General features: G+C 34.4%; 4 protein-coding genes, 1 long non-coding RNA gene and 1 pseudogene across 7 annotated transcripts; 2 read left to right on the top strand and 4 right to left on the bottom strand.

The window, feature by feature from the left end:
- Window positions 1–2,719: 2,719 nt before the first annotated feature.
- Window positions 2,720–4,647, bottom strand: LOC111996248 (desmethyl-deoxy-podophyllotoxin synthase). Its single transcript, XM_024028198.2, is given in 5 exon segments — window positions 2,720–3,455; window positions 3,457–3,581; window positions 3,672–3,808; window positions 3,811–3,882; window positions 3,885–4,647. Coding segments are annotated over 5 exon segments (1,533 nt in total). The 5' UTR covers window positions 4,579–4,647; the 3' UTR covers window positions 2,720–2,950.
- Window positions 4,648–8,240: 3,593 nt separating this feature from the next.
- LOC136062257 (uncharacterized) lies at window positions 8,241–9,304 on the top strand. Its single transcript, XM_065761101.1, has 3 exons — window positions 8,241–8,630; window positions 8,728–8,791; window positions 8,892–9,304. The coding sequence occupies exons 1-3, from the start codon at window positions 8,241–8,243 to the stop codon at window positions 9,302–9,304; spliced, it is 867 nt and encodes a 288-aa protein (XP_065617173.1).
- A 6,366-nt stretch (window positions 9,305–15,670) lies between these two features.
- On the bottom strand, window positions 15,671–25,619 carry LOC111996249 (staphylococcal-like nuclease CAN1). 3 transcript variants are annotated; one of them, XM_065761097.1, is made up of 8 exons: window positions 25,569–25,619; window positions 19,390–19,464; window positions 19,224–19,298; window positions 19,073–19,121; window positions 17,461–17,571; window positions 17,006–17,193; window positions 16,186–16,345; window positions 15,671–16,108 (listed from the first exon to the last, which is right to left on the bottom strand). In XM_065761097.1, exons 1-8 carry the CDS (start codon window positions 25,610–25,612, stop codon window positions 16,079–16,081), a joined length of 732 nt encoding a protein of 243 aa, XP_065617169.1. In that variant the 5' UTR covers window positions 25,613–25,619; the 3' UTR covers window positions 15,671–16,078. The 3 variants fall into 3 exon arrangements, with proteins under 3 accessions (XP_065617169.1, XP_065617171.1, XP_065617170.1); XM_065761098.1 differs by lacking the exon at window positions 15,671–16,108 and adding an exon at window positions 16,867–16,926 and having other exon boundaries at window positions 16,242–16,345; XM_065761099.1 differs by lacking the exon at window positions 17,006–17,193 and having other exon boundaries at window positions 16,186–16,356.
- Window positions 25,620–28,004: 2,385 nt separating this feature from the next.
- LOC112034655 (uncharacterized) lies at window positions 28,005–32,533 on the bottom strand (annotated as a pseudogene).
- Window positions 32,534–58,258: 25,725 nt separating this feature from the next.
- LOC136062246 (uncharacterized) lies at window positions 58,259–59,736 on the top strand. Its single transcript, XM_065761086.1, has 2 exons — window positions 58,259–58,584; window positions 58,830–59,736. Exons 1-2 carry the CDS (start codon window positions 58,259–58,261, stop codon window positions 59,734–59,736), a joined length of 1,233 nt encoding a protein of 410 aa, XP_065617158.1.
- A 925-nt stretch (window positions 59,737–60,661) lies between these two features.
- On the bottom strand, window positions 60,662–64,161 carry LOC136062255 (uncharacterized). The gene is made up of 2 exons (XR_010624057.1): window positions 63,922–64,161; window positions 60,662–61,082 (listed from the first exon to the last, which is right to left on the bottom strand). It is a non-coding gene; the product is annotated as an uncharacterized LOC136062255 (long non-coding RNA).
- Window positions 64,162–72,089: the final 7,928 nt, after the last annotated feature.

A 72,089-nucleotide genomic window follows, 5' to 3' on the forward strand; every position in this document is an offset into this window, starting at 1 on the left:
TGTTTGTGCAGAAATGGAAGTGTTTTTCTTTCAAAGTTCTATTTGATTTGTAATTAAAATAGAATTAATAGTCATCTAAAGTGAAGGAAATGTCTATACTTGGTGAAAAGAAGAAATTTTACGTCTATTCTCTAATAGTCTGATGTAAAAGTTAAGATAGAAAATATCCAACTGCTTGATGTGTTTAAATTTTTTAAAGATGAGATTCTAGATGCAATTCCTCTAGCATGTATGTGTTTCAACTTTGGACATCGTTTAGTATAATTTTCTAAAGTACCACTTGAATTTCAACTTATCAAAAAATAAAACCATTTGGATTACAAGAACTATGTGCTTTTAATTATTAAAAAAAAAAAAAAATTGCTTGACACTATAATGCTTATGATCATTACACAATTGAAACTTCCATAGTGGAAATTTGTGTGGCTAGGATTGTAAGATGCATTCTTAGAATTCAGACTATAAAAGATTGAGCAAATTGTAACTGGTAGAGAAAAAAATATGAAATTATTTTTCTTTTCCCAATTTTGTTTTAGGTTCTTTGTTCTTTTATGGTTTTCAACTTTTCATAGATTTAATTTAGATGATGTTTATGTATTAAAAATTGCAATTGTTAACCATGTTTGATGCTTTATATATTTATTTATATCTATTTAAGACTAGAACATCAATCTTTGGCATCTACATTCCAATTTGGATTTCCCTAGCAGGTGTAAGTCATTTGTTGCTAAGTGCTAAGGCTATAAATGATCTTATAATACTTATAAGTACATCAAAGTTCTTTTTATATCAGTTATGCTTTCTCTTATCAATCACTTACTTTCTACCAATAGAAATTAAAATTTTTTCTTTGTATTTATACATTGAAATTTAACCTTATATTATTATTGAATATGTTCTCCTTACATGGAGCTCAAAAGGTTGTATTAGTTTCTATTATTTCAAAGGTAATACAAATGTGCTATAATTTTTGCAGGTGGCCGAAGATGACTCAATTCATCCAAGTGAAACAAAGCTGGCATTATAGTACATCAGGCCTAGCTAGAATATGGCTTTGCTGACTAGATGTTTTTTTTTTTTTGGTTAATAAGTGCTATATACTATTTTTTGCTATGGGGAATTTTGGACTTTTGACATTGTTATTGAACCTGACTCTACATCGCACAATTGTTTTCTTTTTTTTTTTTTTTTTTTTTTTTTTTCTTTTTTTTTTTTTTTTTTTTTTTGGAATTGATTGGCATTATTAAAACAAAGCCTTTAATAAACATATTAATTGTTGTATTTTATTGTGTATTTTTATTAAAAGAAGAAGGAGGTATGGGATTGGAGGAAATATCAATGTAATACAATAATTCGTTATATTAATTAATAGAAGAAGAAATAGGATCAGGTGATATTTTTCGATTTTTTATCTTTTATTTTTATGATGCACCAAACCGTTAAATATAGTACTTGGACTTATAATCATGAATACCTTATTTCTGTAATGTTTGCGCAATATTTTTATACTCATAAATTTTATATTAAAAAAAACTAAAATTATTATCAATTTTACTATAGATTGATATATAATGAATATGCTAATCAATTTTACTAAAATTATTCTTTATTCTAGTCTTTTTCTGGAGGATTTTTGGCAGGCGAATTGAGTGCCTTTCTGTGTTGATTCTTCCTCTATTTATAGAAGGAGGAGCTCAAAGACTTGGAGTTCAAACAAGACTCTTCCCTTTCAAAGTTATTTAATTAATATTTGTCCATTAAAGTTCAAAATGATAAGATAGAAGTGCAAATTGGAATACTAAACAAAACAGTTAATTTTGGGCATTCAAAGGCTAAAGTGCTGATCTGTAGAGGAACCTTGCACATAGAAACTAAGGATTGATTAGTTGTGGTTTTGTCCTACAAGTAATGGTTTCTGCTTCAAATGCACTGACTTTGAAGCTATGAATTCAATTCTGGAAAGGCCTTCTTGGCACTTTCCGAACAAGCACTTTAGTGTTGAAGAAATGGCATCCAGCTATGACCTTATCCAAGGAAGAGCTGTGCAAAATCCTATTTCGCTTTAGCTTTAATAAAACCTTGAAAGTACTGAAATGAAACATGGTCTAGTTACATAGCTCTTGCTGTTGGTAAGCCATTACATGCTGATACAATTTATGAGTCCAAGTCACCAAGAACAGAAACAGCTTTGCCAGAATTTGTATAGATGATCTTACTCAGAATACTACTGCCCTCAATTCACAGAATAGTGAAGAGGTTAAAAGGTTTGCACCAGTCAGTCAAGTTTAAAAGCAATTTGGACTTCCCAAAGCAGACAGTAGCTTCTCCTGAGGCAGAAACTAATTCTTGTGTATACTGGTATTGATGAGGTACTCTGGCTAATCCATGACTAAATTTTTATTATTATTTTATCTGGTTTACTTTTTCTAGGTGTGTTTGTGTCTCTTACTTTTTCATTTGACCTTTTATTGTCTCATCATCTGCTTCAATTACGGTCTAAAATTTCTCCACCTGTAACTTTCTTTACTTTTTAGTGCATGTCTTTAGTAATCTTAGATGGGGAAATGTGAGCATGAGTCTTTTTGTTTAGTTGTAAACGTTCAGGAAAAAAAATGTATAGAACAACACTAAAATGCCTCAGAAATCATGAATAGAAAAATATTGATGGTTCAAAAGTTGTTGCCATCAAGATGAATGGGATAAAAGATAGGTACAAAAATGAACTTCTAATTTAGTGTTATCTATTAGAAAGTGACGATCATACAAGCTGAGGAGCCGGCTCAAAAACTGTGTGGAAGATTGTATCTATAAGTTTATTCCACACAAGCTGACATTCAAATGAAGATAGAAGTTTAACTTCTTTATTCTCTTAAAAATTGTTTATTTGCCATACCACCCAAACTAAACATATTCCATTAATAAAACAGACACTTAAAACTAGTATTACATCCTATTGACTAGATGTCTCCATAAGAAAGGGAAAACGAGGAGTAACATTTAAATACAAATCATTCTTTCTCCTACAGGTTGCTCCAAAATTCTCAGTCATGTCAAGTTCTTCTGGTTTGACTTCATTTGGTAGTTTCCAGTCAAAGTGGTATAGCAATTGAGCAAGTGCAAGTTCAATAATTGCAATAGCAAATGTTATGCCTGGACACATCCTTCTTCCAGCCCCAAATGGAAGGAATTCAAAGTCATTCCCTTTAAAATCAACAGAAGAACCATGAAACCTCTCTGGCTGAAAGCAATCAGCATTAACCCAATAATCTGGATCTCTCCCTATAGCCCACACATTGACAATAACTTTGGTTTTAGTAGGTATGTCATATCCATTGATTTCACATCTCTCCCTACATTCCCTTGGGATTAAGGTTCCAGGAGGATGTAATCGTAAAGTTTCTTTAACAACTAATTTCACATAATCTAACTTCTGAGTGTCTGTATATTCAATTTTTCTTTCCTTCAAAGACCTTGCGCACTTCAGCTTGTGCCTTCTCCATTACCTTTGGGTTTCTAAGCAACTCTGACATTGCCCATTCTAAGGTTGTTGCTGCAGTCTCACCCCCTGCAAGGTAGATTTCCTGAAAAATATTTGAACTAACTTTTATGTCATATAAATCTTATTAGTAGTTGAAAAACACTTACTATTACAAGAGTCCATTAAGTCATACCGAAGTGACAGCTTTGATGTGCTCGGTTGTGATCTCAAATTTGAGGACACTCGACTTCTGAAGTTTCAGGAGCACATCAACAAGATCTTCCTTGCATGAAGAGTCATTGGTGGTGCTAGTGGTTATCATTTTCTCTTATGATCATCAATTATATCCTCAAGAATTTTGTCCCTCTTTTGGTGAAGTCTTTTCAAGGCAGTCACCATCCCATTATTGAGGCAATAAATTTAAGTGAGGGATACAAATCCGGCACATTGAAACCTGAAGTAAGCACCATTATCTCCTTAACCAGAGATATGAACTCGTCTTGAGCTTTGCACTTTTCTCCAAATGCTGCTCTAGAAGTTACAGTATTTGTCAAGTCGAATAAATGCTTGCTGAGATTGATGGAAAGCCCGTTGGACAAAGAAAGAGTTTCAATAAGATTCCATTCCTCTTCTTCTCTTACTGCCCTAAATGAGTGAACTCGCTGAGCAGTTAGAAGTTCCAAAACACAAATTTTTCTCATTTGTCTCCAGCAATCGCCATAGGGAGTGCCAAAAATGCCTGAATAAGCATATGAGAGAATTTCGTCCACAAAAAAGTCAGGCCTTTGTGCAAAACAATGTTCATGTGTTTTCAAAACCTCTCTTGCTGCTTTTGGTGACGAAATGATCACTGCTGATACCTCACCCAACTGTAGCCGCATAACAGGTCCATGTTTCTTTGCTAAATCTCTCAAAGAATAATGAGGTAATGATCCTGAGGTAATCAACTGATACAAGTTCCCTATAAGAGGAAGCTTCCATGGCCCTGGTGGCGACTTCAGGATGGTCCCTCGGGCTTTATTTCTCTTCCAATGTGCCACCACTACCAAAAGGAAGAAGGAACAGGTAAGGATTGAAGTAAAAGACAGTAACTGGAACATTATGACATTGAAGAGGCTCTTACAAATTTGTGAACTCTAGATAGGTTTCTGGTGTAATTTAAGTACTCTTTTATAGAAATATCATGCACTTAAAACAATTTTGTAAGCATCTAATGACGTCATCCCAAAATCATTAGCATTTTAAAAGCTACTGCGCGGGCGTGGATTGGTGGTAGGATCCTCTTATTGCTTCACATGATACTTGACAAGAATTGAGTAGTTTAAGTAATGACACTTCAATGAATGTGTGAGCCCACAACGATAGTTTCATTAAGAATCTGGTACTAGTGGTGTGCAGAAAACCCGCCAACGCGCCAAACCCGACCTAACTCGGGTTGGGTCGGTTTTTAGGGCTTGATGGGTTAGGTTGGTTATAAATTTTTTTTTATAGCGGGTCGGGTTGGGTTTGGGTAATAAAATTACAAACCCGACTCACCCACCCATATTTTAATATATGTTTAAAATATATTATATATTTAATAAATTTAAAAAAAAAACCAGTTGTAGTGCACTTTCTCAGTTCCTACTATCATATATAATATAAAATCTTATTAGTTTTTTTAATATATATTTAAATATACTATATAATTAATAATAAAAAATTTAAAAATTTTAGATATATTTTGTTTATAACTAAGTTAGGAACTCATGTATATTTTGTTTATAAGTGAATTAGGATACTAGTTTATTTATATTTTGTTTATCAACTCAGTTGGATACTTAAACATATCTTTTTTACAACTAAGTTGGAATATTAGTTTATATATTAATTTATATTTTGTTTATTAACTCAGGTGGTAAGTGTGATATATTTTTTTCTGTTCAATTTAATAATAATAGTAATAAAAAAAATTGTCCAACCCATGGGTTCAACCCGACCCAACCCAACCCATGGGTGGGTTGGGTTGAATTTTTTTTGAGCCACATGGTGAGTTGGTCAAAAAATCCCCTCAACCCGACCCATGCACACCCCTATCCGGTAGTACACATTATATTACCTTACTTCACGTGATGTAAGGTTGATGAGTCTACACTGGGAATTTCTTTTTGTTGTTTAGCCAAAAATAAGGAGAAAGTGATTTCATATTATAACTTGCAAGTAAGAACAAAGAAAAAAGAAAAAAGAAAGAAATTGATTTGATATATAACCTAATGTAGAAGAGATCTGGACAACCTTCAATTATTCATCTGTTGTGGCCAATTTATCTTGAGGGTTAACCTTTTTTTTTTTTTTTGTGGCTAAATCTTGAGGGTTAACTTAATAGTTATCTTTTTCTACAAGTTAGAGTAAAAAAAAAAAAAAAAAAACAAACATTTGGTAATGACTTCATATATCATGACAAGTGATTCCATATTATAACTTGCAAGTAAGAACAAAGAAAAGAAAAAAGAAAAGAAATTGATTTGATATATAACCTAATGTAGAAGAGATTTGGACAACCTTCAATTATTCATTTGCTTGTGGCCAATTTATCTTGAGGGTTGACCTTTTTTTTTGCTAAATCTTGAGGGTTAACTTAATAGTTATCTTTTTCTACAAGTTAGAGTAATAATATATATATATATATATAATAAAAACAAACAAACAAACAAACATTTTGTAAGGTTGAAATTTATCAACCATCTTGTTGGCTTATTCCGTGCCAATTTTCTTATAATTTAAGCACTTAGTAACTCTGTATTTAGGTGAGATTATTATAAGAGTAGTGTGTGAGAAGATGTGAAGAAAAGCTCAAGTATGTGCAAAGAAGCAGAGCTTCGCGGCTAGGACTCGTGGGTGGCTCGCGAGTGCAAATTGCTAACTTCAGGCACGTGAGATGCACGTAGGGAAGCTGAAGGGTCGTGGCAGCTGTCGCACTACAGGACAAAAGTCCCAGGCTGGCCAGACCGTTACGTCGCGACTTGATTTCGTGACTTGGACAAGCCGCGAGACCAAGCCGCCAATTTACCCTGTTTGGCAAAAATCTGTCTCTTCGTATTCTCATCTCACCTCACTATATATAGACTCTTATACCCACTAAATGTAGAGAGCTTCTAGAGAGAGAATTTTGTGAGAGAAAACCCTAGAGAAAAACAAGATTGCCTCATCCCCAATTTTCATCTAAGAAACTCTACAAATTCCTCTACTCTCTTCTTCTCCATTGTCATACCCTTGAGAGGTCTTTTACCAAATCCTTATCTCACCACACCCACGTCTATGAGAAGGTTTATTTGGTGCTAAGGGAAGCAGTTTGGAAGGAACCAATATACATTGATTGGTGCTATGGTCAAGTAGCGGAATCTAGTAAGTTAGAAAAGAAAAAGGTTCGGCGTAACCTCGTTAGAGCAAAAAGCTTAGAAAGCTTAGGTATCTGGGTAGATTAGGCTTGAAGGGTCTATTATTGTTCATGTATCCCAACTACATTTTCTAGTGGATTATTGACCACTTGGAGAGTGGCAGAGAGGTTTTACGCCGAGGGCTTCGATTTCCTCTTCGATAATACATCATGTGTTGTTCTTGTGTTTGCATCTCTCTTCCCTTTATCTTTGCCTTATATTTACTGATGTGGATGTGATTATATTTGGCTTAGATTAGTTACCTATTCAGTGATTGGCTTATGTTCATGTTTCGCACTTTAATTGTTTGATTATAAGCTTGAATTGGTATTATTATAATTTGGGGTCTAAACGTTCAAGGGTGTTTCATACCCATATTGAACTTTCAATTGGTATCAGAGCGGGTGCACTCTTTGTGATTTGATTACCTGAGTGCGATCCTAGACCCCTTGGCTATGGATGTTGCTGTAAAAATGGTCATGCTGAACTTTGGTTTAAGTGTTTGTGATAATGACTCTATGAGTATGTTTGAAAGATATTCTAAAAATGAACTTTTAGAGCTAACTAAATCCAGAAAACATGCTAGGATGTTCATTCACTTGCTGAAATACTTTGAAAATAAGAACCACATTCTACACAATAGTCTATGTGAGTCTAATTCTTTGATTGAGAAATACAAAAGAAGAAATAAAACATTATATGAAAAGGTTGATAATCTAAAAAAGAAAATTCAATCTAGAAAAAGCATGGAAAATAACAATGAATTTTTGTTTGATGGTCAAGAATGCTTGTCTCATGCTTATATGTTTGTGCACACCTCATTAAAGGTATTTAACTCGTGCTTATGGTATCTTGATAGTGGATGTTCTCGTCATATGACAGGAGATAAATCACTGTTTAAGACCCTCAAAGAGAAAGCATGTGACTATGTGACTTTTGGTGATGGGAGTCATGCTTAAGTTCTCGAGAAAGGAACGGTTGAAATACTGGGATTACCTCTACTGAAAGAAGTGTTATACATCAAAGGATTGAAGGCAAATCTCTTAAGTATTACTCAAATATGTGATGAAGAGTTCCTTGTCCAATTCTCAAAGAAGGGATGCATAATCATTGATGAAAAAGGGATTCAAGTCTTGGAGGGAAATAGGACTACTGATAATTGCTATGGAGTAGTTCCTACGGCACCTATCTCATGTAGAAGTGCTCGTGTTGATATGCTGAAACTTTGGCATCACAGGTTTGGACATACAAACTTCAAACAAGTATGTAAAGTCTCTAAACTTGAGGCAGTAGAATGACTTCCAAAGTTTGGAAAAGTGGAAAAGACTATATGTGGAGCATGTCAAATGGGGAAACAAACAAAAGCAAACCATCACAAGGTAAATGTGATTACTACCTCACGGTGTTTGGAACTTCTTCACGTTGATCTAATGGGGCCTACAAGAACTGAAAGCCTAGGAGAAAAGAGATACATTATGGTGGTAGTTGATGATTTCTCAAGGTACTCTTGGGTGGAATTCCTTAGAGAGAAATCCGAAGCATGTGATAAAATGCAAAGATTATGCAAGAGATTGCAGAATGAAAAAGAAGTTCCCATAGTCAAAATCAGAAGTGATCATGGGAAGGAATTCGAGAATGCTAAATTTGAGTCGTTTTGTGAAAAGCATAGTATCAAGAAGGAATTTTCAGCTCCAAAGACTCCACAACAAAATTGGGTGGTTGAAAGAAAGAACCGGGTGATCCAAGAGATGACTAGAGTCATGCTACTCAACAAAAACATACCTCAAAGGTTTTGAACTGAGTTGTGAACACCTCTTGTCACACTTGTAACAGAATTTATTTCTGAGCAGGGACAAAGAAGACGTCATACGAAATACGGAGAGAAAAGAAACCCAAGGTGAAGTATTTCAGAGTATTTGGGAGCACATGCTACATTCTAAATAACAGGAAAAATCCGGAAAAATTTGATGCTAAGAGTGATAAATGAATATTCCTAGGATACTCCACAAATAGCCGAGCTTATAGAGTGTACAACAAGCGCACTAAGACAATGATGGAGTCAATCAATATGGTCATAGACGACACCATATCTAAAAATGAAATTGAGGATGATGAAAAGGAGTTCAAACTCAAGGAAAATGAGGATGTTGATGATATGGCTCTAAGTGATGATGCTGAGAAAGTAACACCTGGAAAGGAGTCCACACCTTCTATATCAAGAAGAGAGACTAGATCAACACAAGAAGTCTTAAGTCCACTCACTCCTCCAGAAGTTCAAATCCTAATTTCTCGTGATGAGGAACTCTCAACTACTAAGAAACCTTCATCAAGAGTGACTCTTAATCACCCATCAAGTACCAAGAATCAAGGATGTGCATCCCATTTTGCTGTCTCATCTTCCGGATTCTAAAGCGTAAAGGACTCCATCCGTCTGAGAATGAATTTCCCTGCGCAAAACCATGTCCAATCAACATGCGCACATTCAACGCTAGCATTGGTCATAGCAAGAAGGGAATCAAAACAAAAGCTTCCGAGTTCCACAGTGGCTCACGCTCCAGTTCACTTCCCGCTGACGAGAAGCTAGGCTCTATTGTAGCTTCTGTTCATGAACTGAGTTCCAATATGTCCGACCTTACTTCCATCTTGAATCATCTCAGCATTCGATAGGATACGAAGTTTACTTCGATTCAAACTCAATTGGATGAAATTCAAAGAAAGTTAGAAGATAATGAAGACTAGCTATTTCATGACAAAAAGGGGGAGATGTTGTTGGCAGGGGAAGAGCTCAACGAAAGGGGGAGATTTCAGCTAACAGACTTTTGTTTGCTACTTTTGTCTATCTTTAGTTGTTACCATATTTCTGTATTCATCTTATATCATTTAGCACTTTATGTTGTTGGTTTGTACCCATGTTGCTTCTGTAAGTTTTAAGGGTTTGTTCTTATGCACAATTTGTAAACCTTTGTGGTTTGTGTCATGCTTTATGCAGCCTTTGTGCTTTGTTATATCAGTACTTCCAACTAAATGTCTTACATTTTCTTCTAAGTACTGTCACTCTTGTGCCCTTGTAGGATTTTTCCTAGATGCACATACTTCATGTACTATGCATTGGTTGAGTGTTGGTCATTCAAGCGATTTACCTTGTGTTTATTTTCTTGAATGTCCGGATGTTCATTCCAAGTGTGAATGAGCATTGTGATCACTTGGCTATAGTGATTACTTGTTTTGGTCTTGCCATGGTTTACTGCTTTATTCCATTGTATATGATCACATTGTGCTTGCTCCATATGCATTACAAGTTTCTGTATACAATGAACTTATTGTGTTGTTATGTTTCAGGAGTTACTTGTTCTTATGGTTTTAAAGCTTCGCAGATTCTAGAGTTAAGTGTGAGTGAGTTTTCCAACTGTTTCCAACTCACGCGTTAAGTCTAGAGTTTGTTTAAGGGTTTTGTCACGGAATAGCCAAAGGGGGAGATTGTAAGGTTGAAATTTATCAACCATCTTATTGGCTTTATTCCATGCTAATTTACTTGTAATTTAAATTTGCTAGTTTTGTTAAAACCCCTATGAGCACAAATGTTAAACTCATTATTGACTTATTAGGTAAAAGTGTAGATTCATCTCTTTATAGAAGCATGATAAGTAGTTTTTTTTACCTTACTGCTAATAAACCTGACATTAATTACAGTGTGGGAGTATGCTAGATATTAGGCTAATCCCAAAGAGTCTCATATAATTGCTTTGAAAAGAATCATAAAGTATGACAAAACCACTATAAACTTTGGTATGTGGTATAGCAAGGACACAAATGATGTTTTAGCTGGGTATTCTGACGCTGATTGGGTTGGGAATGCTGATGATAGAAATAGTACATCGGGAGGTTGTTTCTATGTGGGTAATAATATTCTCTCCTAGATGAGCAAAAAACAGAATTCCATCTTTTTATCCACTGTAGAAGCTGAGTACATCGCTACTACTAGCTATTGCACCCAACTTCTATAGATGCAAAAACTCATCCATGATTATGGTATCTGTCAAGAGCATCTTACCATCTACTGTGATAATACCAGCGCCATCAACATCTCTAAGAATCTGGTTCAACACTCTCGAACCAAACACATAGAGATTCAACATTACTTCATTTGGGAGCTTGTCAAATTACTCTTGAGTTCATTCACACTGATGAACAGAATGCTGATTTGTTTACCAAACCTCTTGATAGCAAACGATTTGAATTCCTTCACCAAAACATTGGTGTCATCTCCATGGATTGATCTCTCCTTCTTCCTTATGCATTTGCATCTAGTTTTATGCATTGTTTTGTTTAACATGTTTTTGTTTGTTTACTTTTTAGTTTTGCTTTATTTTTTTTTCATATAAAATATAAAAAAATTAAAAAAAAAATACAAAAATAGTGTATGTTTGTGTACAATGCTACTTGTGTACTTTGGATGGCCATTGAAACAAAATTTTATAAATTTTGTATCATTTGTAACTTAGATGAACATCTCTATGCACAACTAAGCAAGTGAGCTTTGTGGCTCGTACTTATTATGAATAAGGTTAAGTAATCTCTTGTATTTAACACTTGTATCACTCTTTTTAACGGAAAGAACTAGAAAAACCTAAGAGAAATGCATAAATAACGATCTCACAATTGTTGTCCACCAATTATAAAATGACATTCGTATGCTTCGACATAACAAAAGTATAATGTCAAAAACTTAACATCATTGGGTAATTCTTTTCTATCTCTTATATGCCCATGCATGATTTGTTTAAAAGGAAAATATACAAAGAAAATAAAAAGCAAAAAGAATCAAATGTTTAATATATAATTGCAAGCGTGTATTCTAGGAGATGTGAGAGTTATAAGATGTAACTCGAAGGTGATAGTCATCATCAAATAATTATGATTGTGTGTGAGTTAAAGTGATTTTCTTATATCTCAAATTGTCATAACATAAAGACACTTATGCAATCTTGCAATATTCTTCACACATAACACGCAAAATTCTTTGCTACTTTTGATACATGTACAGGTATAATATAATTTGGTCATCACAAGGAATACATATATTAATATATGCTCACTAAATTGTCTTAACTTGTTTTTGAAATATAAAATTGATTAAACTTGTTTAATGTGTGTGTGTGTGTGTGTGTTTCTGCTTGACATGTTTTTATTTTTGAGAGAAGATTTTGATAGCTTAAAATGTTGATTGGATTGTTGGTTGTGTAACATGCTTGATTGCATTTATATTTATGTTTTTCTCTTCTTGAAAAACTGTTTTTAAACAATCTCAGTAGCTATCTCGATACCTCTCGACAACTATCTCAATACCTCTCAACAGCTAAGCTACCTATCGAGACCCTTCAGCTGCTTTTCATCGCATTCTCGATAGCTCTCGATAGCCACTTTGATCTAGCGCGAAACCTTCTAGATGCTCGATAGTTTCTTGATAGCTACCTCAATCCATCAAGAATCTTTGCTGTTGAAACCTCTCGTTAGATCCTTGATAAATCTTCGACGGCTAAAAAGCGCGTTTTTAAATCTCGATAGCTCTCGATCCATCGAGAATTATAAAGCTTCTATTTTCTTTTATTTAAAGGGTCAGCACGATTTCAGCTTCACTTTTCTCGATCTCTCTCGATTGTTTTCAGTCATTTCACCTCCCAAACACACGTTTCTCTCTCAAAAAATTTAACCCACGTGGTCTTCGGCCTTTTCTTGTCTCAAATCACTTAGTATGATCTCTTTATCTCTTATTCTTCATGCATTTCCTGCATTTAGATCTAGGTTTTGGGTTTTTGAAAATTTTTTGGGGTTTTTCAAAATTGATGAAGTTTTTGTAAAATTTTTGGGATGGGTTTTGAGTAAATGATCCTATATGTTCATACATTGCATCACATTTACATTATAAAAATGTTTCATGCATTTTAGATGTGTGCTTACCTTGTTGCAATGTTGTGTGCTGGTAGGTTTGGATTGAGCTAAGCCCATGATGTATTTAAATTTGCATGTCATATGTTCATGCATTTTTATGCATACGTACCTTCAAATTTTTACATTTTTTTATAGTGTCTTATTGGTGCTTTTCTGATTGTCCCTCTCTCTCTTCCTCTATCTCTCTTTCTTGTGCTAGTTGCTTCATGGCACCTAAATGCAAATCTACTCCGTCCTAAAACCCTCTTCGTTTTAGGGCATCTTCTTCCTCTGATCCTACTCTTTCCCATGTTCAATTCCGTGATGATAAAGCCCGAAAGGAATTTTCAAAGAACTTTTCTAGACGAGGCATTCATTCAGAACACCAAGTCATCCTATCGAATTTTTCTATTACTGACCTACCCACTGTCATCTACAGTCGAAGTTGGGAGTCACTGTGTGGCACCCCGGTCACATACCCTTCTGTGATCATACAAGAGTTTTACTCCAACATGCCCAGATTTGATACTTTTGTACCTCATTTCTTCTCTCGTGTTTGAGGTATGCGCATTGTAGTTACTCCGAAGATTGTCTCCGAGGTACTACACGTTCCTAGGGTAACGCATCCTGACTATCCTGGCTGCGAGCGTCTAAAGACTATGTCCAAAGACGAACTCTCGTCTCTATTTTGTGACACCTTCTTCTTGGGGTGACCGTCAAAACACCCCTTACTCAACCTTTGCTAAAGTCCGAGATTTCTAAACATGATAATAACATTCATTATTCATCCATTGTCTCACTATAACACTATCACCAAGCCTGGTGCTCGATTTTTGTTATCCCTCTTAGAGGATATCTCTATCGACTTCCCCTCTCACTTCATCATATCCCTTATAGATGTCTATAGGATACGGCGACCCGTGATAAGCTCATTTTTCCTTTGGCTATCACGAGGATCTTTCGCCATTTTTTGGTCTCCTATCCCAGTTCTGATCACTTTCCTATTATGGGTGTCATTGACATCACTACCGTTAAGCTGAGTGATGCACAGCTTCACTCGAGGCAGACTCAAACCGAAACGGCCACTCCTCCAACTTTTACCGCCCCTTCATCTTCTGCGGGTGGAGTGACTCTTGAAGCCATCATGGCACAGCTTGTGCACACGGATGCTTGCCTTGACACTCTCAGTGATGAGTTGTGTCAAGTAAATACCCATGTTGGTCGTATCACACGACGACGGGCTATAATGGATGGTTTCATTGTTGCTTCTTCTCCCTTTCCATCGACCTCTAAGGATGAGAGTGGCGATGGCTTCGGTAATGATGATGCTGATGAGGATGATGGTGCTAGCTTGCCCAGTGATGATGATATGTCTACTTAATGTACTTACCCTTTGTCACTCGTGACAAAAAGGGAAAATAATTTGGATATAAGAGTAGTTATACACATAGGAGGAGGGTTAGTATAGGAGATCATTTTTGTTAGGGGGAGTGTATATGAGGGATGCAATGAGGACTTTATGTGTCTTTTCTTTTCTTTCTATTTTAGATACATTATCTCTTGTACATTGGTCTTGTGACCACTTAGTGATAGCAAACATTATACTTATGTTGATATATATATTTAATGATGTTATCACGTTTCACATATCTTTCCATGTATTGTTTCTTTTCTCTCTTCATGCACATGATTCTTCTATATCTTGTATGCAATCTTTTATTTCTGTTTCACACTATGATGCCGTGATGAGTTTTATTTAAATTGTTTTAAAAATACAGGTTGTTAAAGTCTTCTTACCATAAACTCTCTTCTTCCAAAAATTTTCAAGAGTTTGTATTAAGATAGATTTTATTGTATTCAATAAGTGAATATGAGTTAATTGATTTATGACTTCTCTCATATGTTCATTTGTTTCTTGTAATTTTATCACGGATTGCCAAAGGAAAAGATTGTTAGGACATATGTGAATAATATTAGAAACATATGTCAATATTTTATGTAATTGACTAATCTTTTGACAAAATGCACTTTACTTGTAATTGGGTAGATCTAAGATGTATTTAATACTTCAAGGAACAAGATTTCAAGTTCAAGTGTTAAAGTCATGCAACTTTGTCTAAGAAACAAATGAAAAAGTATTGTTCATTAAAACTCAACAGCTAGTATCTATCGAGACTTAAAGAACTGTTTCAACTCGAAGCTCGATAGTTGCTCGATAAATAAGGTATCTGTCGAGATTTGAGAAAAACAAATTTCAGTTATATTTTGCATTCAATCCGTAAGTATATGTTTAACCTTTCTTTTCTCACAACCCTAAACATATATAAAGATTATTTTAAGGACCATCAAACGAGACACAAGTTGCACGTGTAAAGCAAAGTTTTGTTCATGCAAATTATGACCAGAGACAAAATTTTTCCTGGTTCATCTTTCTCTTGAAAAAGCTGCTATGTTTATACACCATAGGATTTATAACCAATGAACTTTTTGATATTCATCGTGTGATAAATTGAAAAATTTTGCAACCAACATCTTTCTCAAGTTGATAATTAAGTCATATACTGAGATCCGCGCGTCTATTAATTAGTCATATACTAGGAGTCATGCATTGAAAAGAGAGAATATCACTACAGAACAAGTCCAATTAAGTATTGAGATAAGGGTTCAACTGTAGGTTGGTATAAGGTACTAGAATTCCTTTACTGGTAATCGCTTGTTTTGATAATAGTGAATTCTCAGGAGTAATGACCTTAAAATCACTTGGTGGGATTTTTGCCATGTAAATTTTCCCCATTCATAAACAAATCACCGTATCAATTTAATTTTCGCTGCACTTTAGTTAATTGACGATTTGTTTGTGCTACAACGCGTTTTTGTATGTTAATTGAATTAATTAATTAACTTGACTAAATAAATTGGTTAATTTATCACAAGAGGTCAATACATTCTTGACCTATCATCTTTTGTCCTTTCTTCTTATTCTTCTTTCTCCATTCCCATGGCTTCCCAAGCTTCAATGAAGCTCACAGGCCAACTCTTTTGGCTTGAGCTTCTTTTTCCCACTAGTATCATAATTCATAAACATAGAGATTTACAATTCTTGTCTGTAAGTCTTATCTTTACCTTTTATTTTTATTGAAAACTCACAAACGTAGTGTTAGATTAAAGAGGCTTAACATGAAGAAAGTACAAGAATGAAGTAAAGATAATTTCTTACTCTTGCAAGTTATGGGCGTTGGTCGTAAGTTGCATAGTGTCATGCTAAACCTTTCTTAAGCATTAATTCCTGGCAGTGAGAAAAGAGGGATAAGTTAGCTCAGCGTTAACAAGCACAAAAGAAACCAATGTACAGAGAAACAGTACTTGAACAAATTTGCCATCGCAATATATGTCAACTACACAGCGGCCATATCGATCTTCCCCATAAACAAGGACTCGCAAGCACTTTCCTTGCACAATCTTTGTCAACTCCTCCTTTGCTTCTTTCCCATATGGCATTTCATTCTCTGGTGCATCTATTCCCCTGTTCAAAAGCTATTAACAACTAATGCTATATAAAATAAATAAATAAAATAAAATAAAAACTAATAAATAAATAAAGAGATTAATTGCACTTTGTCCTCTTAAACTATGGGGTGAAGTTCAATTCCAACCACCCTCCCGCACCCCCCCCCCCCCCCCAAGCGCAATAAGCTATACATTGAACAATCAACCCCCTAATTGATTGATAGTAGGCTAAATGCCTCCCACCGTAAACAATTTCCATTAATTTCAAAATTTTAACTAAAATCTCACAAATTCATTATTAAAGAAATTCTCTATGTGGACATTGTTTATTTTCATTTTTTTTTTTCTTAAAATTTTGAAATTGATGGAAATTATTAACCGCAAGGGATATCTTGTCAATCACCAATTAATCATTGGAGAGTTGCTCGATTTCACAGATAATGGGGGATTGAATTTGACCCCATAATTTAGGGGGGCAAATTGCAATTAACCAAAAAACTAAAAGATTTAGCTACTTGAATCCTACTGTAATTTTACCTTAGTCAAATTCGATACTTTCGAGCAAGGGTTTCTTTATTGTTCTGAAAATCGAGTATCCTAGTGGAAGAAAAGAATAACAAAACTATAATATTGAATCAAAATTGGAATCAAGGCCTATGCCTAGTAGATGACTAACCAATATCCGGACTCAATAATTTTTTTGTGAATTGCATTTGCTTCTATATAATTTTTCTCAGCACGCGCTTGTGATCTTTGGATAACTGCTACTTGTACTTCTATAGGAACACAAGATGACTCCCTTGGGTCTGTTGTTTTGACATACACTGTCATCCCATCTCCATCTACTATAGCTCTTGAATCAACCTAGTTTCATTCCAATAATTCATTATCAATAAGTTTATAGACATAATTAACGTCGTTTTTCACAACTATTAAGGTGGCAAGTTGTTAATACTAAACAATATAATGATGTCAGTGATGAACACATGTGAAAGTCAATTACAATTTACAACTTACCACCTCGGTAAGTAGTGAAAAATATTGTATCTACAATGATTCATTATATCAAACCCAGCTCTATGACTTGATTATGGTAACATACATTGAGTTTGAAAAGTGTGTGGTTCTTACCGGAAATGTCTGAACTTCATACTTTACTCCTGCAGGCATTGATGTTGGGACCCCAACAGTAAGTTGGACTAGGGTATGAGGAAGAGGAAGACCATAGAAGGCCAATAAACCCTACAAAATAGGCAATTTAAGAATATTTGTTACTTTCTTCCATTAAAGTTCTATGCATTATATGCAACAAGTTATACATATATGTTGTGACAAGATCTTTTATTGTAAGCGCCCATCGGGTTTAAATCATTGGTCAACGGTGTTGCCGTGCCTTTTAAGATGAGTAACGAACACTTTTAATTGTTATGAAATTATTAAGGCCAAGTCCTCAACCACTTTTTATCCAAAAGTATTACACTCATAACAATTTCACAATATTTTTATAATAAATTATTGGTTCTAATTTAAATTTATCACTGAAATTACTTTTTGCCCATCAATAACAACGTATAACATGTCACTTATAATTTGTTATGAAAATATTATAAATATGACATTTCTCTTTTTTACCTAGTAGGTTTGAAAAAACTAATGAGCTATTGGAGTTGGATCTTAATGGGAGTCATTTTTTTTTTTTTTAAGAGAGAATTTCAACTTATGGTAGCTTTTGATAATAACTCTTTATCATACTAAGACACCAATCGATTTTTAGCGTAGGCGAGAAATGAACTCTAGATCTCTTATTTAACCATTAAAAACTTTACCAGTTGAACAAATTGAAATCCACTAGTGAGAGTCATTTCTATGTGTGAGACAGTGAGAGAGAATAGATACCATCCAATCAATATGATAATTTATACTTTTGTTTAGTGTATATTTTAGCTAGATTATGTCGTAAGCTAATTAAGTTATTTATGTCCTTGCTAAATATATTGTTGTATATAGGTATTTTGGCTCTCATAATAACTAATAAACACTCTCTTAGTCTCTTTCCCTTGTTTTTTTTTTTTTTGAGTAGTTCATGAGGAGAATGTTGTTGTTTTTATTTGTTAATGAAATTGAGTTTTCTCAAAAATCAATGTGTAAATCTATGATTATATATATATATATATATATATATTATTCAATAGAAACATAATAAGGATTTTAATGTATACTAGTTTTGGAAAAAATAAAAAATTATACCTAGCTTGATTTCTAGCTCTTGACTATTTGCTGTTGTATTAGGATTCTTTCTCATTTTCATTTTTTTTTTAAAGGATATTTACAATATAATTTTGTTTTCTCATGGATATCGGAAGAGGTTGTAAAGGGTGTTTAAGTTATTTAAAATTGGATATAATTCTTTATTGGGTGGAGGTGTGGTGGGATTTTAAACGTATGACACAATTTTTTAGATCTATGAAAGATTATATCTTCATTATCTCAAAAAAAAAAAAATCCTATTTCAAAAAAAAAAAATATATCTAATATGAGAGAGAGACATGAAATCCCATCTCCCTCGCAAAAGAGTCAAAATTAGGTTTGCATCAATTTGTGATAAGAAATTCCTTCAAGTTCAATAAAGTTTAGGCAATCAGGTAATAGAAGTATCAATGAAAACGCTAAAAATTGTTTTCTAAATCACCAAAGCTTGCCGAAAGTAAAGGGGGAAATAGGAAAGTCTTATAGTTCCTCATACCCAATCTGCAGCAGCCTGCAATGTCACATGATCACCCCATTCGCCACTCCTAGTTCATGAACCCAAAAAAAAGGCATATAAGCATGAGAAATATTGTAATATTAATATTTTTGTGAATAAAAAACCATTAAAACAGACAATAGCACAATACTTGCTCATTTTCTTCAAATAGTCATTGTTAGCCATGGGGACATAACCCCCTGTACATTTCCGGGTGATATTTAAGCTGATGACAACAACAAACAAAAATTATGACGCTTCAAATAAATAATTAAGTTTTGACATCTTAAAATAAGAATGAATCAAATGCAACAAACCTGTTGAGTAATCTGTTCTCTTTGAAAAGCGTGGTGGTCAGGAGAACGATACAGTTGATCAAATAAAGCATGAAACTGGGAAAATATAGAACTAATAAGATGTCTTTCAAATATATAACATCAAGAAGTAATGCCAATAATTATTATCAAGCATCACAAATATTAATACATAACAGTCCACTTTCATTGATCATTGATTCATTGTGTAAGTTTTGTATAACTTCAAGCAATTCACTTGCACTACAGATAGCATACATCAACAATCTGGACCTTTCTCACTCAGAAATCATGAATGATGAATTTTGCACAAGGACTTAAAAAGAAACAAAGCTTCTTAAGTCAATGGTTAATTATCAAATAATTTGAAGTCATTTAAAATTTTATTTTTTTTTATAAGTAAGAAGAAAATATTATTAATCAAGGAAAAGCAAGAAAAATACAAAGTGTTCATAGTAGTGAAAAAAAAAAACAATATGGAAAACAAATAGATACAAGCACCCACTAAGCTATTCTAATAGAGGAAAGAAAATCCATAAGGGTAAAACAATTCGAGAAACCCCAACACCAAGACCAATCAAAGAGGGTCCATTGGCATAAATCTAATAACTGAACCACAGTTTTCCCCTTATCCTCAAAAGACTGCCGATTCCGTTCAGTCCAAATAGTCCACATTAAATAGCCTGGGACTAAATTCCAAATATGAAAACCCTGTTTTCCAAGCCAATGATACCAACAAAATAATAAGTCCACAACTGAACCTGGCATGACCCAGTCGATCCCAACCAACAGAAGTATATACATCCACAAAGAATGAGCTATCGGACAATTTCATTTGCAACTCAAACGAGGAATTTATACAAATTAGAGAAGAAAAAGACACATGTTACCTGCAGTTAATGACCATTAAAATTAAACAAGTACATATGTCAAGTATATCTGCACATGACTTGGACACCAATGTATCTGGCAAAGGAAACCACCCCAACCTATCATCTATTCAAATAAGGCATTTAAAAAGTAGTTATAGAAGAAGATCCAGATAAATGTTTGTTGCCTTCATTGGATGCCTATTACTTAACATATAAGCTCTGCATATCAGCCATCCCAGAATATTAGCAAATGACAATTCAAGGAATCTGCTATACATGATTCATGAGGTCAATTAAATTCCAACTTATTTGGATCCACTTTGAAATTGAATTGAATTTACATAAATCATTTTCATGAAAAATAAGGTCGAATTTTTTATGATGCAATGAATTGCTTCTAAGGGCAGACTCAAAAGAGAATAAATACTATGACCACCAACTAACATCCAAGAATGCACTGCAGGTGATACTCATAACAAGCCCATAAAAAAGGATAACTGAGATACAATGTGCAGGCATATAAATTTTTTTTTTTTTTTGGATAAGTAACGTAAGAATATTATTAATAATAGAAAAAGTGTCAAACCGAGTACATTGTGGATGTACTATGGGGGCATAAATCAGAAAACAAAAGTACAACAATCAAGAAAAGAATAAAGAGAAGAGCAAGAAAAATGAGAAAAGACCACACTCCATTCAAAGAGAGTATGCAAGAAAAAAGACTTAATCTCTAGCAAAGAACGTTCACAACCCTCAAAACTTCTAGCATTCCTTTAACGCCAAATGCACCATATCAAGCAATGAGGCACTAATCTCTACACCTCAATGTGATGATGCTGTACAAACTTTCCTTGCCAAGCCTCAAATAGCTCAAGAACAGTATGGGGCATAACCCATTGAATACCAAACAAGTAGAAAACCAAAGACCACAACTCTCAAGCTATGGGGCAATGAAGTAGAAGATGATCCACCAACTCCCCACATCTCTTACACATATAGCACCAGTCAAGCACTAGCACACGTCTTTTACAAAGATTGTCTGTTGTTAAGATCGTACCTAAGGAAGCAAACCAAGAAAAGAAAACTACCCTTGGAGGAACCTTCGATTGCCATATCACTCTCCATGGAAAGGAAACAAGAGTAGGAGGGTAAAAGGATTTAAAATATCCTCTAGCCTCAAAACCTTTATTCCTTGCAGGCTTCCAACAAGCCTTATCTGGACCAAACCCCCACACTGTCGAAAAATAAACCAGCCCCATAAACCAATCAAAAGCTTCTTCTTTCTAATCTTGTAGTGGACAACGAAATTGGACATTCCAATAAATCCTCCCAGCAGACCAACCCATAACTTCAGCCACCGAGAAATCCTTTGACCTACTCAGACAATAAAGCTCTGGAAAGGCCTCTTGGAAAGTACAATCCCCACAGCACACATGCTTCCAGAATTTCACTCTCGTACCATCCCCCACATCATATACAAGGAGTTTAGAAAAGTTCAACCAACCACTTCGAATGTATCTCCACAGGCTGACCCCATAAGGACTTGTCACATTTTTCGTACACCAAACACTCCAACTATTCTCATATTTTGCCTCTATAACCCCCCTCCATAGAGCATCAGTCTCCAAGCCATACCTCCACAACCATTTTCCTAGCAAGGCAGAATTAAAGCTTCCCAAACATCTTATACCCAATCCCCCGACCTACAAAGGCTTACAGACCTTAGCCTATTTAACTAAATGTATTTTAGGTTCACCACCAATCTCATTCCACAAAAAATCTCTCTGTAATTTCTTCATACACTTTGCCACCTTGCCCCTTTTAGATAGATACAGTCTCTTCCAACCTGCGAATCTCCTCTCCATTCTCTCTAAGATAGGATTCCAAATAGATAAATCCTTAAACTTAGCACCTAATGGAAGGCCCAAATATTTCAAGGGCAAAGAAGACTGCCCACACCCCAACAGACCCACCAAAGCCTCCAAATTGTGCACCACACCAACAGGTACCAACTCAGATTTTCCCAAATTAATACAAAGCCCTGACACCTCCTCAAATCTAGCAAAAATCGCCCTCAAATTAACAATCTAAGTAGGCTCCGCATCACAAAAAATCAGAGTGTCATCTGCAAATAAAATGGGAGACACCATCACTGATGGACCAGCCGTACTACCCACAAAGAAGCCTAAGAAATACCCAGCGGAGGCAGCCACATCCAACATACGACTTAAAGCCTCCATCACAATATCAAACAACAATGGAGATAATGGGTCTCCTTGTTGAAGCCCTCTAGAACTTCCAAAGAAATCAGATGAACTACCATTAATCAGAATGGAAAGTTTCACAGTTGAAATGCAATACCTTATCCATTTTCTCCATTTCTCTGAGAAACCACATCACTAAAGCATGTACATTAAAAAATCCCAACTCATATGATCATACGCCTTCTCCACATCCAATTTACACAACACACTTGGAATTCCTGACTTCAATCTGCTATCAATACATTGAGAAGCAATCAAGACAGAGTCCAAAATTTGTCTGCCCTTCACAAAGGCATTTTGAGAATCCGAAATAAGCCCATGCACCACCCTACTAAGTCGATTAGCCAGCACCTTAGAAATAATCCTATAAATACCACCAACTAAGTTTATAGGCCGAAAGCCCTTTACCTCCATAGCATCCACTTTTTTGGGAATAAGGGCAAGGAACGAAGCATTAAGACTCTTCTCAAACCCCGCCTGAATATGAAAATTGTGAAATACAGCCATAATTTCTATTTTCAAAACACACTAGCAAGACTAAAAGAATGCCATGGAAAAGCCATCGAGGCCAAGCATCTTATCACCATTAAAATCATTGATCACACCCAACACCTCTTCCTCCTCAAAAGGCCTATCTAGCCAACTTGCATCCTCCACCGAGATACTAGAAAAGGCCACATCATCTAAGACAGGCCTATGAGCCACATCCTCAAAATAAAGTTGCCTATAGAACTGAGAGATACAACCTGCTATAGCTGCCAGGTCTGAAGACAACTCCCCATCCACCATAAGCCTATCAATAGAATTAACCCTCCAGTGAGAGTTAGCTATACGATGGAAAATTTTAGTATTCCTATCTCCTTCCCTAACACATAGAACTCTAGATTTCTACCTCCAACATATTTCTTACAACAGAGTAGCTTTTTCTAACTCATCACGAATTCTTCCCACTTCTACCATTTCCCCCACTGATAAACCCAGACTATCCTCAATATTCTCTAAAACACTCAAGTCCTTACACAATTTTTTTAATCCAAACTTCACTACGACCAAACACCTCCACATTCCATCTTTTCAAGTCATTCTTCAAAAGCTTTAATTTATTGGCCAGAACAAAACTCGGTGCACCTTGAATCCGATAGGATTCCCACCAAGACTGAACCCTATCCACAAAACCTTCATCCTTAAGCCACATATTATCAAATCTAAATAGCCTACTCCCTCTCTGAAACAATCCACCCTCAAGGACAATTGGAAAATGATCCAAGCACAACCTAGACATCCGTCTTTGAGAAACTGTTGGAAACTTATCCTCCCAATTTGCAAAAAACAAGAATCTGTCCATCCTAGCCTTCGAAGCAACTTCTCGAGAATTAAACCAAGTAAAAGCTCCCCCTTGCAATGGCATATCAATGAGACCCTATTTCGAAATAAAATTGGAAAACTCCCTCATAGCAACAGTGAAAGAATTAGACCCCAATCATTCGGAAGGGAACCACATTAAAGTCATCACCCACACACCATGGAACACTCCACCAGCTATTCAAACCACAGAGTTCCTCCCATAAAAGCCTCCTATCTCAGTGTAAATTAGGACCACACACACCAGTAAACGCCCAAGCAAACTGATTTGACACACTTGTGAACTTACAAGAAACCGAAAATCTTCCCACTACTTCATTTTATTCACTACCTGAGTGTCCCACATCACTAACACTCCTCTAGAAGCTCCACACGAACCTAAATAAGACCAATCAACATGTTGGCCACCCCACAATCCCACCAAGACTGAACCCTATCCACAAAACCTTCATCCTTAAGCCACATATTATCAAATCTAAATAGCCTACTCCCTCTCTGAAACAATCCACCCTCAAGGACAATTGGAAAATGATCCGAGCACAACCTAGACATCCGTCTTTGAGAAACTGTTGGAAACTTATCCTCCCAATTTGCAAAAAACAAGAATCTGTCCATCCTAGCCTTCGAAGCAACTTCTCGAGAATTAAACCAAGTAAAAGCTCCCCCTTGCAATGGCATATCAATGAGACCCTATTTCGAAATAAAATTGGAAAACTCCCTCATAGCAACAGTGAAAGAATTAGACCCCAATCATTCGGAAGGGAACCACATTAAAGTCATCACCCACACACCATGGAACACTCCACCAGCTATTCAAACCACAAAGTTCCTCCCATAAAAGCCTCCTATCTCAGTGTAAATTAGGACCACACACACCAGTAAACGCCCAAGCAAACTGATTTGACACACTTGTGAACTTACAAGAAACTGAAAATCTTCCCACTACTTCATTTTATTCACTACCCGAGTGTCCCACATCACTAACACTCCTCTAGAAGCTCCACACGAACCTAAATAAGACCAATCAACATGTTGGCCACCCCACAAGCTACGAATCACTGCTCTTTTAATCAGCCCCATTTTGGTTTCTTGAAGACAAACCACATCTAGCCCCCATTTTCTAAATCAAATTTCTAACCCTAAGCCTTTTATCTCGCTCATTCAACCCTCTAACGTTCCAAGAGATAATCTTCAAGCTCATTGATAAGGCACAACAGCCTCCTCAATACATGCACTTCTTGCTTGATTTGGACCATACTCAACATTCAAGGATGACAACAGATTTTTCAACTTCCACTGACCTTTCTAGCCAGAAGTGCATGTATTGAGCAGGCTATTTATATTTTACAGGATAATCTTCGTCTAATCACCTACCACAAGTTTCTATTTATATTTTTTTCTAGCCTCAATAGCTAATAATAATCCTGTAAGTTGCTCCTCAAAACCCTCCAACAAAATGCCCACAGATTTCTTAAAAGCCTTTATCCTATTGGTGACCCGTTGTGATGACTGACAATTATCGACACTCTCCTTACACCCAAAATAAAGAAATAAGCAATAAACCAACACTATTTTTCACCACTAAACAATATCATAGAACCTATCGTTTCCATTTCCAAGCATAAGCATTTATGCCGAAATATTTTTGTGCGTGTGCATGTGTTGTGGGGGGGAGGGAACCAACCTGGCAGTTACCATCTCCTTGAACCTTATGCTCAACCAGCTCATATAACTGCAGCCTGAAAAGACCAAATATCTTAATATTAGATACACAGTAATTTGAATGAATTTTCAATTAATATAAATACCCAAAAAGAAAGGTCACACACTAAAGTAATAACTTATAAAAATGTAAGAACTTGACAAGAAAAATGCATTAAAAAAACTATGTCACCAAGGCCATCACAAAAACCTCATTCATAGCCATGTCAATAGTGTATGAGAAACACATTCAAAATGAAGATCTTGGATTTATTAAAATAAAGATGACTCTAAGCTTATATTCATTACATTTATGCTATAATCAGAAATACTGTACCCTTCCAAACCCTTCTCTTTTTCCCTGCCCCTCTTATAAATTCCAAAGCCACCCTAATGTAGGTGCCCCTCTTATGAATTCCAAAGCCACCCTAATGTAGGTGTTGGTTCGAGAAATCAAATATGCCACCGGCATTTAGATTCTTGGGAATGTGATGTTGGGGAACCTCAATGCCCAAGAAAGTAAGTTGCTCATGTTTGGTTTGATTAGGAATATTAAGATTGTTGAGAATGTGAGATCAAAAAAAAAAAAAAAAAACCAAAAAAAAACCAAAAAAACCAAAAAAAAAAAAAAAGAAATCCCAAACAAACAAACAAACAAACAAACATTTGATAAATGACTCCACATATCATGACAAGTGGGAAACCAGCACATATCTTAACCAAAAACAAATAGCCAAAGCTAAACTGCTTAACAAAGTTTACAAATATGAAATATCCTTAATTCTAATAAAAGGACATGTATTAGAGGGTGTATCAAGGTTTGCTACCAAAAAGTAAAGAATGTGGAGCAACAAATTTCCATCCTTCATATTACTTGAGTCTCTGATGAAATTTAAAACCTACATACCAGCCTAATGACAACACTGAAAGGCAACATAGGATTCTAATGCTATGCTTATTATTGGGTGCACGTGAGTGAAGCCCCCACATTAAGTAATAAAACAAAAATGAGTAGTTAATATAACATAATTAAACTTAAACTCATAAGCTTAAATCTTTTGCGTTAAGTAGTGTCTCTATATGTTATACTAAATTATTAACTACTCAATTGGAGTCTTACTAAGATATTCTCTCCCCAATTCAATTTAATGGCCTACATCCATAATAGTAAACCAAAAAGCACAAGAATAGTGAAATACCCTTTAAGATTGAGCTCTGCTATGCAAGGTAACAGCTCAGAAAAGTGAAAACGATTTCTAGGTCTGCAACACACAACAATGCTACTCCATTGGCAGGAAATTTTTCTTTAGAAGTATAAGAACATCCACAGTAGCGGTGCTATTTTTTTTAGCTATTTGGCACTATAAAAAGCTACTTTATTTGTTTTACCTATTCACTTTATAAAATATCCAGCATTAGTGGATCTATTTTAGCTTTTAACACAATAAAATAATATTAATATTACAATAAAATATTACATCTACTACATTATTTTATTAATTTCTTTCTTTCTCTCTATCTCTATGCGTGCCATGCCTCTCCACTCTCCACTCTCACTTCTCACTTCTCATTTCTCTCCTCTCCACTCTCGCTTCTCTCTATCTCATCGCCGCTCTCTCCTTCCCACCCATTACCATCTCGAAACCTTCCTCGTCAGCGTTGGAGACGAAATCGTCGAAGCTCTTGAGGATCCTATTGGTTATGGGTTGTGGGTTGTGCCGACACGGGTTTGTGAGTTGTGCCATGGGTTTGTGATCTTTCTCTCTACTCTAACCGATCTGCTATGGGTTTGTGATTTGTGATGTGTGTTTGTGTTTTGTGGTGGTTGTGAATGCGCAAGTTTGTGGTGGGTCACTTATTGCAGGCGATGGTGGTGGTGGTAGGCGCTCTGCTGTTGGTGGCAATGGTGGGTTGTTGGGATGGGTTTAATGATCCATGGGTTTGGTGGATCGACGTTGCTTCAGTGGCAATGGTCCTATCCAATGTTGTTTTTGGTGGCTAGGTGTCTAATTCGATGGGTTTTTATATGAATTTTATGAGCACCACTATCGGCGAGCTGTCCGACGAAGTAGAGAGGAGATGAGGGAGGCCACACAGAGAGAGAGAGAAAGAAAGAAAAAGAGAAAAAAAAAATTTTATGAGAGAAGAGAGAGAAGTTTAATAATATATATATATATATATTTATATAGTTTCTTACTATAGTGCACGACCATTTATAGCTCTGCACTATAGCAAGAAGCTAAAATTTTTTACCTATGGCACCACTACTGTAGCATGCATTTTAAGTATTGGTGGTGCTAAAAATAGCTTTATAGCTATTTAGCACCATTATTGCTAGTGCTCTAATGACAACATGTCTGGCTGCTTCCAATCAAAATATAAGAGCTGGCAGGTAAGCTTTCATAAACTGGTAACCAGATCTAACTCGTAAAAAGGCAAAATTGCATAGAATAGCTTGGACAATTTTGGTTAACGTGCAAAGTGTTCAACACATATCATTCTATCTTCATCCCCTAGTAAATTATCCAAACTAAAACTTCAACACACCAGTTCGTTTGAATGCACCAACTGCAGGTTCTAACCATGCCACGATTCTTCTTCCCCAGCTTTAGCAGCAGCTATCTTAGAATCCAATTGGTTTATTAGCTGCTCACTTACATGTTTTACCACAGACATCATATCAAGAATGATGCTTGGATCCAGGCCTGCACCACCTCGTTTAGTCAGCCCACAAATATGTCCTTTCCTGTTAATAGAAATAGAAACGGCAGAGCTCATTTGGGACTCCTCTTCTGAAGTGGCATCTACAATATAGTGCCATCCCACCTATAAAACAGAAGGTTAGTACTACATGCTGGAAGTACAGACATTTGCAGCTTATGAAAAGATTATAACTAAAAGTGCAGTTTTGTCACCTTTGTTAATGGAACTATGACAGGAATATCTATGCGTCAAACTGCAGAAATTCTTCCTCACTGATGTCAACCTCTGGTTTCTCATCACCCAATGCACCAGCTGCAACACGAACTCTTGGGATGCCTGTATTGCTCAAAGCAGCCTTCAGGAACAACAATAAAGATACATTAGTTTTCAGTTTCCAATGGCAGCAAAGCCATCAACTGTTTATGATGCCTCTGATCATGACAATCTAGGGAGAATAACGATGCCAAAAATTTATATGCATGCTTCTATCATGGTAAAATAGATACAACATAGGCACGAAGATCGTTTAAATGGGGAGCCTCTCCGAAATAGGGTTGAGGATGCCAACCAATTCCCTCCCCTAGACCCACAAAATGAAGCCTTCTGCACTGAGTATGACCAATATCTATTAAACTTATCAGAAAAAATGAAGCTCAGTGAAGTTGAAATTCGATCAGTCTGGTTTAGACATGGTTCAAGCACAAGAGATATGGCTCATCAGCTCTCTAGACTTTATCAACAGCCAGAAAAATTCTTGACATCCTGACGAAATTAAGAGAAAAATTAAACTGCAAATGTATGGATGCATGCAGAGAAAAACTACCTTAATGGCAGAACCTAGGGCATCAAGCAGATTCCCATCTGAACAAACAACAAGACAATCATTATAAAGATCCCAGCAATTTTCCCTCCACAACTATTAGAGACGAGAGATCAATTCCAGCCCCTATGAAAAATAAATAAGACCTCATTTTTTCAATTCAAGCAAAGCAAGAACCTATAATCAAAATACAAATTCGAGGACAAACTGCAAAATGATAGAAATCATATGTAGGGCAATAAATTGATGCTGAGAGTTCTGTGGACAACTCCTCACCCCTCTCCCTGAGTAAGGAATAAATCTAAATTAGAAATATATATAAATAATGAACTACAAAGAAAATTGGCAACGAGAATAACTCTTCCTCATTGTGCCATGATTGAATTTCAACTGCTATTTCACAGAATGAATTCTTTTATAGAAAAACAAACAAACAAGGATAAAGATCTGTTTGTTTTAGCCTAAAATACCAACTTATTTTCATTACTACGGCTTTTTAAAAACTCACTTTTTCTAGTACAAATGTACTTTTATACACCCTTATTTTTAAACTAAATTAGCCAATGAAAATAAGTTCAACCTAATAACAATTATAAGAAGAAGAACTATATGAGCTCAATCAACAAATATTGATAGCATTAGAAGATAGTATAGATATACAACCCCAAACATTGTGCTGCGCTTGGACTGCAATCAACATGAATGGCAACCTTTCCTTTGTCAGGTTGCAATGAACTTGGCTTTCCAAGTTCAGCCTGCATTTACAGAAATTAGTACACAACATTACAAGTCTTCACAAAACACAGGAGGAAAATGCTTAATGTAGATATGTGTGGAAGATCCAGAATCTCAAACTATTAAATACCTTCACACTGGAAATAACATCTGTTTGCCCCCACCTGACTCTTGCTGAACCATTTGCCTGCCATTAAGTCCATGATAACGTAAAAACCAGCAGAAAAAAGTTCACTTTGTCTGGAAGAAAGCAGGCCAATGCAAATGTAAAAATAATTAATTTCCTTGTTTACATGAGGTAAACTAATAAGAAACTCAAATTAGACTTAATCAATATATATATATATATATTTATAAATAGAGACCTCATGAGGGAGAGCATAAGGTCCTACCAAGTGGCACACTCCTTGAAAGGAGAATTTAACTCTCACCACAACCTTAAATTGTCATTAATACTTTTTTTTTTTTTTTGGGTGAATGCATCATTATTAATTTACTACTCTTATGCAACATCAGTAATTTATTAATTAAACTTCAAGTAATAGATAAGATAGAGGGGTGTTAATTATTACTGACTCTTCGTAACCTTTAGTCTAATTTTCTAAAAGCAAAGGTTCTTTTTTTACCTTGACAGTCGACCATTGGGCTTGAGGTTAATATTCTGCATTGAATCATTGATTATATACATGATCTTATACTGAATAGTAATAAATAGTAGAAATGGTAGTTACAAAATTCTAGGTAAATTGAAAGAATTATCATAGAATTATTAATCTTCCAAAGTAAGTCAATGTATTTGAATTTATGAGAAGTAGATGAATCCATTGGAGGTGCATTGGTCCAAGAGAACTAGGCTTATCACTAATCAGGTCTCTCCCATCTTATCAACATATAAATAAAGGATCATATCAACCTTTTCATTTCATAGCAATACACGCAAGTTTGTGACATCTTGACAAACAAAGCAAACTGTCAAAAAATTGTTTTATGGTGCCCAATTTTTCACTTTGTTGAGGTTGTGGCACCTACAGTTGCCACAATTGTACCAGTGGCAGCGACAGTGGTGCCAGTTATGGCACATGTGGTGGCACCCGTGGCAGCAATATCTGCTACAGTGATTGCTGTGAGGGAATCCAGAATATGGTCTCTTAAATTCAGCTTTTGGAAAGGAGTATAAGTATCCATATACATGCTTATGTTTGGCAATTTGCTATGTAAATTTACAAAAGTTCTATGTATGATGAAGATTTGAAAGCTTTATGAGGGCGTCTATATATATGTTCTAAGAATCAATTTTCAACCATTGTGGTTTTTGGTTGATAAGTGATTGCATATTGCTAAGGTTATTTTCATATTAGTTTGAGATACATACAGAAAATAACAGTGTTGCTAAATTTGAAATTTTGCGCTAAATTGTGCTCACTAGAAAATTTTCTTAATTTTGAGCTTTAACAGGATTTGATTAAACATTGATGTTTGGAGGACAGTGGTACTTTTTTTTCTTTTATGTTGATGTCTATAATTTCTTAAACATTGTAAATATGTCTTATTACCCTTCTACAACTCATGAAAGAGCACTACATAGACAAAGGATACCCAGTTTTGGAATAAAAAATATGTCTAAGGACTAGGGTTTAGTTTGAATTTAGTTTTACAAGCAAACTTTGTAGATTAACCGTGACTAACAATAATAAAATTAGCATTCTTTGCAAAGAAAATTGATATATTCTCAAGTACCACATCAAAGATAAGAACAAATTAAATAATATTTAATAACTTTTTGTTTCATTTGGTTCAATGTTTCAAGACTTTTTAAATTAAAAAATGAATATTATTTGTTTCCTTTGGTTCAATATTTCAAGAATTTTCTTCCCTCACACATACACACAAAACTCTTTGTATTTCAATTCACAATTTTCACTTCTTACACTTCTACTCCTCTATATATACCTATCCATATCCCTTCATGTCATCATATGTCAAACACACACAAACCAAAAAACGATGTCATTTACCTTCATGAAGCCTACCTAATTCTAACAATGTTGTCCCATCTAATCTTAACCCGTATGAGTTGGCTACAACCAAGGAAGAGACCTGAATTTTATATTGAGTGACAAGGCAATTACAATATTAATGTTAAGATCAGCCATTGTGGACTTAGGTGTTTTGTAAAGGTTGCGATTAACTATGAGTGTTTGAGATCTGTATTTTGTTTTAGAATTAAGTAGAAAGAGAGGGAGACATTCTATATCAACTTTCATTCTATAATATCCTCTAAAGTTTTTTTTTGTTTGTTTTAATTTCTCATTCCTTGAACTTAAAAACTATAATGGTTATGTGAGTGCAATTTATAATTGTTATTTCTTATAATGAACTCGTTACTAACAAAGTTTTATAACAATTATGCTATAATATATGTACAACATTTTCCAAAACCATCTTACATAAAACATTATAACATTATACAGGCAACTTACTAGTTCTAACTAATTGGTTTTGGCTATATGAATCATTTCCAGCATTCAGATTATGTTTCAATAAAGTATTTGAAAAAAATGCTATACCTGGGGTATAACTCCAATTTCAACAAAAATAGGACGGTAAGTTAATCTTTTTCGACCATCAGAACGAAGGTCTTAAGCAATGCCACCCTGTATGAAGTGCCCTTCTCCCAGAGATAGTCCCATGCACCATTCCTGCACAGACATAAAATGAGGAGAGATAATGGTTGCAGAGTTACACATAATTCGATCTTGTAAGTACTGGGGAAAAAAAAAATCATAAAACAAAAATTACTGCGAGAAAACTAGAGGAACAGCAATAATGCTGAAGGAAACCATTAGGTGTTAAAAAGATGTTGTCCTTTTTGAAGTCAAAAAGAAATTCAAGTCTTTTATAACCCCATATTTTATCAAGGAGAAGAAGACCCCTTATTGGCAGAAAAACAAAAGGCACATTAGTCAATAAACCCAATTTCTTTAAAAGGGCATGCACAATGTCTCCTTACAAAGATCATTTCTACCACCAGAACTGTAGTGAGATTGTGTCTATATTTGTAATTTTTTCCTTTTATGGTCAGAGCATATACGCATCAATTAATAATTTGGTAGATCTCCCATCAAAATCCTCTAAACAAGGACATAAGTGAAGGGAATAATGAAAGAAAAAACTAAAGAATAGACACACAACGGGAAAACTATTGTATTCCAGAGGGATTCAGATGCTTCATTGGCCATATCCATAGCAGTCCATTGCTTGGCTAAGTTTGTAGCAGTAATTAATTGAAGTAAATGATTTGCTAAGGAAAAGAATATCACACTCGAGGGGGTTCAGTGCAAAGGTTGGAATAAAGAACCACTTGATTTCTTCTAGGTTTATGATTTTGTTTGGTATTAATTGATTGGTTAATTATGAATGGTGATATGGATCCCATCAAAAGGGATATGGAACATATTTTTCAGTTTCTTGGAATCCAAACAGTATACTAATCTTATCATATGCATAACCAAATTACAATAACATAGAACATGCCAGCCTTCTCCCCAAAAATTTCTCCAATAGTGTTACTTGCTTATTAGGGCTCCAGCAATGGAAATAATAAAGCACTCACACATATTAGGACTAAGTACTCTTGACGTGGTGGTTTTAAGCTTATGTTTACAATTGATTTTAGTACAATGACAAAGCCTACCACAAACACATTATTATCTTGATTCTGCTTAAGCGTCTACAGGATTTTAAAAATAATAATAGTAATTTTGAAACAATTTTGGTCAATACTATGCCATTATTCAAGTTCATCAGCCTCTTAAGGGCTTGCAAATCGACATTCTTGCTAGTGTCGTCCCCCAAAAATGTGACAGTTCACAAATGTAGACAGGGTTTGAAACCAAATTCCATTGAAAGAATACTAAAATGAAATCTTATAGACAGAAAGAACAACAGTCAAAATTAGTGTGTATTTGGATGAGGTATTTTTATTGGATTTACATATATATATATATATATAGGTATTTTTATTGGCTTATTTAACCAGGAAAACCTAGTGCTGTACCAAGAAAAAGTTTAGATTTAAAAAGATGTACATAAGCTGTTGGTGAAAATAAACTTTATTTTGTGCTAAAAGAAGCAGGCCCTTAAACACATTAGCAAACTTATTATACAAAAAATGCTTAAAAATAAAATCAATAATTTTATTTTTTATTCTGTGATATGATATTGCAGCAAATAAAAGACTGGTGTTAAAGCATGAAACAGCGAGTGAGTTTAAGCTCACAAAGGATAAATTCAGCCACTCTAATGCAATAAATATACACAAGTGTGTGGGAGTATTACATATAAAAAGTATTCACTATTCTTGCGATCAATCTGATTTCAAGTTCATCAGGTCAAATAGCCTAAGCAAAGCCAATTGCCAACTAGAACCACCTATTCTTACGTTGGTCAGGTCAAAAAGGAGAAGAAGACCTTTTATTGGCAGAAAAACGAAACGCACATTAAGTCAGTAAACCCAAATTTCTTTATTGAAAGGGCATGCACAATGTGCTCCTTACAACGATCATTTCTACCACCAGAACTGTAGTGGGATTGTGTCTATACTTGGAATTTTTTCCTTTTCTAGTCAGACCACATATGCATCGAGTAATAATTTGGTAGATCTCCCTTCAAAATCCTCAAAACAAGGATATAAGTGAAGGGAGAAAGAAAAAACTAAAGAAAAGACACAGGAAGGTAAAACTGTTGCATGCCAGAGGGATTCAGATGATTCATTGGCCATATCCATAACAGTCCATTGCTTGGCTAAGTTTGTAACAGTTAACTGGAGAATTTGATTCGCGAAGGAAAAGAATATCACACTTAAGGGGGTTCAGTGCAAAGGTTGGAATAAAGAACCACTTGATTTCTTCTAGGTTTATGATTTTGTTTGGTATTAATTGATTGGTTAATCATGAATGATGATATGGTTTGCATCAAAAGAGATATGGAACATATTTTTCAGTTTCTTGGAATCCAAACAGTGTACATTAATAAAATTAAAAACCTTTATAAGAAAACATATTTTTCAGTTTCTTGAGTTCCAAACAGTACACTAATAAACCAAGAATTCTTCAGAGCTATTTGATCCAAAAATTCCCCTTTATATAGCATGATAACAGCTGAGTAATACCAACACAAAATCATCAACTTCTCTAATATTTTGTGTAACTTGATGAAAGGGAAGAATTTTCAACTTCTTATCATATGCATAACCAAATTACAATAACATAGAACATGCCGGCCTTCTCCCCAGAAATTTCTCTACTAGTGTTACTTGTTTATTAAGGCTCCAACAATGGAAATAATAAAGAACTTACACATATTAGGTCTAAGTACTCTCGACACAGTGGTTTTAAGCGTATGTTTACAATTGATTTTAGTACAACCACAAAGCCTACCACTAACACATTATTATCTAGATTCCGCATAAGCATCTACAGGACTTTAAAAAATAATAATAGTAATTTTGAAGCAAGTTTTGTCAATACTATGCCATTATTCAAGTTCATCAGCCTCTAAGGGCTTACAAATCCACATTCTTGCTAGTGTCGTCCCCCCAAAATGTGACAGTTCACAAATGTAGACTGGGTTTTGAAACCAAATGCCATTGAAAGAAAAATAAAATGAAATCTTATAGACAGAAAGAGCAACTGCCAAAATTAGTGTGTATTTGGATGAGTTATTTTTATTGGATTATATATATATATATATAGGTATTTTTATTGGCTTATTTGCTTAAAAATTTAACCAGGAAAACCTAGAGCTGTACCAAGAAAAAGTTTAGATTTAAAAAGATGTACATAAGCTGTTGGTGAAAATAAGCTTTATTTTGTGCTAAAAGAAGCGGGCCCTTAAACACATTAGCAAACATATTATACAAAAAATGCTCAAAAACAAAATCAATAATTTTATTTTTATTTTTTATTCCGTGATATGATATTGCAGAAAATAAAACACCGGTGTTAAAGCATTAAAACAGCGGGTGAGTTTAAGCTCACAAAGGATAAATTCAGCCACTCTAATGCAATAAATAAACACAAATGTGTGGGAGTTTTACATACAAAAAGTATTCATTATTCTTGCAATCAATCTGATTTCAAGTTCATCAGGTCAAATAGCCTAAGCAAAGCCAATCGCCAACTAGAACACCTATTCTTACATTGGTCAGGGATTTGCTACTCAAATTTACTCCCCCAAGGCTTATTGCAGCAGGATTCACAAGTCTATTTCCACTTAACCTCTATCTAGCCATGCACTACATCCTCAAATTTGATCTTGACATCAAAATAACCACCAAAATCAAATCTTACTACTTACCAAAATAAATCAATAGAACCTCCAAAATCATATAGTTAGTGCTCTGCAGCACTACTACTTTTGGTTTGCTGGAACTGCACTGAACTGAGTGCATTAATAAGACTGATCATATCCCATGCCAACAATATTCATTTGTTTATGTTAGACCCTTATAGCACCCGCCACTTTGAATCATCTCACTGGATTTACTCTACAATTTTTCTTTAATCCGCCACCCCAAAAATAATTGCAGTTGCGAGAGTTTTTAAATGGCATTGAGATTTGAGCAGACAAAAATTAGGCGAAAGTTTTTCTCCAAACTGGGTTGGAGGAATGTCCTGGGTTTTACTCACATAACTCACTAACTCACTTAAATAAGACTATGACCACTAAATAGGTTCTAATTGGGTAATGAATTTATATACAACAACCAAATCCAAGTCTTAGTCCCAAAATGTTACCATCCTCAGCAAGCTAGTCAGGGTCGGCCGTATGCACTTTTGCCACTAGTCTATTCTATCCAAGTTCATACTCTCTCTTACTTCCTTAGGGTGCATTTCTATAAGCTGTTGCAAAAAGACGTTTTTGGGTTTTAAAAACACGCTTATAGGCCTTGGAATCGCCTGACCAAATGGATTCTTAATTTACATATCCTTTTTTACCACTTCTATTAATGTAATTGTTAGTCTACCTCTTTACCTTTTTTCGCACTCTCAACTCAAATCAACTCACTTTATCTCCCTGAAAAAGACTTAATTGAATGAACCCATGATTTTGTGCAGCATATACAACCATTTTATGTAAAATTTGTAGTTTTTAGCACTGTATACAAGAATTTGCGTAAAGTAGTGAGCCTAATAAATATTCAATTTTTAAGCAACAGTAAAATATCGGTTACTTCAATATGTAAATTGCTCCAATAATTTAAAGTATACCATGTCCAAAGCTAGAATCATTTGAACAATCCAAATTAAAAAAAAAAAAGAAGAAGAAATCAAAATATTAAAAAACAAAAAAATAAACTCGCCGTGAAATATGTGTGTTAGTTGCCGGTGAAGTAATTGATGCCAGAGTTCTGTGTTTTCGCCGGAGAATCAACCGGAATACGATGTTGCCGGTGCCTCCGGTAGTGGAAGACGTTAGAGAGAGAGAGAGAGGGAGAAGGGAGCAATGAATGCGTTAAGAATGCTGAAATCGTGGCCCTAAATCGCGTTGTCAATGTGGCACGAGAATTTTAAAAATAAACTCTGGAATAAAGTTCTCAAATCACGAATTTTAAACTGTAAAATCGTGAATTCAAAAAATTCTAGGATAGTTTTATGAATTAGTTTATTGTTGGGGTATTTTATTAATTTAGGAATCTTTGAATTTGAAATTAGAATTCACTCCTAATATTAAAAAAAATCTTTTGATTATGGTATTTTTATAATGGAAAATTTTAACAAATATTTAGGAGATATGTTTAAAAACTTTTTATAAGAAAAAAAAAAGTAATTAATTTCTTTGATGCTTTTTTATATTTTCCATGAAAGTAGTTGTAGGGACTCAATTTGGATTGGCCCTGAGTATGAATGGGTTTTCAGCCCAACAAGCCCAAACAATAAATTTATAGAGAATGGGTTAAAGGTTTAGGCACTGGCCGTCGTTCATCAAGCATGAACTCTCTTTTATAAAAGAAATACTTAGAGTTTCTTTACAACTGGGGGGATGCTCCTCGGCCACGGGCCGAGGAGACCTTTTTCTTCCCCTTTCCCCCCCCCCCTTTTTGGCTTTACTTGCTTTTTTTATATAGTCTTCATTTTCCTATCTCCTTATTCCATCTGTTGATCACCCATTTGCCTCTCTTCTGACCGTCCGTCCCATCAGAGACCTTATCAGTACTCAAGTGGTTCACTCTGATCAACGTTGCACTGCTAAGGGGTTATCTCCCCATTAATGCAGCCAGGGGGGTTAGGTGAATGCATTAAATGCGAGGGTGACAGCTTACTTTGGGGTTGGTCTTTCCCAAAAATCATCCTCGTCAGGCCGAGGATGAGGAGGTCCTCGGCGTGGATTGGGAAAAGAGGCTTTCCCCAATTTAGCCTTGAATAGTCAGTATTCCTCGGCGTGGGCCTTGGGCCTGCTACACGATGGGCCGAGGCTATCAGGCCCACGGGCCCTACAATAGCCCCTCAAAACCCTGCTGCACGTTCTCTCGAACGGGGAGGAGGGTTTTGATACCTGCGGGCCCTCTAGACGAGTCGCCCCACTTCGGTTCGTGTTAATGCTGGCGACTTTTTGACTGCCTGATGCGCGTTTTTAGCGTTTCAAGACTTAATGGGTACCCACATTAAATTTTGGCGGCACCACGTTTCCCACTTTCAACGGTATGATCTCTTGCTTTTATGAGCAAGCAGTTACATTTGGGGAACCTAAGGGGGAGTATAAGTACCTGTTTGAACCGCCTGGTTTCATCATTTTCGCGCTTACAATTATTGACGCGTATGATTTGAATCTGGTTCGACTTGCACACTATCTGAAGAGTATCGTCATACTTCTGTAAGTCTTCTTCTTCCAGTGACCCAACTTTTCCTTGGTTTTATCCCTTCTTTTCTTCTTCTGGAATTTTTAGTTGTCCTTGGGGGGATGGGTAAATTTAAGAAGTTGGTTGAATCCGACGAGATGATGAACAAATTCATCATAGACTATGGAATACCCAATAATGTGAGTCTGAAGTACTGCGAAGAAGGGGAGTGGTACATTAGGAGAAGAGAGGGTGAAGTCGTGATCCCAATAGTCGCTTTCGTAGAGGAAGGGATGAGAATCCCTATGAGGCCAGTGACTCTCAATTACCTTAGGCATTTCTGCCTAGCTCCTACTTAGTGTGTCGTGAATGTATTTAGGATATTAGGGTGTGTAGATACCCTGAATGAGAAAATGGGGCTGAGACTGACTCACCACGATGTGAACTGGTGCTACAACCTTCATCACCTGAGGGGTAAGACGTACTATATGAAGACAAGGGACGATAGGGTTCGTCTTATCCAGTGTCTTCCTGATTCCAATAAGGGGTTAACCCAAGATTTCCTCATAGTGTCGGGAGAGTGGCACAACGGTTTTCATTGCCCAACAGTAGAGGGGGAAGCCAGGTAGGGTATCCGAAGTAAAAGACAATCTAGGTTTCAGTATTTTCAAGTTTTATAACTGTATATCCGATTTATAGGAATTTCACTTTTCTTTTCGCAGATCCGTACGCTTTTGCACTTCATTTCCACCTGGTTAACAAAGCGGATTTGTAGACCGTTCTTAGGTCGGACCTTTTCCTGAACGAAACTGATAACCAGGTCAGAGCTGCTCATTAAATCCTCGGATGCGACCCAGCTCAAAAATCATTCCCAGTCCCGAAGCACGTAATTAGAGCTCGTGACCCTCGGCTTACGCAGATTACCGTGGTGAATGACGGTTTTGCATTTACTGAGGGGTCTTATATACCAGAAGGCATTCCGCTAGCAGGTCCCTCCTCATCCCAGCAACTAACGGTGGCCGAGGAAGGGCTACCTAAGAAGGCAAGGGAGGTGGTTGAACTGAGTTCCTCTAAGGACGAATATAGCGTGTTCAACCTAGCTGATCAGTCCGAGGATACATCTGGTGATCTGGGAGACCCTCATTTGTCCGAAGCCGATCTCTAGTCCCTAAGAGCTGGTACTCTGACTGAGTTGGGTTTAAAAATACAGCCCCAAACCAATCTTCTTGACCTGCTCGAAGGCGGTTCCAAGAAAGGTGTACCGGAAGAATTGCAGCCCCAGCCCCCAGCACCTCCGCCCCAGATTTTAACTGTGCAAACTAGGTCGTCCTCTACCCCCACAGTATCAGACCCTCAGACCGAGTCTCATGACCCGAAAAGAAAGAGAATTTCCAAGGGTAAGGAGCCAATGGATGAGAGCAAATCTCATTCCCCGCCCGAGGAGGGTAGGTTTCGCAGGCCTCCGAAGCAATTGAAACTCGGTGGTCAACGGAAGGGTAAGAAGGCCACCCAGTAGTCCGAGGCTCAAGCCTGGCTGCTCGCTGCCATGCTCCATGATCAGCCCCTGATGGATAACGTGTCGATGCGGGAATCTCAAGGAGCCGAGGGGGCTCTCGTAGCTGAGGCCCTGGAGAAATCTCTTCTTCTTCCCACTGACATGGCCGAGCTCAGAAATATGAGTGGGTTAGAGGTTGTCCTCGACCTTAAGAAGTATCTAGGCATGGTGGGTCCTTTGGCACCTACTTACTTTATTCGAAGTTTGTCGCTTAGTACCTTCATTTCTCTTTACTGAGTTACTTATTTTTATTAGCAGGCTATCCAGGCCCTTTTCAGGTTAGGCAAGGAGGTCGATGACCATAGCAATGCCTTAGCGCAAGAGCGTAACAAGTTCTTGGAGGCTGCCAATACCCTCAAGAGATCTGAGGCCGACCTAAAAAAGGCGACCGAGAATCTGGAAGAGATGACGAAGGCCAGGGATACTGCTGTCTCCGACCTAGCCATGGTCAGGAAGCAAGCTGAGGATCAAACTAATTGCTTGCAAGACGTTGAGGGTTAACTATAGACTGCCAAAGGGAACATTGCCTATATGAAAGAAAAGTTGACCGTGGCAATCCATGAGAAAGGTGTTGCCGAGTATGCCAGGGACGAGGCTGTGAGAGCCAAAGACGAGGCGGTATTTGCAAAAATAGACGCTGAGCGCTCTGTAGAGCAGGCAGAGGAGGATGCTTTCGCCGATGGGGTAGCTAAGACTGAAGCCACCCTTCGGGCTCAAGTTCCTGCAGTGTGCAGGCATTACTGTTCTCAGACCTGGCATGAAGCCCTCAACTAAGCAGAGGTTGATGTCTCATCTGATCTTAGGAGGGAGGACAGGGTATATTACCCTATTGCCATTCGCGAGGTTGCACCTGCTGCTCCCGAGGAGGGGTCCTCATTACCAGCGGTTGAGAGTCACGATAAGACCGCGGAGGATACATCGTTAATTGACCAACCATCCGAGGAGGTTGAGCCCCAGAGAGCGTTGGGGGAAGTTATAACCGAGGGTCAGGAAATACCACAAGACGTGGCAAGGCCTCCGACCGACCTTTCGAGACCAAGCCCTTAGGCCTTGGCCAAAGCCTTTTGATTTACTTATTGACTTAATTTGCCTACTGAGTTGGGGAGACTAGTATACGACATATGATAAATTTGTTTATTTTCTCTTTTATCTTATTTTGTTTCTTGCCTCAATGGCGTTGTAAGGGAGTTGTATACTTTCCGTTTGAACTGAATACTTAATACTTTGCTTCCAACTAATGATATTTTCTTTTATTTGCTTTACTATTGTATTCTGCTCAATATTCGTATTCTATTCTGGAGTTAGCCTCATGAAACCATCTGTTATCCTTCAAATATAAATCTAAAGACCGTATTATAGCTTGACTTTAAGTAACACTTTGGTTTTTCTCCAGATAGTTATTTTCTCCATGGGTTCGAGTCCGAGGACCATGCAATACCCTAGTTATGCCTAGTACTTCTATTTTTCTATAAGTATCTAGTTTTCCATAGGCTTGGGTCCGAGGACCATGCAATACCTTGGTTATGTCTAGTACTTCTATTTTTCTATAAGTATCTAGTTTTCCATAGGCTTGGGTCCGAGGACCATGCAATATCTTGGTTATGTCTAGTACTTCTATTTTTCTATAAGTATCTAGTTTTCCATAGGCTTGGGTCCGAGGACCATGCAATAACTTGGTTATGTCTAGTACTTCTATTTTTCTATAAGTATTTAGTTTTCCATAGGCTTGGGTCCGAGGACCATGCAATACCTTGGTTCTGTCTACCACTTCTATTTTTCTGTAAGTATCTAGTTTCCCCATAGGTTTGAGTTCGAGGACCATGCAATACCCTGGTTATGTCTAGTACTTTCTATTTTTCTATAAGTATCTAGTTTTCCATTGGCTTGGGTCCGAGGACCATGCAATACCTTGGTTCTGTCTAGTACCCAGGTATAATGGTGTGAATAGTTTTACCATAGGCTTGGGTCCGAGGACCATGCAATACCTTGGTTCTGTCTACCACTTCTATTTTTCTGTAAGTATCTAGTTTCCCCATAGGTTTGAGTCCGAGGACCATGCAATACCTTGGTTCTGTCTAGTACCCAGGTATAATGGTGTGAATAGTTTTACCATAGGCTTGGGTCCGAGGTATGCAATACCTTGGTTCTGTCTACCACTTCTATTTTTCTGTAAGTATCTAGTTTCCCCATAGGTTTGAGTCCGAGGACCATGCAATACCTTGGTTCTGTCTAGTACCCAGGTATAATGGTGTGAATAGTTTTACCATAGGCTTGGGTCGAGGACCATGCAATACCTTGGTTCTGTCTACCACTTCTATTTTTCTGTAAGTATCTAGTTTTCTCATAGGTTTGAGTCCGAGGACCATGTAATACCTTGGTTCTGTCTAGTACCAGGTATAATGGTGTGAATAGTTTTACCATAGGCTTGGGTCCGAGGACCATGCAATACCTTGGTTCTGTCTACCACTTCTATTTTCTGTAAGTAGAGGTTTGTCCTCGGACCGCTTTACTGGAGATGATTCCTCCTTGGGTCAGATTATAATCTTTACACGTGGCGTTGATCTCGCCTCCAGCTCGAGGCCCTATCTTTTTCATTTATGAAGCGCCCATTGTTCGTTCGTGTTCCGCGCTTGACGCTTCGGTGCGCGAAAACCGCCTTCATTAATGTCCTCGTAAATTAACACGAGTCCACGGTCTATGGCCTCCTTGGAAATTGGTAGCTTCATTATTAGCCCAACTGATAATTCTCTTTTCGAACTCTGCATGAATTAATTCTCACCAACCCCCATCCCCTATATAAGGTGAGGAGATGGTTTGTCCACAATCCATGAACTTCCCAGCACAAACAGAAAAGACACCTCCTTCCAGCTTCCCAATCTCTTTTAACAACCCCGCCGGAATTGTGACTGGAGTCTGCAAATATGAGGCGGCTCTGAGCGGGTGTGAGGGCATCCAAGCCAAGAGCCATTATGGCCGCAGCCCCCACTGGGCTTCCGGTGCGGCAGAATCTAGCGTAACCCTGATGGCACCATATAAGGTGGCCCGGAGGGATGTTGTTAGAGTACCTAACGTCTTTCCTCGGAGCGCACCCCCGACGAAGAAGACGTGCGAATTCACCTCATGGGCGGTGCTCGAGTGTTTCCGTCTCCAACGGCCAACACTCGTGAGGATTGGAGAGAATCAAGGGAACATCATGGGGGAAGGTATCCCGGAGCCCCTGCATCTGCTCCTCTCTTTGTTCCAGCTCCGCCTGGCCGAGAAGGGAGTTGTCGATGGCCTGGAAACATGATGGCCCTTCCCCTTCTCTGCCTTTTGTGTCAAGCTCTCCCATTCTCTTTATACCAATAAAGGGACGGCTTGACACTTCCCACCGGCTAGCTTTTTTAGAGCGGCTCCACCTGGGCCTCTGATTGTAGAAATAGCTGGTAGGATTAGCTTGTAAATTTGTTTGTGAAACACACCTACCTGAGCCTCTGATTGTAATCTGTACTCTTTCTATTTATGAAATAATAATATCAAGATTCCTCTTTTCGCTGTCAAATCTTCTATATTTTTTTTTCTCTTTTTTTTTTTGTTTTTTTGTTTTTTTTTTTTTTCAACCTACTGTAAAACGACTACTTAGAACACTCGCCTGGTGCGCCGACCAGCACCCTAATCCTTCCCACAGACGGCGCCAATTGTAGGGACTCAATTTGGATTGACCCTGAGTATGAATGGATTTTCAGCCCAACAAGCCCAAACAATAAATTTATAGAGAATGGGTTAAAGGTTTAGGCACTGGCCGTCGTTCATCAAGCATGAACTCTCTTTGATAAAAGAAATACTTAGAGTTTCTTTACAACTGGGGGGATGCTCCTCGGCCATGGGCCGAGAAGACCTTTTTCTTCCTCTTTCCCCCCCCCCTTTCTTAGCTTTACTTGCTTTTCTTATATAGTCTTCATCTTCCTATCTCCTTATTCCATCTGTTGATCACCCATTTGTCTCTCTTCTGGCCGTCCGTCCCATCAGAGGCCTTATCAGTACTCAAGTGGTTCACTCTGATCAACGTTGCCCTGCTAAGGGGTTATCTCCCCATTAATACGGCCAGGGGGGTTAGGTGAATGCATTAAATGCGAGGGTGACAGCTTACTTTGGGGTTGGTCTTTCTCAAAAATCATCCTCGTCAGGCCGAGGATGAGGAGGTTCTCGGCGTGGATTGGAAAAAGAGGCTTTCCCCAATTTAGCCTTGAATAGTCAGTATTCCTCGGCATGGGCCTTGGGCCTGCTACACGATGGGCCGAGGCTATCAGGCTCACGGGCCCCACAGTAGTATTAAAACTTATTTTTTAACAATTATCTTAAAGACATCTATTAACATAATCCTTTTATAATTTGTTTGGTATAAATTCCTCAAAAAAGAGAAATAAAGAAAAGAAATATGAAACCAAAAGTTCCAAAACAAGAACAAGCAAAGTAGAGGAGTACAATTGTACAAGTTTTTGGAAAAAAGACAAACTTATTTAAATATATAAGTCCAATTTATAAAGAAAATTATATTTTAAATCTTATAATTTAGGGTATAATAAAGTCAATTTGGTGATCTCAAAATTGATAAATAAAACTTGAAATTTAAAGAAGTAACTATCCTTTGTAAATAGAAATGCAAGAAAAATATAGCAAAATAACAAAAAGAACTCGATGAAAAAAAATGCACAATCCTTTTAAATAAATATAAATCTTCCCCTTTCGTAATAATAATAATAATAATAAGTCCCTAACCAGTGCTATGCACAGGAACTTATCTATTTGTGAGGTTGATTAAAATAATTTTATAAAATCTTAAATTGATTAAGAAATTATACCATTACATGATTTGCTCTTGCATAATTTCAATTTGTGTTACAATTTAATGAAAAAGTCATTGCTTGAACATGCAATGGCTTACAAAAAATTTGTCAGACAGTTTTAGATACTGCAAAAAAAAATAACTAAAAAATTCAGATATTAAAACTCTGAAAGACCGAAAAATATTAAAGAATCAGATAATTTACTGCTTAGAAATTATTTAAAAAAAAATGTATATGGTTAAACAATAGAGAAATATAAAAGAAAGATGAGTTACATTCAAAAGAATAATTTCAATTATTGCAAGCTTTTTTATCTTGTAAAAAATGGTTAAAGAGAGATTGATGGTTCATATATGAAAATTACTTTTTTAAAAATACATGAAAAGCCATAATTTAAAAAAAAAAATTTTTTTTTTTTTTTTTTTTTTTCAAAGTAGAGGAGAAGAAAATAACATAAGAAGAGCTCATATCTCTACTCGGCTCTAAAAAGAAAATAATGGGGTTTGCATTACTTTTATAGTGTTCATGATTAATCTCGCAAATTTGGAGATAAATTATCAACGTTTGAGTTTGAGTTTAATTTATACTTATTAGAAAGATAGAGTTTTATTCTTGTTAAGTTTAGACTAAACAAAAATAATTTTATTTAAATAAAATGATAATTTTATTTAAATTATTGTATTAACGTGAAAAATTGTGAGGGCTTTAGAGGCTTCAATTTTATATATATAAATAAATAATATATAGACCTATTTGTGAGGCTGACTAAAATAATTTTATAAAATTTTAAATTGATTAAAAAACTATATCATTGCATGATTTGCTCTTATATGACTTCAATTTGTGTTATAATTTGATGAAGAAGTCATTGCTTGAACGTGTAATGACTTATAAATTTTTTTTCAGACAGTTTCAAATACTGCAAAAATAAAAAATAAAACTACTTAGAAATCATTAAAAAAAAAACAAAATATATATAACTAAATAATAGAGAAATATAAGAGAAAGATGGGTTACATTCAAAAAAATAATTTCAATTACTGTAAGACTTTTTATTTTGTAAAAACAGCTAAAGAGAGTTTAATTTGGTAGTTCATGTACAAAAATTATTTTTAAAAAAAATACATGAAAAATCATAAAATAAATTTTTTTTTTAAACAAAGTAGAAGAGAAGAAAATAACATAAGAAGAGCTCATATCTATTGAGATTTGTTTTGTTTTTATAGTGTTTATGATTAACCTCACAAATTTGGAGATAAATTATCAATGTTTGAGTTTAAGTTGAATTTGTTAGAGTGATAGATTTCTACTCTTGTTAAGTTTGTATTAAAAAATAATAATTTTATTTAAAAAAAATGATAATGATGAATTTGAATTTAAGAAAAAAATAATTTACCGTACAATGGCGTTGATATGGTTTGATTGGCTGTTCCAAATTATTAATGTTTGAGTTTAAGTTAAATCATGATTAACCTCGTAAATTTAGAGATAAATTATTAATGTTTGAGTTTAAGTTAAACTTGTTAAAGAGATATAGTTTCACTCATTGTTAAATTTGAATTAAACAAAAATAATTTTGTTTTAAAAAAATGATAATAATGAATTTGAGTTTAAGTTGAACTTGTTAAAGAGATAGAGTTTCACTCCTTAAATTTAGACTAAACAAAAATAAAATGATAATTTTATTTAAATATTTTACTGACATGAAAAATTATAGGAGTTTGGCTCATAAACAGTGACATTTAGCTTTTGCCTACTCACTTTTTTAAATACACTTCCAACAAATTCTCTATCCTATTCTCTATCTCATTTAAATATTATTTTTTCATTCATTATTTATTCTTTTTTTAACAATTACACATCTTTCAACATTTTTTTATACAACACATCATTATTATAATAGAAAATATATATTTGAAGAATGAACAGTAGCCCATCAAACTTGATGGGCTACTGTTCATTAGCAAAAAAAAAAAAAAAACCGTTTGCCGAAGTTGTTGGAGCATCTACAGTACACCATATTCTCCAAATTTTGCCTATTAGACCCGGATGCCCAAGCCACTGGAGATGCTCTTAAAGAGATAGAGTTTCACTCCTTAAATTTAGACTAAACAAAAATAAAATGATAATTTTATTTAAATATTTTGCTGACATGAAAAATTATAGGAGTTTCAAAGATTTTTGTTATATATATATATATATATATATGGATAATAAATTAAAAAAATAAAAGATCGGAGGTCAATTACTAATATTATAGCACAACACAATATTTAAAAAATAAAAAATTAAATTAAAAACACTATTTTCAAAACCCAATAATTATCTTTTTTTTTTTTTGGGCTAAAACCCATGCGAAAAACCTTTGCGAATTGACCGTAGAAGGAGCGGAGGAGTCCAATACATAAGTGATAAGTGGAATATGTGAATTGTGAAGCATGAGCCGCCCGCAAAAAAAAAAAAAAAGAAAAAAAAAAGAAAAAAAAAGTTTTAATGAGAAAATTGTGTTGCGGCAAAAGAAGATAATAGCAGATCCGATCATAGAGTACTTTATAAACACAAGCACGTGAGAATGAACAAAGTGAGACTTTGTGTTTAGAAAACAAACAAAAGGAAGCGTTATTATAAGTATGGCAGTTTCATTGGACCAAAGCAATTGGATTTTCTGGATTTCATTGGACTCCTCTCCTCCAAATTGATTTAGCCACTTCGTATATGCTTACTGTTTTGTTAAATTTCATGTCTGTAAGATAATTGAATACAAGCTAATTACTTTTTGGTGTCTTTGTTCTACTACTTTGTTTTGTTTTATTCTATGAAGTATCTAAATGAAAGTTTGAATTTTTATAAACTTTCAAATTTATTAATCTATACAGGTAGCTAGGGATCCAAGATGATGTAATATTTTCTCCTTAAAACTTCTTTTTCTTCAAGATTTTTTTTTGAGGGCGGCTCATGCTTCACAATTTACATATTCCGCTTATGTATTGGACTCCTCTCCTTCTACGGTCAATGCATCAAGGTTAGGGTTTTTGATTTCTTCAATAAAAATTATAGATTTGTTGCTTTTTCTTATAAGTTTGTCAATTGTTAGTTTTGTTTATTTAATTGCTGGGCCTGAATCTTTTAATTAAACCTTCAATTTTTTTTTTTTTTCCTTTTAAAAGTTTTAATATTTTGAATTTTTACATTTAAAAGGTAACTCATATTTCTCTGATATTTCTATGTTGTGTAGACATATTTTTTTGTTGATTCTTCGATTTTTTTTTTCTTTTTGCTTTTAAGAACTTTTAACATTTTTTATTCAGTTCAACCCCTATAGATATTGATTTTTTTTAAAGGCTAACCCATCATTTTATTATATTTCTTCATTGTGTACTCACATAATTTTTGTTTTGTTTTTTTATTCAGTTCAACCCTTATATACATTGATTTTTTTTTTTAAAGGCTAACCCATCATTTTATTATATTTCTCCATTGTGTAGTCACATAATTTTTGTTTTGTTTCAATAAATTCTTGGCTCAAAATCTTCAAATTGTTTGATTTTCATTCCTTTCTCTTTGGTTTAAACGCAGAGTGCCAGAGTATCCCTCTTCTCTCAATCTCGCTCTCTGTTCATAGCCTTTGCTAGCTCAAGTCTTGACCTCTAAAGCTTGGTACGTTTTTGTAATCCTATTTGGTTCTGGAGAACATGTTGATTTCATATGATTTTGTTTGTCTCTTTTCATATTCAAGTCAAGCTATTTTATAGATTATGAAAATTACAAAAAAGATTGCTTACAGTTTTGGGTCTTACAGAATTACTAATTTTTTGCTCCAATTTTGTTTTAGGCCCTTTTGTTCTGTTATGGTTTTGCAGCAATTTAATTTTGATTTTTTGTTTGCTCTATAATGAATATGTGTTGTTCATTTTGTTATGCATGTTTAATTTTTGGTTTTTTGGGTTGGTTCTGTTATGGTTTTATGGTGAGATTTAAGTTTTGTTGTAATTGGTTTTGTTATGGTTTGCTGTGTTGTTGAATCCATAAATCAGACTTTGGTTCTCTGTCATTTGATTTGTAAATGTTAGGTTTGTTTAGAAAATCTGCAATCAACATTCAACAAAAGGGAACAGAACTTGCCACATCATTATTATTATTTTTTTTAAATAAAACTATATCTATATCTATATTTATATTTGAGGAGAAATTATATACGGCACAATTTTTCGTTTGCTAAATGGTGGATGGTAATAGTGGCAGAAGCCAAAAGATGTCTATCCCGGTTACAACTTGAAATGAGAAAAAAAAAATAATAAACTTAAGCTTATCAGTTATCACGTTTAAACTTATGCTTATCCCTTCAAAGTATTTGCAATGTAAAAATTTGCTTTCAATGTTACCCCACCTTTTTTTTTTGGATCATCTTATTCTTATCCCACCTATTATCAAAATAAATTTAACAAAATAACTTTAAATTTTTATAACAACCCAATCTATCCAATTTTAAAGAATACTATATTAGATAAGTTTAACCCGAACACAAAGTTTGGATTAATACATAACTCTATCTTTTCTTATCTAATAAAGAAATTTAAATCAACTAATAAAGATTTTTTTTTTTACTGAAATGATAGAACTAATAAAGAAATTTAAACTAATTACGTTCTACTAATAACTGCTAAAAAAAAATCCAATATAAAACTATTATTGTTATAAATTATTCAGTTTACATATTAATAACTTAATAATACTTAGGGCACGTTTGGTAGATTGTAATAGACACTGTAATGTAATAGATATTCTTATGGCATAACTATTTGATTGTTTGGTTATATTTTTATTACAATGAATAGTTATTCCTTATGAATAACTATTCTTCAAAATGAGAAATAACTATTCCTTATCAAAAGTACTAAATATATATTCCTTCACCTTATGTAATAACTTTTTTTTAAAAAATTTTCTAAAAGGCCACTAGTTGCCACATCTTCAAAAGGAAAAAAAAAAAAAAAAATTCCTTCTTGTTAATTATTGGCTCTATTTTGAACACCCTAAGATAAGTGTATTTTAGGAAATTTGACTTAAAAATGATGCATATTCAGAATTATATTTTTAAATGGTCACCAAACTAATGAATAGTAATACTTATTACATTTCAACTTAATGTATTCCTTGTAATACTTATTCTTATTCTCATGTAATAATCATTACAGTGTACCAAAAGTGCCCTTATTTTATAGGTCTTACTCTCATCTTTATTAGATAATAAAGATTGTGCCCAAATCTGTGTATGAAGCTATGAGTTATGAGCTATTAGAATGTTGGTAATAATGTTTTCTTTACCATAAAGCAACCAAGGTGTGGCCTTTATGTGTTATGTGGAATATCCTACATTTGTAATCAAAGAACATTTTTTTTTTTTTTTAACTATTTGTAATAGTTATTTAACTGATTATCCAGTGCATCGCATGGGTTAGTAACTAGTATTAAACAAAACTGAAAGTTTCATTATCAAATTTCAAGCATACCCAGATAAGGATTTGCAGAAACATGAATCAAATTGAAGCTGAGTCACTCTTTCTTTGCATCTTCGACCTGTTAAGTTGACAAAGATCACACATTTTTTTTCTTACCAAAACTTTACAAATAGCTCCTTCTCTGCTTGAAACATCAAAAAGCAGAGGCCATGTAATGATGTAAAAGCACGACTTTTGCGAAAATCAATTACATTTTATTGTACTATCAAATAGAGAAGATTTATAATGTTTATTTTAATTTAATATATCAATGAACTGCGTTGACTATATGTCAGAGTAAGTTCCGTGCATTTTGTGAAATAATATCATACATTGCAAACTCGAGTATCAATAAAAATTAAAACTTAACTTCCATGTTCAATTTTGAACATTTTTAAATAACTCGAGCTTAGTAAACTCGAGTATTGTGTTGTATGAAACTTGAGTTTACCAAGCTTGAGTTCTGTGTGGCATTTTTTCAATTAAAAAAAAAAAAAAAAAAAACCATGTCAGCACAAATTTTTTATGAAACTTGAGTGTTTAAAACTCGATTTACACAGCAAACTCAAGTTTCATGAACTTAAGTTTCAAAAAAGTGGCATATTGCTATTTATTTTGTAAATAGTGGTATGTTGCTAATAATTTCCGCAAAAAGTGGTAAATGGCCGATTTCACCTACAAAAGAACATAACTTTATAATTGGGTAAACTACATAGAAGTTATAACAATAGTAATAATAATGCACTTAGCATTAAAGTTGTTTTTCACATTCAATTTGTCAAATAACAATAAACAATAAATTAGTATATAAAATATTCACCTAACTAAGACATGTGCCGCTTTATAATTGGTAGGCGAATCCCATGGGGGAACAATAACCCTAAAGAGATAAATGATAACAATGGTTTCGAAGAGTAAACAATAAAAATGCACCAATGTACAATAAACAATATTTTGGCCGAAAACCAACTCTTAGCCTGTGTTGGCAAGGATTACATAAAAAGGTTCATTATTTAGAAAAGCTTCTTTCCAATTATACATATATAATATAATATTTAGAGAGGAATCATTTTTTGAAGTCCACTTAATTGAAATCAACATATAATTTCCGTCTTGAAGGCCCTAAATAGTATAAACTAGAACCTAATACAGGATTAGATGTATGGCTCAGTGAAAATTAACACATCAATATCTATGTATATATTATATATATATATAAAAAAAAAAAAAAACCCAACTATGAGAATAAATTACCTTCCCTCTAAGCCCCAATCCTAGCCCAAATTTAACTCAGGCTTAATAAGATGGCAAAATCCAGCAACTGCCTTACAATATATTACATAAATCTTCACCCTCAAAAATATTATTTTGGGCCCCACTTTACCAAAAAAAAAAAAAAAAACATAAAATATTTTGCAAAATTAAAAAAATAAAATAAAGACCCACAATTCGTTATAAAACCTTGCCAATATAGATCAACCCAAACGGATTGAGCATACACAAGATAGCATTGTTAAAGTGAACTTCAACGCTGCCCTCTTCAAACACACTAATTCTGCTAGAATTGGTGTCATCGTGCGTGACTGGCGTGGCATTGCCCTTGGTGCTCTGTCAACGCCTACTCTGCTATCTTCATCAGTTGCTAACATGGAAGCTCTTGCCTGCCTTAGAGCGGTCCAATTTGTAGCTGAACTTGATCTTCACGGTGAAATCGGCCATTTACCACTTTTCGCAAAAATTATTAGCGACATATCACTGTTTGCAAAATAAGTAGCAATATACCACTTTTTTGAAACTCGAGTTTGTTGTGTAAATCGAGTTTTAAATACTCAAGTTTCATAAAAAAAACTTGTGCTAACGTGGTAAATGCTCTTTTTTGTACTTCTATGGTACTCGAGCTTACCAAGCTCGAGTTCCTTGTATGGAACTTGAGTTTAACAAGCTCGAGTTCCTTATTCTTTTTTTTTTTTTTTTTCGATAATCAACAAATAAACATAAACATAAAATAAGTAATTTTTTTCATTTGAACGTACAAACATATGCAGTGAACAGAGAATAATTTATGTAAAAAAAAAAAAAATAGTGAACAATTTTTTAAATAATGCTGAACATAAATAATTTTATGTAGAATGCTAGAAACAATTTATGTAGAGAACAGTGAATAATTTTTATGAGAAACAAATTTAAAAAATTGTTCATTGCATATGTTTGTGCATTCAAATGAAAAAAAAAAAAAAAAAAATTGCTTATTTTTATGTTTATGTTTATTTGTTGATTATCGAAAAAAAAAAAAAAAAAAAGGAATAAGGAACTCAAGCTTGTCAAACTCAGTTCCATACAAGGTACTCGAGCTTGGTAAGCTCGAGTACCATAGAAGTACAAAATAGAGCATTTACCATGTTAGCACAAGTTTTTATTTATTTATTTATTTATTTGTTTATGGAACTCAAGTATTTACAACTCGATTTACACAGCAAACTCGAGTTTCAAAAAAGTGGTATATTGCTATTTATTTTGCAAACAGTGATATGTTGCTAATAATTTCTGTGAAAAGTGGTAAATGGCCAATTTGGCATGATCTTCACTGCGTGATATTTGAAGGTGATTCGGCTGCAATCATTTCTGCGGTTTCCCAGGGGATTTCACTACTATCTTCCTTTGGAAATATTTTAGATGATGTTCAATGTTTAATTCCTAGTTTTTCTTCAGTTAGATTTAGTCATGTTAACCGCTCTGGTAATTTAGTAGCGGATGCTCTTGCTAAAAAAGCTTCGTCCAATGTTGGCTGTCAAGTTTGGATGGATGCCTTGCCTTTGGACATTGTTGCTTTGGTTGACTTTGATGTCCACTAAGTATTGTTTTTGCTGTTTCAATAAAGTCCTAGGCTTGAGGTTTGGTTTCTCAAAAAAAAAAAAAAAAAAAAAAAAATATGTTGACTCGCACATACACGATAAAAGCAAAACTCTTATTAAGAATTAAGCTACACACACTCTAGAGGATCACAACAAGTAAACACATTACAAAACAAGAAGTAGAGATACCAATCAAACAATTTTCTTTGGGGTGGGGCAGTGAATAAGATTCAATTTTGTTCAACACAATGAAAAAAAAAGAAAAAAAAAAAAAAAAAAAAAAAAAAGAAAAAAGAGACTCACTTAACCAAAAAAAAAAAGGTTAGGATTAAGAAAAAAAAGCACTCAAAATCTTAGAAATTACCACCTTAAAATCCTAAACTTAACTTCACTTTAGGATTAAAAAAAAAAAAAAAAAAAAAAAAAAACAAAGACTAACATAAAAATAAATAAATAAGAATGCAAGCAATCTAATTCAACTTTCTTCTTTTATTAATGAATTTTATGTTGAATTTGTTTATATTTTTATTATTAATAAAATTGCAATTCAACATATGTGGATATTTGTTTATATTGTTATTAATGAATTTTATCTTTTATGTCGAATTTTTTATTTGCTTTCCTATGTGCTTGAGATTTTCTTTCTATCTTATTCGTTTATTATGTTTAGAATTGATTTTCTTTTGAGTATTTGGGTTAATCTCCATATTTATATTGACATTGTTATATTTGGTTTTTGGGTTGAAATTTCTACTATAATTATTTTTTTTTATATTGTATATGGCAGATAAAGCATTTTGGAGAAAAACCAAAGCTGCAACCTATGTCTTCTAGCCTAAGGAGCGATAAATTTTTATTTGGTATGTTATATATAAATTTGTTGAATTTGGTTTGGTTTTAAAGTAGAGTTTGGGGATTCTATAAATTTTGAAGTTTTAAGACTTGGGGTTTTTGGTATTTGCATCTTAGCAGGTTGATTTTAATTCTTCACCTTAAATGCTTTTTATTTAGGTTCATGTGATTTTTTTTTTTTGTTTTCTTATTAAAAGCTATGATTTTTGGTTGATTAATTATTTGTTTGGATAATTTCAATTAATTATTTGTTTGGATTCAACATAAAAGATAATGGAATTAGGTATTATAATTTTGATATTGTTCCATGTTTTGAATTGTCTATATTGTTATTATTACGTGAAAGTCATATTACTACTCAAATTTGAAACTTGGTGTGTCTTCCTTATATCATGGTCTTTGTTTATACATTTGCAACTTATATTAGTTTTGAGTGTGTGTGTATATATAACTACTGGGAGTTTTACTTTATTAATTTAAAAATTGTAAATTACTTTGTAAGTTTCATTAACTATTCATTTGCAACTCAATAACATTCAATATTAGACAACACTTCTAAACTATGGAAAAATATAGAAGTTAAATATTTTTTCATTTTTTTCAGAGTCAATAGTTTTTCTATGCATTGCATGGGTTAGCGACTAGTTTATAAATTATAACTAAGGAAGAGATATATCTTCATTATGTAATTTGTTTTCTCCAAAAACTATTGCATTAGTCTTTGCAATTTTCTTTTATGAGTCATTGCGGAAAGTAAAGTAGTTTGACACATGATTGTGGAAGGAATTTTTTGGGAAAAATGCCCATACACCCCCTAAACTTTTAACTATTGACCAAAAGACCCCTTTAACTTTTTTATTGGCCAATTTACTCCTTAAACTATTCACAACTACCAAATCAATACTTCAGTTAGTCACACATTAAAACACTAACAGAATAAGTACTTGTGACTCACGTGACTTTTAAATACAAACTTAAAATAACCCAAACATCCAAAACCCAGCGGAAAGAAAAGAAGAGAACCAAGTCTGACAAAGAGAGAGAATCCACACCATTCAGAGCCACTGCCGAGCTTCTCCTCGCCGTCTCGCTGCCCTTGTCTTGGCGGCACCTTGGTGGTTTCGCCGCACTGTTCAATCTGGGTATGTCTTCTTCTTCTTCTTCTTCTTCTTTTTTTTTTTTTTCTTCTTCTTCTTCTTCTTCTTACATATTGCTATTTAAATCTTCTAAGAGCTTTTATTTTTTTTAATCTCCATGTGCGAATTTTTATAGTAAAAATTCTTGTTTTGGTTTAATTTTTGGGTTGGCTCTCTGTGAAATTCTTGATTTTTTACTATCTCCATGTGCCTTTCACCAACTGTTGCATTTGAGTATGCCATAGAGCTGTTTGATTAAATGCCTGAGAGAGATATGGCTACTGCTAAGGGGGTTTGGTTGCTTGGTTATCCAATTTTCCAAATATGCTGGCCTTCCAAGTTTCCCTTACAACCCATTTGCTACAAAAACATATCAAACACAATAATTGGTTCTGTAATGATCCAGAAGCCAATAACTAAATCTTCAATTAGAGAAATTTCATTAATTTTGTCACTTGCAATATGCCCTGGATCCATCCAAGAAATAATGCAGGCTACATAAGGATTGTCATCATGAACATCCAAAATCTTGTTTATGAATCCCTTGGTATTTTTTAAGTGTGTTCCAATTGTGGTCCAAACCTGCATGATCTAATTACACTTATAGAATTAGTGTAGCACTTTTCTTTTTTATTATGAGAAGATAATGTAGTTTTTCCATATGTTTAGGCAAGTTCACTTTGTAAGTGAGCCTTACTGTCTTAATGTCTTAATAACCATCTTATGCAATATTTGCAACGACCAAGTAGTTGATACTGAAGATTTTACTTGTTTGATCCAAATAAGTTTTTTTTTTTTTTTAATGATAATCAAATAGTTGGGATAGAGGGAATTTGATTGTCAAATGTCTTTGTAAACTCAACTGATTTAAGGTTTCTAAATACTACTGAATATGGATCCATTAAAAAGAATATTATTAATTTTTACATTTTTCTATTGTTGCTGGGTGCGGCTTTTTTTTTTTTTTTTTTTGACTGAAAATACTGGGTGCAGCTAAGTAATATTAATATAAATTATAAACTTTCTAAAATTTTCAAGATATATATAACAAATTCAATAACTAATTTTATATTTAAATGTGTCATTATTTCTTAAAAAAAATGTGGACAATATTATCATGAGCTTTGTAACTTAATTGGTTGGCCACCCAAAAGTTGTGACTATTATTACTTGGAGCCTTGTAGCTTAATTAGTTGACACCTCTAGTATTTACTTGACAATTCAATTCATCTCATCTCGTTGTAACTTTCAAATTATTCAAAAGAAAAATATTTGGATGTTTTTTTTTTTTTTTGCTTTTTTAAATGTGTTACATTCGTGCATCAATTGTGGATATTTACTTAAAATAATAGAGGTAAATGAGTGTAAGATAATATATATATATATATATATATGTTTAGTATTGAGGTAAACCTATAGGGAAAGTGGCCAGTGACACACCTCTTATTTATAACCTTTTAATGAATTATGCTTAGTATGTTGCCAATATAATGGTGCTAGACATTTGTCCCATGTGTGATAATAGCTTATCAATTTGATGATTCTGCTAACCTAATTGGAATCAAGCACCTCATTACTGACTTAAAACAGAGCAAGGCTTTTTGGATTCTCTAGTTTAGTGTTAAAGTAATGGCTTTTGGTTATTTTTATTTTTATTTTTTATTAAATCTTAGGACTCCATGAGGTTTAGCTTCCCCACCTTAAGGGTCTTGGTGTAATGACTCCAGTCATATGGTCTACTGACTAAGCCACCATACAAAAGAAAGAAAGAAAAAGGAGCACAACAAAGCAAGTAAAGAAGATAAAGCAAATTGAGTTGGTATTTGTTGCAGATTATTATCCCATCTTAGAACAATTCCCCACTCCATTTACTTTTTCCAAAGTTTATTTGTTTGATTAGCAGCAACTATGCATATTGTAATATTTTGAATTATGTGAATTGAATTAGCAGCAATCATGCACATGTGCATGTGCAAATTGTTATATTTTTTTCCCACTATTCTCTATATTGTTTTTTTTTTTTGGGTTAAATTTTGTTTTCTCCAGCTCTTCTATTAATGTTATTGTTAATTTTGTATTGTAGCCATGCATAAATGTCCACCGTCGCTCCCTAGAAATTCACCTTCTATGCCAAATGTACAAGCCCCTCAATCCCAATATGATTCTATTAAGGCTGATGGCCAATATGAAATTGTTAATGTTCCAATTGATGTGGAGGATGATGAAGATTACAATTTGAGTGATTTTTCTGAATCTGATGATGATATAAATGAAGATTTTGATATGGAGGATGATGGAATCAATAGAGCAATTGGGGGCAAGCAGCTTGAGGGAGTTTGGAATGGTGAAGGAGACTCAGATCATGGGGATAGTGATGAGTTAAGGAGTGCAGAAGGGTCATCTGATGATGAAGGGAATTCAAGGCCTAGGTTCCCTGAGTTTAACTAGCGCATTGGCATGGAGAATGTACAGCTACTGAAGGATCAAAAATTTGCATCGCATGTAGTCTTCAAGGAGGCACTAAAGGAGTGGTGTATTAAAGAAAACCATGATTTTGAGTATAAGCACAATGATAAGTGGAGAGTGACAGCTATATGTAAAAAAAAAAAAATGTGGTTGGAAGATTCATGCATCCCAAACACAAATGGGAGATGCCTTTCAAATCAAAAGTTTTAAGAGCATACATACAAGTGGCAAGGATCATAAGAATAGTAAGATTTCTTCAAGGTGGCTAGCCAATAAATATTTGTCATTCTTTAGAGATGATCATACTTGGACAGCAAATGCATTGAAGGGTGTAGTGTTTTGGGACCATGAAGTTGATGTGACTTTGGACCAATGTTAGAAGGCTAAGAGAATGGCCTTCAAGGTGATACATGGTGCTAAGGAGAAGCAATATGAGAGACTTTGGGACTATGCAGCTTCTATTAGGATGTGGAAAGTGGGTAGCACCGTGAAGATACAAACTGCGAATGATATGTTTAAGAGAATGTATGTTTGTCTTGATGCTTACAAAAGGGGATTCTTAGCAGGTTGTAGGCCACTTATTAGGATAGATGGTTGTCATTTGAAGGGGACAACAGGGGGACAGTTGCTAGTTGCTGTTGGGAAGGATGGGAATGATAATATCTTCCTAATTGCTCATGTTATCGTTGAAATTGAGAAAAAAAGCTCTTGCACCTGGTTTCTACAATGTCTGTTGTATGACATTGGACATGTGGATGAGAATGGATGGGTCTTTATCTCAGACCGATAGAAGGCAAGAAACAATTAATGTGCATGTGAATTATTTATTTATTTAAAAAAAATATCATCATCTATAACCTGAATATGAATTACTAATGTATATTTGTGTATTTTTTATGGCAATGATTAGAAGAGACCTTTAAGGATTTGATGCCTAATGTAGAGCACATATTTTGTGTTAGGCATTTACATGCAAATTTCAAGAAGAATTTTCCTGGGAAGGTACTTAAAGATGCAATGTGGAGTGTTGCTAGGGTAGCAACAAAGAATTCTTTTGACTTCCATATGGATGAGTTGAAGAAGCTAGATGTGAAGGCATATGAGTGGCTTGTGAAGTTAGATGTGAGAACATGGAGCAAACATGCTTTTAATCCAAGAAGCAAGAGTGACACTCTAGTAAACAATATAGCAGAGTCTTTCAATGCTTGGATTTTGGAGGCTAGGGATAAACCAGTGTTGACAATGATGGAGATCATAAGACTGATGTTGGTGCAAAGGTTGCAAACCAAAAGAGATCATATGAGAAGGTATGAAGGGAGGGTTTGTCCAAGAATCTATAAGAAGCTTGAGCGGATAAAAAGCGAGGTTGGACATTGCATTTCTTGTTGGAATGGAGAGTCCAAATATGAGGTGGAGTATATTTATGGTGGAAGATATGTGGTGGACTTGAATGAGAGGACTTGTGGTTGTGGGAGATGGGGATTGAGTGGAATCCCATGTTTTCATGCTGTTACTGCAATAATTGAGCATGGAGAGCAACTTGAGACTTATGTAGACATTACTTACACTAAGGAGACATTCCTAAGTTGTTACCAATGGATGGTAAGCCCACTTCCAAGCCATGAACAGTGGCCAAAAACACCCTATGACCCAATCAAGCCCCCAAAATTTACAAAGAAAGTAGGCAAGCGTAAGAAGGTAAGAAAGAGGGAGGCAGGAGAACCTATTAATGCATTTAGGGTGAGCAAGAAAGGAATTTCCATGAAATGTGGGAATTGTTTCCAATGGGGCCATAATCAAAGAACTTGTAAAGCTCCTGATAACCCCAACAAGAAGGCTTATAAAAAGAAAAAGAAAGGGCAATCATGACAATCATCTACGTCTGGAGCTAAAGGGAGTAAAAAATTATCGGTAAATTTCAAGTACTACTTTGTTGAACTTTTCCAGCCTTTTTGGCTTTTTACAGGGTACTTAGCAATCAAATATAGGTAATCAACAATCAAGTCAAAGTCGTACAAAGGACAACACTAGTGGAAGCAAGAAGAATAAGGAAAAGGCTAAGGCCTAGTGACAGCAAGAAGATAAATAATTTTTTAGTTCAATATTTTGTTTAGTGATACATGGCCTTTTAAAAATACTGATGGAATTGGTATACTTTTGTTTTTCAATATTGCTAGAAAAGTGTAATTGTTGATTCATTAAGTGTTATTTTTTGGCAAACAATATTCTATTTGTAAACACTCATTTGATATATCAATTCATGGCATATTGAGATCCTTTTAAGAATATTGATTGAGATCCTTAGAGTTATTGCATAAGAATACTGATTGATTTCCATTGAACTTTATTTGATTGTAAGAAGCTAAGAGTAAAGCTTTACAGTATATACATTTTTATTTTTCTATCTGATATTTTATGATGGATGAAGATTGAGATGCCTTTGCAATTAAGATGATACTATTAAGATTAAGGGGTGTTCCACCCTCAAATGACATGGTATTGATTCTATTGAATATCAATAACAATATCAACATGTTTAATCGTGCGTGAAGAGAAGATTAAAAGGGCGTTTGTGGGCTTGAAGAGGGAGCAAAGGTTGCAATATACATTTTTGTAATAGCATCAATACTGAATAGTGTTTAACGTAAATGATGCAGAACAATATTTGATCACACTAGTTATTTATATTTATATGAACTATAAAATCTAAGGATATTTGGCTCCAAAAATTTCCAAAAGCTCTTTTTTTAAAGGAAAATACAAATCTGAGCATGACAACATATAATTACTAAACTTGAGAAAATATACTGCCATTAATTTCATAAGTTGAACATTACATAGTTGTGAACATTTTTATATTACATTACATCTAATTTTCACATATAGATACATTACATTACAAATCCTTTTTTTTAGTACACCTACATATTTAGTCACCGCAAATAAAGATGACTTTCAACGTTAACACTTTGGACCCCATACAAAAGGCTATCACAATCCCACTATTGATTTAAGAAACCACTAATAATCACCAAAGCCACTTAGGGATTCTCTTATGCATTGCAGCTTCATTCTTCAGCCTTCCATTAGTGTCCAATAGTCTAGTAATTACACTTTTTTCTTGTTGGTGCGAATTCAATGTCATGCCTCTCAAAGTAGTTACATACATTACATTCTTCAGTCTTCAATCTGATCACCTGAGACAGCTGCGTTCCCTGCAACAAACAGTTTTTAAAATCATAAGAACCCTAGGTTACATAAACCAATAATTTTTTCTATTACATTCTACTACAATTATTGTAACACCCAAACTTAATTACCTATTAAATTTTATGGGTTTATATGCATGTTATGATCTTAATTACTTTTAAGTGCATGAAGCTTTGATTTTTTTAAAAATATTATAAATAATTGAAATGGCTAATTGTATTGTGTATATATATATATATATATACTCAGTATGATGCATAGATGGTGTTTTAATTAGGCATATGATGCATGAAATGTGATTGTGGAATTTTCACCCCTGCAACCAATGAGAATTCAACACAAGTAATGCTAAGGGAGCATGCATGTTGACAAATCAAAAGGCCAAGACTTGGCCGGCCATGCAATCATCAAGAGCCACCTCACTTTTTCCTTGACTTTTCTCAAGCAATTAGAACAACCAAGAAGCAATTCCCACGGGTACACAGACAAATCAGAAAATTCATCACACTCTGCCCACTTTTCACTTAAGGAAAGAGCTAGGAAGCTCTCTTAAGCCTTTCTCTCAAGCACACATACCCTCCAACCCCAAAAGTCGACTTTTATCTTCTTTGGCTACCCAAAAGTCTTCTCCCTTATCTCTTCTTTTGCTGAGACAGAAAGTTCAGCCCTCTTTCTCTACTCATTCTTCTTTATTCTTGTTTCTTTCTTCTTCTCCTAGCACACGGCAACACCATCTCACCAATAGGTCTCTCTTTCTCACCAAAAATCATAGCTATCTCTCTCTAAGAAGGAATCAAACTCTTACAAAAGTTTAGCTTCAGTTGTATGTAAGTATATATGTTTATTTTCTGTTTGGGGTATTTTGATGGTGTGATGATTTGCTTGAGTTTCAGTTCTGTATCCTCTGTTCTGATATTAGAAGCGAAACTTGTGATTCTGTTTTAGTAAGTTGAAAGAGTGATGGTTTTCTGGTCTATTGGATGCTTATTAGGGTTTTTAATATGTATTGTATAGGTATAAAAATACCCAAATGAAATTAAGGTCAATTGCTATTTATTGATGATTTTAGAAAGAATGTGCACTGAAGCTGTCACTGTGACAGATTTGATGTTTACCAAAAGAAAATTTTGTATTAAATCATATTTTGTGAATTAGGATGCTAGGAGTAGTTTTTATGAATTCTAAGACACATATGGTTGTTATGGAAGTGGTCTCACTGCTTTTGGATAGATATAAAAATAATGGTTTAATTTCTAAGTTGCATGAGTTTCTGCCAGGACAGATTTGAACATGTTGTATTGTATGATTTTTAATAAATCATGATTTTATGCCTTGAATCCGAAATTTTTATGGTATATACTGGACATACAGGGGAGTAGTCCTGAAAAATTTCATAACATTTGGAATTGTGTGAACAGCCCATTCGTATTTTACAAATGGGGCTTTTGCTGCTGTTATAAGCAGTAAACATGGTAGGATAACTCTAACTTTGTGGATTTAATTTTGAAACTAGGATGAATGTTTTGAGCTATAATTTAATATGCTCATCCTTTGGTATGTTTGTATCATATATAAATTTTATGCCTTGGTTTCTCTATGGTTTGGATGCATAATGTGTTTGATGATTGTATCATATGCTTTGGGGAACTTTATGTGATGGGAATTAAGATTTTCTTGAGTTTGAGAAGATTTAGAAACAAATCTGAATTAAGACTCAGCTGAAAGATTTAGAGACAAATCTCCCCAAAAACCCAAATTATAGGCACGGAAAATCTTATCTACTTTTCTATTTAAGAGAAACTGCAAAACGCAAGTACTGGGGGAGGGATCTTGAGGACAAACTTTTGCTTATGCAAAGCCCCAAAGAGATCACCAAAAAAAAAAAAACTAAGTGAAGTTCAAGGACAATATCATTTGGTTGTTATAACTTTTCCACCCTCAAGAATGGAGCCAATATCATCAAGCACAAAGCCCTAATGATAAAAATGGTTGGGATATTAATACCGAGTTACTTCAGGAATCCTTCAATATGAAAGCAATAATCATACTCATTGTGACAAAAACGTTATTCCCAACAAATCAGATGTGTGAATCTGGTTCCAAAATTTGCCAAATATTTAATAAAAATCTCATAATTTCAATACTTTCATCATCTGAAAAACAGACAAGACATAGTGACATAGTCATACTAGCCTTTTGTTATCAAAGAGCAAGATCCTGGCACCAGGACTTTAAACCTGGCATATACTCTCCATCATAAACCATATGATACAACCCAACACAATAAGATTTAATCCACAAATACTATTCTAAATAGGTCTTAGTCAAGATAGAGAAGTGAAATACTGAAAAAATATCATAAATGATCAAGGGTCTCTCAGGCAACAAATAAATAAGGGAAACGCATGAATGATCCCAGATATTTTACCCTAGTTAATTATTTGCAATTTGTATCTTCATTGATGCGTGCAGCCAATTTCAGACTTCATTGTTTAAACCATCAGAGCAATAGCTATATGTCTCTCAGGCATCTAATCAAACACCCAGTGAATGACACATGGAGATATTAAAAAAAAAAAAAAAAAAAAAAAATTTTACAAAGACCCAACCCAAAAATTAAAACAAACAAATAATTCTTACTACAGAAATTCTCACATGGAGATAGAAAACAAGTTCTTTGTGGATTTAAATAGCAATACGTAAGAGGGGAAAAACAAACATACCAGGTGGTACAACACCAAACCAAGCTCACAGAGATCCAACCCAAAATTTAAACCAAACCAATAATTTCTATTATAGAAATTTGTACATGGAGATTAAAAAAAAAAAAAAAAAAAGACATACCAAGATAGAACGGTGCGGCATAACCACCAAGGCACCTCCGGGACAAGGGCGGCGAGACGGCAAGGGAAAGCTCATAGTGGCTCTGAACTGACCGCTTGAGCTCTTTCACCATCAAACTTGTTTCTCTTCCTTCCTCTTTCCGCTGCTGGGTTTTGGACTTTTGTGTGATTAAGTTTGGTTTTAAGAGTCATGTGAGTCCCACGTGTTTATTCTGTTAGTGTTTTAACGTGGGATTAACTGAAGTATTGATTTGGCAGCTTTGAATAGTTTAAGGAGTAAATTGGCCAATATAAAAGTTGAGAGGGTCTTTTGGCCACTAGTTGAAAGTTTAGGGAGTGTATGAGCATTTTTCCTTAAATATACTATAAAGTAACCAGCTTTTTTTATTGTATCATTTAACCCTTTTTCTTTTCTTTTTTTGGGTCTTTTATGGAAAAAATTATCCAAGTAGGAATCATTTGGGACAACTTATTTTCATTTGTTTTTTTCTTCAAAAATTAAGTTGAATAAAATTACAACCACGACATAAATATGGTTTTAAATTGCTATAGTAAACTCTCTTTTTTAAATAAAAAAAATAAATAAAAAAAAAAAAATAAAAAACTGACCATGAAAATAAGTTAGATTTTGTATATCAAATACCAGGCTCACCTTAGTAAATGGTGGAAATAGATAAAATAAAATAAACTGGTTCGTTGCTCATGCACACAATTTAATCAAACTTGAGTTATAAAACAAGTTAAGACTTCATAAAAATGTGTACATTTGATTAATTCTAGTGGAATATCAATAAGTTCTAATTAAGACTCTAAGGCCACATTTGATATGTGAGTTTGAACACATATTTTCAGTTTTCAAACAACATTACGCATATTTCACACATTTTTTTATTCACACGTATTTAAAAAAGTTAAAAATTAAAAACTGTTCTTTAAATACACGTATCAAATGGCACGTACCAAATGGCTTTTAAATTCTTCAAGCTAGAGAGTTTCAATACGTCACAATCAATCTTTCGTGTGTCACATTTAGCTCCTATTGTCTGAAGCACGAATAGCATAATATCGTTCTACCCTATTTTTCTTAAAAAGATAACCGTGAATAAGAAAAAATAAAAATAAAAATAAAAAGAACAGTTTACATATTCTTGATACCATGGTTGATGCAAGAGATAGAAACATAAACAGTAATTTTATTGCAAAAGTTCGCACGAAGCTTTCTACATTGGTAAAGACCATTTCACGTTGTAAGGTTGAATTTAATCAACCATCTAATTGGCTTTATTCCGTGACCAATTTGCTTGTAATTTAGCACTTAGTAACCCTGTATTTAGGTGGGAAAATTGTAAGGGTAGTGTGTGAGAAGATGTGAAGAAAAGCTCAAGAGTGTGCAAGAAAAATAGAGTCTCGCGACTAGGACTCGCGATTAATATATGTTTAATATTATATGAAAAAAAATAAATGTTTAAAAATATATAAAATAAAAATATATTTAATAATTAATATATATATATATATATTCGCCATACTCATGTTCTAATTTTTTGAAGATTTCTGTATTATTATGTTGTACCCGTACCCATGCTACTCATGCCCATTTTTGTGTATGTGCTCACAGGACTAAGTTTTGTCAATTTGCTTTATTTGTGTTGTATATGTGCAGGACTGTACTGTTGTATAGTGCTTTATTTCAATAAAATCTATTATTAAGAAAATAAAAAGCATGCGCCTTATTTTCAATAAAATTTATCATTCATCTGAAAATAAAAAATAAAAATCGTGCTTTTCAATTTTTTTTGTCGCTGGGTAACGAGAAGGTGGCCTTTATTTGCCAGAGACTAGCCCTAGGATTAGAAGCCTTTTATTAATTTTTTAAGAGATTCAGGATTTAACTCACTCATCCAATTATTAATGTATCAAAAAAAAAAAAAAAAGCTTTCTAAGTACAGGGGCAAAGTGGGAACATACGTTACTCTTTCTATGTATAGACTATAGGGGCAAAGGGAGTTTGGTTTGAGTCTATCTCAATACGCAAAATTCATAACTCAAAACTCAAATCCCTCGACTCATATCTCAAAACTCTATCTCATCTATAACACAAAACTCAAAACTTTTGTTTGGAAAAAAAAAAACCTATCTGTGTTTCTCATTCTATAACTCAACTTTATCACATATAACAACCAAAAAAAAAAAAACTTTATCACATATTGATTTGTGCTTCTCATTCAATAACTCAACTTTATCACATATTTGTGGAGCCCATAGTCTGCACAAATTGGGCCCCGCTAGAGGTAAACTCAAGAAGAAGAAAAAGATTCCAACGTACTGAGCAAGTATTTAACAAGAGCCTAACTTGGGCCCTACACACTTGCAATTAGTTACAATCATGCCATCAAACTCATTTCTTAAAAATTGGAAACACTCTTAGACTTGTTTTCAATTTTCGTTATTCTATCTCAAATTTTTGAGATATGAATTACGAAAACAAAAACCAAAACCTCAACCAAACAAGTTTTCATTAAGTGGATCCCACCAGTTTTGAGTTTTGAGTGATGAGTTTTGAGTTATATAACTCAAAACAACTCAAACATGTTCCATGTTAAAGAGAAAAATGATTATGGACTTATTGAAAAGAAGATTGGCAAATGATGCTTCTTTCACCCTCTTTCCCTAGTGGCCTCTTTTGTCAATGGAATTGGGAGTGTCTAAAACGGAGATTGTAGAACATGAAAAAATGTTTCTCTCCAAACTAATTTAGAAAGAGACCATTTAAACTTTGCCGATATCTTTTTATTGGATGTAAATTTTGAAAAGATAGCCGTCAGATATTCTTTAGGTTCTTAACATGCATGTCAAATTTCATTCAAATCAAAACAACTCAAACATGTTCCATGTTAAAGAGAAAAATGATTATGGACTTATTGAAAAGAAGATTGGCAAATGATGCTTCTTTCACCCTCTTTCCCTAGTGGCCTCTTTTGTCAATGGAATTGGGAGTGTCTAAAACGGAGATTGTAGAACATGAAAAAATGTTTCTCTCCAAACTAATTTAGAAAGAGACCATTTAAACTTTGCCGATATCTTTTTATTGGATGTAAATTTTGAAAAGATAGCCGTCAGATATTCTTTAGGTTCTTAACATGCATGTCAAATTTCATTCAAATCAGATGTTATTTATTATCCAATCAATAAAGTTCTTTTTTATACATAGTTTTAGATTATAAAAACTTGAAATTTAAACAGTTGATTGATAACATAACTATTAATTTTTAATATTCTTGAATTTTTTCAAGCATGAAGGATATAATAAGAACATACAATTCAAAACTTAGATTTTCAAAACTTACATCAAATAAAAAAAATATTAGCGAAGTTTGAAAAGTTTCTCTCCAAACTAGTTTAAAGAAAAACTTCTTCTAACCAATCTATTTTAAAAGATATCTTTCGTCGAGGACAAAGCTCTCTCAATTTGAGAACCACAATGGGTAAACCTTGACCATTTGTTATTGGGTAATTAACCAAAAGGTTAAAAAAAAAAAAATGAGCTGGCTTCCAACGTCCAAAACAATTTAAAGCTTTTACCCAGAGTTTCTCTGGTTGGTTAGGGTTAGGTCTCTTACCCACGCCGCTAGTACGTAGAATTTTTTCCCTTCCTTAGTGTAGGTCTTTGTTCCCTTCATCCTTTCAACGGATTGGTGTATGGATTCCCCTGTGAGTTTATCCTTCTACGCCTTTGCAATCTCATGGCGGGATTAGATAGTCTATGGTCTCGCTTCTCACCATCCGAAGAGGAAGAACAAGGGGCTGAAGTAGATCAACAAGTAGAAGTGCAGACTCACCGTTTGGCAGGCCAATTATTCACAAAGAGGGTTTTAAACGTTGAATCGGTAGGTCGTACTTTCAAGCCTATGTGGAAACCTATTGGGGAACTGAAGATCAGAACTGCAGGTGATAACGTTTTGTTGTTTGAGTTTGAGGATATATATTCTTGATCTTGAAAGGGTTCTGGAGTTTAAGTCGTGGACTTTTGATAAAAGTTTAGTGGTGTTTCAGAGGGTCACAACAATTGAAGAAGTCCCTAGATTAGAATTCTCCAGGGCAACGTTTTGGGACCAAATCCACAATGTGCCCGAAAATTGCTTGTCTTAGACTACTGGTGAATCGATTGGCGGCACCATCGGCACGGTAATCCAGGTGGCGGACCCAGAGGATGATGGTGTGGGGAATGAGTTCTTGAGGGTCCGTGTATCTATTGATATTGAAAAACCTCTACTGCGATGTTGCTAGCTTTGGGCGAAAGGTGAACAAGCAGGATTGGTAGGCCTCAAGTATGAATGCCTTCACAATTTTTGCTGCTGGTGTGGATGAGTTACCCATGGTGAGCGAGACTGAGAGTTGTGGCTCCATGGTAAGGGGACTATGAAGAAGGCAGATCAGAAATTTGGGGAGTGGATGCGAGCGGATCCGTTTAGATCTTTTCGAAAGACAGTCTCAGTAGTACTCGGTAGTGCCCAAAGCCAAGCATCTTGATGGAGAAAACCTGGCGGTAGCTCTACGGAAAGGTCCAGTGTGGCTAACCCAGTGAGGCATAGTGATAACAAAGTGGTGGGTGAGAGTTCAGAGTATTCCCAAAAACATATGATGGAGGATATCACCACTGAAAATTTGTTCCCGCTAGATTCGATTAACAATACCCCAGGAGGTGTGCTTGCAAGTCGAAATTTTGGGAATGACTTAACAACTGGAGGTTAGACGAGGAACAACACAGGGCATGACACATGTGGGGATCGGAAGCTATTGCCCGGTGTTCAAGTACCAAATTCTAGTTCTCGCTTGGGTATAAGTAATAATGCTGAACCATTTCGTATGGCAACCAGGGCCCCTCTTAGTAATATTACCCATAAGATAATACCATCACCCCCCACCCCCAAGTATGTGAACATTGAAGAAATTAGAAAGGGAAGTCACTGAGAACGGCTCCGGGAATATCATTTTGGAGAGAAAGGGTCTGCGTCCAGAATCCTTTATACTATATTTTAATTTGGTCCTTAACTTTTTAAAGCCATGCCAATTAAGTTTTTTCTGTTATCTCTTGGATGAAAATTACTAATATCGCAAATAACTAAAATAAAAAATTATTTTATTATCACATCAACGGAAGCTAATTTTTTTTTATTTTGGCTATTAATCACGTCAATAATTTCCATCCAAAAAATAACGGCAATAATTAAATTGACACGATACTGAAAAGTTAAGGATCAAATTAAAATATGATATATAAGATATAGACCAAATATGTAGTTTACTCATTTTTGTGTAATATCAATGTATATAAAAGTTCTCTTTTTATTAGAATTTATAATTTAAGTCTTTTAGAACATTTACATCAACTCGTACAAAATTTTTTACCTATTTTAGTATAAAAACCTTTATTTTTTTTTTAACATAATCACCTTAAAAATGATCTACATCAAATTATCTACTATTTTACACTACATTTTATTTAAACACACAAAAATATAACTTTTAATAATAAAAACCTGAGACATTACTAATATGAAATTAGAACAATTTTAAAACCCAAGGCATTATTAATAATATAAAATAGGCTTAAATAAAATTACAACCGACCAAAACGTGTATTTTAGTTTATAACTTTATAGAATCACGTGTTATATTGATCCTTTCTTAGTACATAAGCAAGGTGAGCAGTAGTTTGAAAACAAGATAGGCAAAAGGTCCACTTTCCGTGTGGCTGAGCGGAAATTTCGTGTTTCGCTTGTCTACTTTCTAGGGGGTAGACAAGATAGGCAAGGAGTTATTTTACACGTTAACTGGACCATATAATCATGAAGTTATTGAAAACAAGATTGGCAAAGAGTCCACTAAAAGAGGTCTGGTGCACCGTGCACCACCTTGCCCATAACTTTAACTTGCAAATGTCTTATCGGTTACTCGCAAGGAAAATAGAATCTCATCGTGAGGATGCTTCTTAATAGTTTGCCAACATTTATGGTCTAGTCAGTGTGCTAGACATTACATTTTTTTTTTTTTTTTGTGACCAAAGTGTCCTAGACATTACAAAAGTTGAATAAAAGGATTACATAGCAATAACTAATAAGGTCAACATTGTTATTGTATATATTGAGCAATAAGTTAAGACTTTCTTGTAACAGTCCATTGCTTCGCTAAGTTTGTAACAGTTAACTGGAGTAATTGATTTGCTAAGGATGAGGGCAAAGGTTGGAATAAAGAACCACTTTTTTTTTTTTTTTTTACAAGATAGAATTTCTACTTTAGTCTAATCTAAGTATATATGTGTGTGAAGCTCCTTCCTAGAGTCTTGAATTCCAGCTCTTGCCCCCCACATGCACTTATACTTGTGAAGTAACCACCACACCAAAAGTGTGCGGTGGTAAATAAAGAACCACTTGATTTCTTCTAGGTTTATGATTTCGTTTGGTATTAATTGATTGGATAATTAGGTTTGGTGATATGGATCACATTGCACGGGATATGAAACTAATTTTTCAGTTTCTCAGAATCCAAACAGTATACTAATAAAACTCAAAACCTTTATAAGAAAACATATTTTTTCAGTTTCTTGAAATCCAAACAGTATAATAATAAACCTAGAATATTCAAGTTCCTCATATGCACAATTCTTCAGAGCCATTTGATCCACAAATTTCTCTTTATCTAGCTTGATAACAGCTGAGTAATCCCAACACAAAATTATCATCATAATGTAACTAGAACAGCCCGCAAAGCTTGTGAGTTTCAACTTCTCTAATATGTTGAGTAACTTGATGAAAGGGGAGAATTGCCAACTTCTTATCATATGCATAACCAAATTACAATAACATAGAATATGTCAATCTTCTCCCCAGAAATTTCTCCAATAATATTTCCTGTTTTATTAAGGCATCCAGCAATAGAAATAATAAAGCACTTACACATATTAGAATTAATTACTCTTGACGCAGTGGTTTTAAGCGTTTTTTTACAGTTGATTTTAGTACAACCACAAAGCCTACCACAAACACATTATTATCTAGATTCTGCAAAAGCATCTAGAAGAGTACAGTTGTACAAGTGGTTGAAAAAATTAACAGACAAACTTATTGAAATATAAAAGTCTATTTTATAAAGAAAATTATATTTTAATCATATAATTTAGGGTATAATAAATTAAATTTTGTGATCTCAAAATTAATAGTAATTAAACCCAAAATTTAAAAAAGTAACTATCGATCCTTTGTAAATAGAAATCCAAGAAGAATCTAGCTAAACAACAAAAAGAAATCGAGGGAAAAAAAAATGCACAATATCTTTTAAATAAAATATAAATCTTCTCCTTTTGTAATAATAATAATGATTAAGAAATAATTAAGAAAAAGATCCTAGATCAATTATGTTATCCCCTTAAGCACTTGATCGTCCAAATCCTAAGATCATCATGTCCACACTACACAACATATCTCTCTTTTATTTAAACTGATTCACTCAAACATAGAGTTACAACTTACAAGTTACAACATTCCAACACAACACAATACAGAAAGAAAGAAAGAAAAAGCTGCATGCAAAACCTCACACACCTTTCCTCAAATACTATAACTGGTTCACGATACCTTATTTAACAAACCAACAAAAGCCAAACATGGAATTCTAAATAATAGTAACAACTATAGAACAGCCCGCAAAGCTTGTGAGTTTCAACTTCTCTAATATGTTGAGTAACTTGATGAAAGGGGAGAATTGCCAACTTCTTATCATATGCATAACCAAATTACAATAACATAGAATATGTCAATCTTCTCCCCAGAAATTTCTCCAATAATATTTCCTGTTTTATTAAGGCATCCAGCAATAGAAATAATAAAGCACTTACACATATTAGAATTAATTACTCTTGACGCAGTGGTTTTAAGCGTTTTTTTACAGTTGATTTTAGTACAACCACAAAGCCTACCACAAACACATTATTATCTAGATTCTGCAAAAGCATCTAGAAGAGTACAGTTGTACAAGTGGTTGAAAAAATTAACAGACAAACTTATTGAAATATAAAAGTCTATTTTATAAAGAAAATTATATTTTAATCATATAATTTAGGGTATAATAAATTAAATTTTGTGATCTCAAAATTAATAGTAATTAAACCCG

The sequence above is a fragment of the Quercus suber genome, unplaced genomic scaffold, assembly GCF_002906115.3.
Source record: "Quercus suber isolate HL8 unplaced genomic scaffold, Cork oak 2.0 scaffold_395, whole genome shotgun sequence".
Classification (NCBI taxonomy): Eukaryota; Viridiplantae; Streptophyta; class Magnoliopsida; order Fagales; family Fagaceae; genus Quercus; species Quercus suber.

Excerpts from the sequence above, each read along its gene's own strand:
- LOC136062257 (XM_065761101.1), top strand. The coding sequence starts at position 8,241 with ATGGGGAAACAAACAAAAGCAAACCATCACAAGGTAAATGTGATTACT. Across the intron at positions 8,631-8,727 it reads TGGTTGAAAGAAAGAACCGG|AATTTATTTCTGAGCAGGGA; the intron begins GTGATCCAAGAG and ends CACTTGTAACAG. Across the intron at positions 8,792-8,891 it reads GGAGAGAAAAGAAACCCAAG|GATACTCCACAAATAGCCGA; the intron begins GTGAAGTATTTC and ends GAATATTCCTAG.
- LOC136062246 (XM_065761086.1), top strand. The coding sequence starts at position 58,259 with ATGGCCTTCAAGGTGATACATGGTGCTAAGGAGAAGCAATATGAGAGA. Across the intron at positions 58,585-58,829 it reads AAAAAAAGCTCTTGCACCTG|GCATTTACATGCAAATTTCA; the intron begins GTTTCTACAATG and ends ATTTTGTGTTAG.
- LOC111996249 (XM_065761097.1), bottom strand. The coding sequence starts at position 25,612 with ATGAGCTGGTTGAGCATAAGGTTCAAGGAGATGGTAACTGCCAG. Across the intron at positions 19,299-19,389 it reads GAGAACAGATTACTCAACAG|CTTAAATATCACCCGGAAAT; the intron begins GTTTGTTGCATT and ends TGTTGTCATCAG. Across the intron at positions 16,109-16,185 it reads GCGATGGCAAATTTGTTCAA|GAATTAATGCTTAAGAAAGG; the intron begins GTACTGTTTCTC and ends TCTCACTGCCAG.